The sequence below is a fragment of the Akebia trifoliata genome, chromosome 5, assembly GCF_017979445.1.
Source record: "Akebia trifoliata isolate Shusen 1 chromosome 5, ASM1797944v1, whole genome shotgun sequence".
NCBI lineage: Eukaryota > Viridiplantae > Streptophyta > Magnoliopsida > Ranunculales > Lardizabalaceae > Akebia > Akebia trifoliata.
Window position 1 is genome coordinate 12,436,768 of NC_141379.1, and position 72,089 is coordinate 12,508,856.

The 72,089-nt window shown below is 35.8% G+C and overlaps 1 protein-coding gene across 3 annotated transcripts; it reads right to left on the minus strand.

The window, feature by feature from the left end:
• Window positions 1-8,428: 8,428 nt before the first annotated feature.
• Window positions 8,429-39,345, minus strand: LOC147401496 (transcription factor HBP-1b(c38)-like). 3 transcript variants are annotated; one of them, XM_086442806.1, is made up of 11 exons: window positions 38,559-39,342; window positions 38,361-38,461; window positions 38,219-38,289; window positions 37,929-38,126; window positions 37,428-37,505; window positions 36,913-36,972; window positions 34,542-34,619; window positions 34,197-34,254; window positions 24,219-24,490; window positions 23,849-24,094; window positions 8,429-8,854 (listed from the first exon to the last, which is right to left on the minus strand). In XM_086442806.1, exons 1-11 carry the CDS (start codon window positions 38,570-38,572, stop codon window positions 8,708-8,710), a joined length of 1,323 nt encoding a protein of 440 aa, XP_086298932.1. In that variant the 5' UTR covers window positions 38,573-39,342; the 3' UTR covers window positions 8,429-8,707. The 3 variants fall into 3 exon arrangements, with proteins under 3 accessions (XP_086298932.1, XP_086298933.1, XP_086298934.1); XM_086442807.1 differs by having other exon boundaries at window positions 34,206-34,254; window positions 38,559-39,338; XM_086442808.1 differs by lacking the exons at window positions 36,913-36,972; window positions 37,428-37,505 and having other exon boundaries at window positions 38,559-39,345.
• Between the last annotated feature and the right edge of the window lie 32,744 nt (window positions 39,346-72,089).

Genomic DNA, 72,089 nt, shown 5'->3' on the forward strand with positions numbered 1-72,089 from the left:
ATCAGCGCTAGACTTGGAATTGGTGAAAGACTTTTTGAACTTGTTGTCCGAAGGATTGGAAAGGATTCCGGAAGCGAAAGCATCTTCCAATTGGCTACCAGCTTGCAATAGAGACTCGAATGTAGGAAGGTATTGGGAGACTAGATGTTGGGCATACCCTTGCGAGAGGCTTTTTAAGATAATAGCCACTTGTTCTTTCTCTGAAGGTCTATCCCACATTTGTGTAGCCTTGGCCCTCCAACAACCGATGAAGTCAGTAAATGTTTTCCCCATTCTTCTGTTTAGTTGACACCAAGTCCCTTCTTGAAGTTTCAATTTCAGTACTGTATTTGTACTGATGCCAGAAAGCCTTTGACATATTCTCCCATGTACCTACTGTAGCTGGATCTTGAGACATCAGTCATCGTAGAGCTGATCCTGTCAGAGTTCGTTGAAACAGTAATGTCATATGTTCGTCGCTAAGCCTCATAGTGCGCATGTTAGTAACATACACTTTAAGATGCATTTTTGCACAACCTACCCCACTAAACTTGTCCATTTCAGGCATCACAAACTTTTCTGGCAGATGAATTCTAGGGATACGGTTTAGGACTTCAATGCCCGCTGCAATTTCATCGATACCCTTTATACTCTTCATAGCTGACTCTATTTGAGACATTCTGTTGGCTAACACTGGATTCTCATCAACATACTCTTCGTCTCTATCGAGTTCGAAGACTTCATGGGCACGTCTCGCTGTATTTTCTTCTACCCTTTTTCCTTTAGGATCATCAATGGGATTGCCAGTTGATTCTGAAATCTGTTCTAAGACTTCCACTTTGCCCTTTATACTGTTGATATCATTGGCAAAGGCTGCCAAAATCTTACGAATTTCTATGAGCTCAGATTCTGAAGTCATTTCTTCCTGTTGACTTGGTACCAACGTTCGTTCTAACCGACTGGACTTACGACTCCAACTAGAAGGTGGACGCTTGAGTTTGGGTGCAATGATAACCCTGAAAATCCCATCAAAGGTAGATTATTAGTTATGGATCCTAGAGTAGACTTTTAATAAATAGAGGTTTTTCTTGATAGCATGGGTTAAGTTAACCCCTAGATTCAAAATCTCTAACCAATGAAATATTTCGATCAAGAAATATTACATGAAAATCATTTACTGATCTTGTTAAGTATGAAATATTCAGTCCATTGAATTAAACTAGCTGATGCAAGGTGATTGGGACCATGTTTCCATTTGAGTTTGGGTCGGTTCGACCCAATGGATCTGAATATTCTACTTGCATCACTTCATCCAATATTTTTAAGCCAATTATTCCCACCAATCTATATGTTGATCCATAAGATCCATTTGCCAATGGGGCTAATTGGTTTAACTTGATATTGACCAGTATGTCTCATCAATTAAATTTATTGGGTTAAACCGATATTGTGGGTTTGATTGGAGAGGTGTGGACCGGTCCACCCACTTACCTTTTGGTTGGATTAAATAGAGCAACCCGGGAACACCCACGATAAGTTTGAGTCGTGGCTTACAAAGGAGGTTTCTAGACTCTAAGCTTACTATATGCAATGCATTTTATCTGGCCACCCTTGCCCAAATACACCTATATACCTCTCGATACGTGGCGACTTGGTTTGATATACCATATAGGTGATAATCTAAAACCTCAATTCACTTCTCTGAAGCCAAAAACAGCCAATTTGATCTCCAGTTGAGAGGTAGCGCACGATGCTAAGTAAGGGCCCACTTAAATACCTATCGTCTGGAATAGACGTAGTCTATCCCCCTTGTACAGTAGGGTACAGCGGGGCAAGATCTCGCTTAGGCACCGGTTTTGATCAAAAAGTGCAATTGATATACTTAGATTATCTTTTACATGCCTATGGGTACGAGTCAAGAGTTGTAACTTTCATAAATGGTTTGGCATCCCACGAGGGGACCGACCACGTACTAGTACTACATTGGCAATCGGGACATGTGACTGTGTGGCTCACAATAGGTCAAAGGCTTAGGTCGCTCCAGCCTGGGTGCATCAATATACCTCTCAGAATAACCTGATCAGACAGTATTGACGCCCCAGTTTGATATACCCTAAGGTACGTGACTGGAGCTGTGGTTTTCATGAATGACGTCGCATCTCCAAAGAGACCGGGCCACGCACTAGTACCACGTTGGCTATATAGGACGTGTAAGTGTGCAGAACAATAAACGTGCATGTGGTGTGTGCAAAACAAGGTGGGGTGTGCCCGGGACCTTTTTCAAACAAATGAATTCATGGGTCCATACAAGCAAAAGTATTAAACCATCCAAATAAATGCATATAATGAATAAGAAAAACCATCCATATGGTTCAATTCGAGATCAAAGCGCACATCTCCTACATATATCAATTTAGAATTATGGCAAATCAATAATGAATATTGCATAGAATAGTTGATCAAATCCAATCATTGCTATATGCACAATTTTTATAATTTTATGGTCCGATCAAATGTTGTTTTGGGTGACCCAAAATGATCCGAAACTTCAAAGAATGTTGAATTGAGGATAGCCCAGTGATTGTTGGGATAAGGAGTGATGACTTTTTTTCTTTTTTAAAACAAATTGACTTTATTTTATTATATTTCTTTTTTTTTTTAGAAAGGGAATTTTAAAAAATAAAAAACCTAAGAATTTCATCCTTTACGAGCATGTGGCATTGACACGTGGTTTGGGGTGTCACATGGTGAGCCCAAAGACCCTTAGTAAGAATTAAATCTCACTAGGTTAGTGATGCTAGTAAGTTTCTCTTTTCTTTTTTTTTATAATAAAAGATTCAATTTTACCAACTCAGCAAAAGTTGATAGATTCATGTTTGTTCATTTCTATTTCTATTATAACATAAAAGCTGCAATTTATGAACCATTTTGACTTCATGTAAGCAGCAACTGATGCTGCACTTAAAATAAAATATTTTTATTCTATCATTTCAGAAAAATCTATCATATGGAAATTGGCAGAGTTTTTCAAAACAATGCACATGAATCAGATCCAGCTAGTCTGCAAGAAGATTGGTTATAAGCTTTGACAAGCATTTTAACTCAGATTTTTCGACCACTTGTGTGCACTTGGGGCATGAAGCTACAAAAGAACGCATTTAGTATGTGAGTGTTTAGGGCTACTCAATTGGTTCAGTTTCGGAGACCACAACCTCCAAAATAGTATAATAAACAGTCTTACGTATCCGAAATACCCCATTAGTTGTAGCTTTCTACTGAGACTTCGCTCTTACGTATCAGAGACTTGTTAGCTTCTGCACGAGTATCCTCACTGCATTTGACTCAAGAACAGGGTTGTTCTTTGGAATGTTGCAAGTGAGAATTATATTGAGACCAGTCTTAAGTACTAAGTGGCGAGCAATGCTTGATCCTGTGTTATCAGATGCACCACCCAGTATGGAAGAAACACTTACCATATTGTAAGGCCGTGTAGGGGCAGCCGCATATAAATGCCCAAATTGGCAGAGTTGCATCCGATCCATGTGTATATCTGTTTTTGAAGCCGTATGATCCAGCTGATCAGTATTAGTGGCATTCAATTCCTTTGCTTGGAGGATTTCGTCATCCATTACATGCCCATCTACCTTTCTCGACGTCATTGCTCGTTCAATTAACTGTTGTGACTCCAAATTCACTCCAATTTAAAGTTCATCGTAGAATACACAAATCGCAAGCCTCGTGTTGTTCGTTAATGGTGTTTGAAGACGAAGACAGAAGATTCGAAAGAGATCTGAAGATCTCTTCTTGGTTTATTGCTTCGTGCTGGTTCGTTGATGGTGGTGAAGACAAAGAGTGAGGGAGAAGAGTACTAGAGAGGGAGATGAAGATTCGAACGAGATCTGCTGTTTCATTAATGGTGGTGAAGAGAGACAGAGAGGTAGAGAAGGAAAGGGAGAGAGACGAAGTACGTCCTCTCTGCTTAATTTTTTTTATTTTATATATATATTTATTTTTGAGGAAGGAGATAGAAACATTAAAACGGTCCTTTTTCTCATCGCACACCAGCCATCAAATAATAATAATAAAAAAAAACGTTGCTATTTCATGACAGCAATTACTTTATGAATTTTTTTTTTTTTTTTAAGGAAAATTGTCAAATGCCGGATCAAGCACACACCTAAATTTTTAATCAAAATATACTTATATGTGTAAAAAAAATCATGGTCTAATAACCATTATCCCATCCTCAATAAGAGTATTACTTTGAAATCTCGCATTATTTAGGGTCATCCCGAATGACTTTCGATTGAACCATAAGAAAAATTGATAATATGCAAAAGCAGATATCCATAATCCAAACACACAATCAATAATTGAATGAAAAAAAGAAGGATAAAAATAAAACAAAATAAACGGGCGAACTAATAACTAGAAAATAAAAACAATCTAGGTCGTTTTAGCAATGCTCCCATACTTGGGGTTTTTCAAGTCTGATCCTCAATGTCCCCAACGGAGTCGCCACTGAAAGCGCTCTCGATCCGCGGGGTGTGCAGATCCGCTTTTGACCCTTAAGGTTTGGGAGTCGCCACCTAGTTATTACAGTTTAGGAACCGATCAATGACTCTAAATGGATAAAAAACTAATCTACAACAGAAAAAACTGAATTCGGAGATCACATTACGGGGTTGGAAGGTGTTAGGCACCAACCCCGCCCGGCCAAAGCCGGTCTCTACTAATTTCCCAAATAAATTACATTACTAAAAAACCTAAATAATAAAAAAATAAGAAATTATACCTTTCCGATGGCAAAGACCTTGTTCCCTCAGATCCGACAAAAACTGCTCCTTATACCGTACTCCTTGCTTCGTTCTGTCTTCGGATTTGATTTCTGATCTCCGAGGCAAGGTATCTCTTTTTTGATCTGGATTCTTAGAGTTTGTGATGGATTTTTGGGGTGTTTTTGAAGGACTTTTAGGAGTTTTTTAGGCTAAAATCGAATAAGGGATGTTAGGTAAGGAGTTGGGGCTCCAAAACTAGGGTTTATGGGAGGCTAGGGGGGCTTTTAGACCTACTTCTCTTAGGGTTATGATTTGATACGAAAATAGAGTGTGAGAACCTCTATTTATAGATTTTTTTAAGGGTTGATTTAGATAGAATTAGTGTTTGATTATAATTATTTTAGTTAGAGTTGCGTTTTAGTTAGAATTGTTTTCGATAGAGTTGTATTTTAATTAGAATTGTTTTAGGTAGAGTTATATTTTAGTTAGAACTCTATTAAATAGAGTTATTATTTAATTAGAACTCTATTAGGATTTTGACTTTTGGTCTTATTTGATTGACTTTACGATTTTGACTTTAGTCTCATTTGATTGAATTTAATATCTTGACTTTGGTCTTGCTTAATTGACTTTAATTTTGACTTTAGTCTTATTTGATTGACTTTTAATACATTGACTTTAGTCTTGCTTGATTGACTTTAATTTTTTGGAGAACCCCCCTCTATTATATCTTTAATTCTTTGGACCCCCAAATGGAGGGGTTCTTAAAGAAATATCTCACGAACCCTCAACAATTTTGCTTGAGAGCCCGATTGATCGATTTTTTTTGTTCAAATTTTTAAATTAATTTCATTAATGTTTCACTTTAATTATTTAATGTTTTATTTATTAATTTCAAAATTTTTAATTATGAAAATTGTGAAATTACCGTTTTACCCCCGGAGAGGACTTTTCGCGTTTTAAGTCGGTTTTTAATGTTCTAAGATATTTTAGAATCGATTTTTCGTAAGGAATTCAATGGAAATGAAGTTTTTTGTGTGAAATGATCATGAACTTTATGAGGGGTATTTTCGTAATTTTGTTAAATTATGTTAAAATTGACGAAATGATTTATTTGATTTCGATTTGTTGTTTTATGTGTTTGAATGAGTTTTCCTAACCGTAACGTAGGCTGTAGGATTGTTTTGATGTTAGGGGTATTTTGATAATTTGATCATTTTTAGTGATTTTTATCGTAAAGCTTCTTTTTTACTAAAAAATGATGATTTCTATGTTTCTGGAGTCGTATTTTCTTAGCATAGCGTGGTTTCTACAGTTTTATCAGTTCGAGATACCTCATCTGGATTTCTGAAACATTTATGATAACAAAATAAAGCAATGGAAATAACATCCATCATTAGGAATCACTGCGATGGGGTTGACGAGTTGATTAATCAGGTGAGTGCAAAAATGAGGTGTCTACAGATTGACTTATGAACTTTCTCGAGATACGAATAAAAATCTATGGCATTACATTCTCCCCCTGACCAAAAGAAATTTCCTCAAAATTTAAAGTTGTACCTTAATCCATGAATAGCTCAGGATATCGCACTCGCATGTCTAACTATTTTTCCCATGTCGCTTCCTCGATGTTGTGGTGTCTCCACAAAACCTTGACTAAGATAATGATGCGAGATCTCAACTTCTTCTCTCATCTATCCAAAATCTGAGCTAGTCTTTCCTCGTATGATATATCATCGTCAGCTTCTAATGATTGTAAGTCGACCATGTGTGAAGGATCCGGTTTGTAATTTCTCAACATGGATACATGAAAGACGTTATAAACCTACTCCAACTGTGGGGGTAGTATGAACATGTAAGCTACCAGTCCAATCCTCTAAAAAATCTCAAATGGTCCCACAAGGCTTTAGCTTCCCTTTCATGTTGAACCCAGATATCCCATTTCTGGGTAATATCTTCATAAATACCATGTCTCCTGCCTTGAATTACAAAGGTTTTTGCCTCTTGTTAATATAACTTTTTTGTCTGCTCTGAGCTATCTTCAGCCTTTTTTGTGATTATTCTGACATTTTCCGTTGTCACGTCAATCAATTCTAAACCCATCAAAACTACATATCCAATCTTTGTCCAACATATTGGTGATCTACATGGCCTGCCATACAATACCTCGAAAGGGGTTATGCCTGTGCTAGCTTGATAACTACTGTTGTAAGAATACTCAACTAAAGGTAAGTGAGTCTTCCAACTGCCTCCAAAGTCTAAAACACGTGCTCGAAGCATGTCCTCTAGTAACTGAATCACTCTTTCTAACTGAAGATGAAATGTTGCATTGAAGCTCAACTAAGTACCTTGGTAACTCGACAATGAAGTCCATGGTTACGTGTTCCCACTTCCATTCTGTTATCGACAATGACTGGAGAAGATTTGATGGTCATTGATGTTCCGCTTTGACTTATTGACAAGGCAAGCACCTGGTCACAAAATCTGCGATGTCTCTCTTCATCCCTGGCCATAGAAAATATCTCTAAAGATCCTTGTACATCTTTGACGTAGATCGAGAACCTCGATTGGTGTACCTCACTCAGTATGTCTTCCCTCAACTGATCATCTAAAAGTATCCACAATCTACCCTGAAATCTGAGGCTCCCATTGGTGTCTATTTGCCAAGTTACTAGCTCTAACTACAAATTTTACAAACCAAATCAATGTATACCAACAAAAAAATAAAACTTAGTCTTAGTGGGAGATGAAATGTCAAGCCTACATCTCTTTAATGCATGTTGGAACAATTTACTTCAACACAGCAATCTTTTTATTAATTACCGTAAGTAGAGCCTGCAAAATGCAGCGAAGCACTAGGAGGTTTACATCCTCAAAATAAAACATGGTCAAGTTGCAACAAATGCGTACATATTTATTTTTCGTTTGTATTATTTAATTAAACATTAGATAATTTCTTGATGTATATTTGAACATCTCTAGGTTTTCAAACTAATGGCACACCCCTTGATCATGGTCTTTTATGAGAGATAAAATGACCAAAATACCCTTAACCTCTTGCCAAAATCCCTCTTGAGTTTTATTTTGCGCCCTTAATCCTTTCCATCTTCAACCTTTAAGAAATTGAAATATTTTATAATCAAAATCAAGAATTTGAACAGAATTTTGAAGTGAATGACATGGTGAGATGAAGATCTCTTCTACTAGGGAAGAAACTGAATATTTGGCGACCATTCATTCCTACTCTTGCTCAAAATATCAATGCTGCATGGTTTTTTACAAGAGGCCTGTGCTGTTATTTTGATTATTTTCCATTAGTCTCTCAAATATGTCATCAGATTGGAAAACCCAAGAACATATACCCCAAAATCACAAGGACGTCAAGCAAAAACGAATACAACTTTGTTTACTTAATTTTTGGTTTTACCTTGTTAAGGATCCTTAAGACATGTGCAACATATATTTGGTTTATATTTGTGCTATTCTCTTACACTTCAACTGCAATAAACCAAGAGAATTCAAAAGATAGTCCAACAATTCAGGAACGGTATCTGTTGTACAGTGTACCCATACTGTCCCTCCTGTTTATTGTGCTGAAAGGCATGTTAAATCTACTTCAACCATCACCATTGCAATAAAAACTGCTTCATATTACACCCAAAGATTATGAATTTAAGCTATTGTAATGTGTAACTATCATTGCCAGGGATGTATGAACAAGAAAAATGTTTTCCACTGGTAACTAAATATAACTACTACTACATTTTGTAATAGAGGCTTCTCCAGATACACTATTCAATGAACATTTCCAAAGCCCAAGGCATAGAGCCTTCTCGAAGTATACAACAAGAGCTTACAATCCGTTGTAAGGAAGTGAACCCCAATGTTGTAGCCACAAAACTTTGAGGGGGCCATCTGATTTTAAAGATGGGTAAGCAAATGATTTCAGATCAGTCCCTAGGGCGTGCCAACCATAAAGAACTGAGTGCACGTAGACGTGAGAAGTAATCACTGATAACAAGCATGGCTCGTGCTGCTTGACGGGTTGTCAATATACGATGCATTTGTTGCAACGTCTGCTGCCGCAAAAGGTCAGCCTAATAACAAAAAAAATTACATCAATGAAATTTATCCATTATATTTAGGGGAAATTAAGAAAACCCCTTCCATGGTTGGTGTACTAAAACTGATGGCATACCCCACTACTCTGAGAAACTAATAGAAAATGACAGAAATATCATCTTTAATGACTCGAAAAATAATTGCATATCTCAGAGAATTTCAGTGAATGGTTAATGATTAAATATCCAAATTGTGATAGGAAGATTTTAAGGGCAAACAGACTTTGCCATTAAGATCGGACGAATCGAGAAACATAGTGTAGACCGTACGCACACTCAAATCCGAACTCGAACAGGAAACCTAGGAAAAACTCAGAAATATATATATAATTAGAAGTATGAAAAAATGAGTTTTTATAGAAAAAGTTTTGAAATAAACATAGTAAACCATTAGAATCATCTCAAAAAAATTAATAAAAATAGAATATTAGATCATCAAAATCAAAGACGGATTAAACTAGTTGGGACAGCCAAAAAATTTTACTTGACCAAGTCAAATTGAGTTGACTCAATTGACCGGGTCAATGACCAGCTTATGCTAAGTCAAGATAAGTTGTGACACTTAGCTTGAGAGGTGTCATTTAGTTAGAAGTGGTAAGCCTTTTTAAATTATTTTTGCTACACATACAACATCAAATTTTGTTCGTAAGCATTTAAACATAAATTCATGTTAGATAGCAAATTTTTCACCTTTCTCGGCCCAAATTAGAAACAAATCTATTATCATTCAATGACCTTAAACCTGCAACTCACCATTTCTTCAACATGACTAAGAATTGGAAGGAGAAACTAGAAAGAAAATTATTCCTTGAGACTGGAGCTTGAGGAGGGTGTTCTTTATCACCATTTTCAGCATACAAAGCTTCATCAGATTTAGAGGTAAAGAATCTAAGCTCACCAAGTGTTTTGGAGAAGAACTAGTAAGGACCATTAAGGGAAAAAAAATCATGTAGGAATTTATCCATTCTCATATATAGTTGTAGTAGTTTTGTTATAATATTATTCAATGTCACACATGTTTTATTTCACTTTATAATGTAAAATCCATGCATTTATTTTGCTGTTTTATAAAGCTTCTATGTTATATCTAAAGTATATAACAGTTAGATGAAAATAAGTTCAAGTTTTTAAAGCATCAAATACTAAAAACCAGAATTCTGAATTTTGGGGGTTAACAACAGAATTTGAAAGCTAAAACCAACCTTGTAACTTGTCAAATTTCAGGTTTTTGACCTTAGTTTTCTCCAAAACTACAAGAATTGGTTACAAACCTCTAAATTGATGTTTCAACTATGGATTGAACAATAAGTTTCGGAAAAATGTTACATTTAACATATATCTAGTAGTACTATTTGGGAAAGATAACAGTTGAAAATTACATTTAGAAGTTAAGTATTGATTTTTACTAGACCTGATGGACTAGTGAAGTTATGGACTTTCACACAATCCAAGATTTAGTGATGAGTTGAAACTTAAGATTTACATAATAATCTTTATTAATCTTTGGTTATTTGAACAACCCAAGTAAGTTGGGTTGACATGTTTGGGTATGTGTTGGGTGACTACATTAGGTGTTAATGTCATGTAAGTCATTGGTGAGGGAGTGATTGAATGGCATTGGGTCATGCCATGTGAGTCATGATATGAGTGAAAAAATGGAGGAATATCGCACATACTTGAGTGTATTGTCATAAAAATATCAAAATATGTTGTAAATACATACATAACTATTTATTTTTTTATTTTTACTAATCAATGATCTTTATTAAAATTGCACGGTCAAGGTGACCATGAAACAAGTACAAGGGAAAGAACGCTAAAAAAGAAGATAAAACAAAAACGACACAACAAAGCGAACCTAAACGACAATGTTACACACCCAATCCCACTTGGCTATAAAGTCTTCAAAGAAGACCCCTTAGACTCATCAAAAACTTTACTCCACAAGAAGATATATATAACCCAAGATAGCCAAAATGATGCCATGGACCAACGATTCCTTCCCCTCAAGTGTACTAAGATTCCTCTCCTTCTAGATTTCCCAACAAATAGCAAAAGGGGTAACGCTCCACAATCGCCTCTTAAAACGCCGAAAAACTCAATCCTATTGAGGGCCATTCCTCCAACAACTCCAAGAAGGATCTCGGAGCACACCAAACCACCTCTAAAAAGGCTTTGAAAATAATTCCAAAGTTTTGTTGCCACCTTACAATGTAAGGTACTGATCAATAGACTCTCCATTATCCTTGCACATCCCACAATAGTTCACTGAGATGACCCCTTTCTTCATAACACTATCCAGGATCAAGATCTTGCCTAAGGATGCAACCCAAATAAAGAAGGTTTGGAAGGAACTTTGGGGCCCCAAATTCTCACCACAGGGAAGGAATGGGCATGTCTCCCTCCCAACTCACAATAGAATGCCTTAACTAAAAACACCCCCCCTCTTACCCAGGTCCCGAATACATGAATCCACTTCCGCAAGGCTAAGGACCACCGCTTGAACATCCGCAATGAGCCTACCCACTAAATCCATTTCACAATCGTTGAAATCACACGTAAAACCAAACTCCCAAGTTAAACCCGAGTTCGAAGGAGTTATGGATGAAGTTTTATTTTTCAACTTTTTTCAATGACAAAGCACATAAGTCTTGGAATTGGTCCTTCAAGGGACTACCCTCACACCATCTATCATCCAAAAATCTCACCAAACTCCCATTCCCAATTTTAAAACTCTCCTTATCTTGGAACAAGGGAAGGATTTTCAAAATCCCTTTCCAAACACCACAACCAAATGACATCCGAGAAGCATCGCTAACCCAACCAAAGCTACCTTCGCCAAACTTTGATGCTATAAATGACGTCCAAAGACTATTCCACTTGAGGCCAAATCTCCAAAGCCAAGTACCAAGGAGCACTTGGTTCATCTTCTTAAGGTCACAGATCCCAATACCACCTATCTTCCTTGAAAGGCACACACATTTCCTGTAATGTCCAGAAAAATAATAATAATAATAATAATAATAATTAATTAATTAATAAAAATATATATTAACCGAGTCAACCATCTTTGACTCAAGTCAAGTTGACCTGGTTAAGCCTTGGTCAACTAGTTTTGACTAGGTCAAACTGACCAAAGTCCAAATTTTTTGAAAATTCTAAAAGAATTAGAATTTTTAGTAAATATCTAGATATTTTTGGTAATATCTTTAGTTGTATTTTAGCTGATTTTTTTGTTTCAACTTCACACATTGAAAGAAGGAAAGGGAAGAGAAAAGAAAGAAGGAGAGATAAAGAGAAGGAAGAAGTAGGTCTTTTCAATTCTTTATGATAGTCTTAAGAATATTTTAAGAAAAATATTTCTGATATTGTAGTTGTAAAATAGAATTTGCTTTGTAATTTTATAACATTTCTGATTTGGTAATTTTAAAACAAAATTATTTTGTAATTATTTTCAATAGCATACCTATGCTTTATATATACTTATACTGATGTTTTTATGAGTTTAATGCATATTCATAATTGTTTTGTTTAAAAAGAGTTTACTACATTCTTGTAGTTGTTATATACATATTTTATACGTATTTAATACATGTTAAAAATAAAATACAGCAATTATGAAAATTATTTTTGCATAATATTTACACAATATATATGCTAGATTGAATGATCAAAACGTTTGTTGATTTGTACGTATTTTATATATATTTTATATGTATATGATACATGCTAGAAATAAAATACAGCAACTATGAAAATTGTTTTTACATAATACTTACACAATATATATGTTAGATTGAATGATTAAAACGTTTGTTGCGGTATACGTACTTTATACATGTTTTAGACGTATTTTGTACATGTTATAAAAGGAAAATATAGCAATTATACAAGTTACTTTTACATACAATTTATACATTTTGCACTTATCAAAAATGAAAATACAGCAACTATATAAGTTGTTTTACAAACAATTCACATATTTTATTCATATATTATAGATATGAAAGATTTTGAATGAATTAAACTAGTGGATAAATCATTTTAATCTTTTTGGTTATACATTTTCAAGAAATGTTTCTAATTAAAAAGTTAGGTAAGAAAAGTATTTTATTTAAATAAAATATGAGAACGAGTTTTCAATCGATTGTCGTGCTTTTCAAATACTCAGTTGGTGAGATGTTTCGGTGTATGCCATATAAAACATAAAAAAGAGAGAAGAGGGGAGATGGTTCTAAGTCACGATGAGAGAGATGCTTCGACTTATGTCGAGTAAGGCACGAACGAAAAATGCTTTGACTAATTGTCGTGTAAGAACACGAAAGTAAGAAAAGGAAAAGAGAGGAGGTAGTACATTTAAGAGTGGACTGGGTATTTAAGACATATGTATGTTTTACTTTAAATACATTTTGGAAAAAAAAAAACAAATACCTATATGTAGTATTTTAGTAATTTATTAAAGAGCTTGTGAAAACCTATAAAGAATAACGTGTTATAACATTTCTGGAACGATGTGTTATTTTAGGATAACAGTTGCTTTGTTTGAGTTCTTATGTATTATGGGATGCATAAGAACACAACATCACAACAGGAATCCGGGAATTTCCTTTCTATCTTTAATATAGAATAAGATGTAGATAGTTGAATAATTGATAGAGATTATCAAGGATCACATGCACACCAGATTGGAATAGATGAAGATGGCTAGTTAATGATCATTAATAGTTTGGAGTAGTCAAGAAAGAATGACCTACTTGATTTGGCCCGTTTCCTAAGGCCTTCATCAACAACCAACTTGAGATAGAAAAACAATTACCCAAATTGTGGTAAAGGCTAGCTATAGAATCAGGAACTAACGGTGGGGTTCTATCCTGGTGAAATATTGGAATAATCATATCTTGACTGAGATGTTCACACCAGTCGTGAACCTCAGTTCTCTATTATAGTACTCTATTATTTGATGTTATATTATGAACAGTTGTTTTTCAGATTTTTAATTGTGTTTCAATTTCTTATTAAGATTTATGGTATTGGTGTTCAATTAATTTTAATTATGTGTTGAATATCAAATATGCATGATTTACGAATTCCTAAAATGTTTAAACTGCATGTAGAGTGTTATTATTTAGAATTGTAAGATTTCCCTACTGGGTAACTCTCATGTTACTTACCCCTATGACATCACAAATTTCAAGCACACCTGGTTTAAGTGATCCTTCTGAAGAGGCTTAGTACCATGACTTTATAGATGATCAGTCCAAGTTTCTAAGAAAGAAGCATGGGTACTATTGATGGGTCTTGAAACATAGTTAGGTTTAAGTCTTCCGCTGTAGTTTTCTTATGTAACTACAAACATACTATTATGTCGTTATTGTTTTATGTATATATCAACTGTGCCAATATTTGAGGATACATATCTGTTTTGTTGGGCAATGATCAGGTATGACATAGTTATTTATTTTTCGTTAACGTCTATATATTGATTATCATGATGAGTTATATATAATGCCTTGAGTTTTTAGGGCATGACATTTCCAGTTAATAAGATGGAATTTCTTACACTCATCTCTATCATGCCACAATCTCTAAACAGCTTGCTCAATTTCTTCTCCACAGAACAAGGCATAGTAAACAATAAAAGATAGTACACCCGCAAGCTAGACAAAGTACTTTTTAACAAGGTTAATTTCCCCCCTTTTGATAAATATCTTATTTTCCATGAGAATAATCTTATGCCAACTCTCTCCAAAATCGAATCCCAAATGGCTTTACTGGAATATACCGCTCCTAAACGTAGGCCTAGGTAAGTTGTGGGAAGGGATCCCATCAAAGCCCCGAGCACCTCAATGTTATTCACAGACTCGACCGGAAAAACCTTACTCTTACTCAAATTCAAAATGATCCCAAAGTAGGCATCAAGGCAAATAAGAACACCATTATAGAACCAGACTTGTTGTAAGGAGACCTCCAAAAAGATCAACGTGTCATCCACAAACTAGACGTGGAAAACAATGTAGGCCTTGGGAAACCACACCAAAACCTGATAAGTCCCTATTAACTACCGCCTTACCCACCATCCTACCAAGAGACTCCACCACAATTATAAAAAGAAATGAGGATAAGGGATCACCTTGTCTAAAGCCCTCAAGAACTTCTGAACCATCCGACTAGCTCCCCGTTAACTAGAATCTAAAAGGCGACCGTAGAAACAAACTTCATGACCCAATTCACCCTCGCTTCAAATGCATTCATTCGCTACTACCATCCAGGATTTGCCTAGCCTTGACAAAGGCACCTTGATGAGTCCCAATAATACCCTCAAAAACCACCTTCAACCTATTTGCAAACAACTTAGAAATAATCTTCCACAAGGTTAATCGGCCCCAAATCAATATCTTCCACTCTTTCCTTCTTTGGGAATAGGTTAATAAATGTCTCATTGGAACCATAATCTAAAAACCCTTCTCTAAAGAAATCCCCAATCACAGCCATAAGATCCTTTCTAATCACCTCCCAACATGCCTTGAAAAACCCCATAGAAAACCCATCAGGCCTCAGTGCCTTATCGGAACTGAAACCAGACACAAACCTCCAAACCTCCTCTTCCTCGAAAGGTCGTTCTAGCCAAGCCGCTTGATCTGAAGAGATAGTGTCAAAGTCCACCTGATCTAGAACCGAATGTGCTACATGGTCTTCCACATAGAGTTTAGCATAGAAATCAACAATCCCTTCTCTAACGCCATCTTCATTGCACTTCCAGACTCCATCAATCTTAAGTTTCGAAATGAAATTACTCCTACTATGAAAGTTGGCCATCTTATGAAAGAATTCGAGTTCCGATCCGCTTTTTTAAGCCACCTCACACAAGCTTTATGCTTCCAAAAAAATTCCTCCACTAAGCCCACCTTTTGATGTTCTACTCTGATGTTTAACCATGCCGTTCTTTCCTCATGAAGAATCTCAATTCCCATCTATCATGTCAAGATCTGCAATCTGAGCTGACAAATCCCTTTTCTTATCTTCCATGCGACCAAACTTCTCTTCATTCCAAAGCTTTAACTTCTTTTTAATGAACTTAAGCTTTGATCTAAAAATATAGCACGGTATCTCTACACAAACAAACTCACTCCACGAACTCTAAATCATCTCCACGAACCCATCTGGCAACAACCACATTCTCAAATCGGAACGAAGTACGTCTTCTTCAAGACTCTCCCGTTCCCAAGGAGATTGGGCAATGATCCGTCACCGAATTAGGAGTTGTTTCTTGCACAACACTTCCAATGTTTTCCCAATCCCACGAAATCAGAAATGCATCCAATCTCGAGAGCAAAGGATCCACTTGATTGTTCAACCATGTAAAAGCCTTCCCGCATAACAGGATATCCATCTACTCATTCCTCAGACAAAATCACCAAATTTCCTCATTTTCACTCCAACACACACCTCTAGATTTCTCAAAACAAAAGCAAATGACATTAAAGTCGTTACCTATGCACCATAGACGACTCCAACGACACCCCCACATTATCTAATTCCCTGAAAAGAGCCTTTTCTACGCTCTCTATTGGACTTTAGACATCAGTAAAACCTTCAAAAAATCCTCTCCCAAGCACTTGCATAACACAAACACAAAGAATGATCTAATCAAATTATTTCACACTAACACATTTGGTATCCCACATAACAATGATCCCACCTACTGTACCAATCATAGGAACAAAGCACCACTCTATAAACCTAACTCCCCACACTCAACTTAGATTCCTATTAGAGACGATGTGAGGCCTGTTGAGGCAAATCAGTGACTTCACAACAGCCCTCTTACTTTTCTAATTTAGACCTCTAACATTCCAAGACAAGATTTTACTGTCATTGAAAATTATTTTACAATGGACAGCCATCTTGACCGAAGCCGATATCAGAACAAGTTGATTGGCCTCTCTCCATAGTTCGTCAACCTCGAATTCTTCTTAAGAACTGGTTGATCCACACCAGCATCTACATTAGTTGAGGAGGGAAGTACAGTGTTGATCCGAAGAGCCTCAACCTCTTTCACCTCCACAAAACTAGAGGGATCACTCACAATCGACAATTGCTTACTTCTACCTCCAAAAGACAAACAAGTTGATCTCATGCTCCTCTCATCCAACTCTAAAAGAATTTGGCTATGATAACTTGTCTGCCCAAAGCCACCTCTTATAATACCTTAGCAACTTTACCCCTCCTCGCAAACGAGACACCAACCAAAAGAGCAACATCTAGAATATTGCCTAGCAGGCACTCCGCAACTGCACAAATCAATTCCTCCAAATTGTCTAAACTACACACCATAATTCCTTTATCTAGCTCAAAATCTGTTGCTACCAAACTAAAACACTATCGTGAGTACTTAAAATCAGGATACTCAGAAAATTGTACTCTAAAACCCGATGAACTCCCATTTGAACAAAAATGGCTAGAGAAGATGACCAAAGACCAAGATTAGATTGCAACAAACCAGAGATGGACGAAAACCAGGAGTACACTAGGTAAAACCCACCTAGCATACCAACCTCCAATCTCCTAAACCTTGCCCGAGAGCTTCTGTTTTCTTCCAAAAGGCAAAGAGAAAAACCAACTTCCTTACCTTTAAGAATAACAAAAGTTGTGGAAAGAGGACAATAACATTCCAGACCAAGAAAATGAGAGCTAAAACAATTCGATTTAGGCTGGCCCAAACCTCCCACGAACGGTTTTATGATCCCCAGCCCACCGACGCCAGATGGGCCCCACCTAATCCAACTTGCTTAAGAACATTAAACGAGTAAAGTAACGGGCACTCCACATCTAAAGGGTCCAAAATCAAACCATCGAGCTCAATCCCCACCACAAGAAGTCCAACTTGGTCCACAGAGACTACTTGATCCACTATTGAAGTCAACCAATCAGTAGGGCTCAAAATAAGGTCCATACACGATAAGGCCTTACCACACGAGCCTAAAGCCTCGAAATTAGCCAATGAACCCATTTTTACCCCCCCTCCGAGTTAGGCATACATGATTCTAGACAATCACTCGAGTCCAAGTTGCCTCGAAATTCACACCCATACTTGCCTTCGCAAACTAGGTATGCAAATTCGTAGGATCCTTCCTCATTTTGCTGGACCACCAACCTAGAACATTTGTTCCTCCATTCCTCACACGTGTTAGCCCCAGTCGTTAACTTCAACTTCAAGTTCAAATTTTGAACAGCGCCAATCTCGAGGCCAGGGATTGATACTACCTTGTCGATGCAAAAAGAACTAGCCAAGTTCTCCAGAGAAGAAAAACCAACACCGTCCACCTCCAGCATCGTTAGCTCGTGGGCAGGTTTTTTCCCTAGTCTTCGATGAAAAACACTTGCTTCTACTCCTAGCGATCTCAGCACAGAACCTGGAATCGATTGAGATTAGCAGCATCTAACCCCAAGACAATATCCAATCCTGCCGTTTCTAACCTGTGAAGATCTCAAATGCTTAGTGGGTGTTTGATTCTGCTTCAAAACGTGGATTTTACCGCGTTTGCGTTGAAAAGTGGAGTTTTCCGCCCTAATTACCGTTAGTTAACGAAGTACGTTAAGAATTTGCGTTACAAATTTGCATTTTTAAACGCAGATATGAAAAGTCGTATTTTCAAACTTCTATAAATTGTGTTTGCGGGAGACGCGAACTACCGAAAAACGACTCTTGTGAAAAGACTATTTTGCCCATCGTCTTTAACCTCATTTCTCATTTCTCTTCTCTCTTCTGTCGACAGAGAACCGCACACAGCAGCTCGTCGTTCTCTTCATCTCTTCTTCTCATAAAAGCCTCGCACAACTCTCTCTCGACAGCACGCAGTTGTTCTTGTAGATCTTCATCTGCAACCCTGTAGATCTTCATCTCGACTGAACCTCACACACCACAGCCCTCTAGATATTCTTCTCGACAGATCCTCACAAATCCCTAACCCTCGGCCATTATTTTGGTTGTGAAGTTAAGATTTTTATCCGGTTTTAGGTTTTATTTCTAAGATTCAAGCTAATATTGATGGTTCTGATTTGAGGTTTAAAGTATTTCTTCAATTCAAGTTTTGATTAGTAGAATTATGTATCAAATTTGTTATAATATCAGTAGTTTTTAGGGCAGTTTGATTTGTTGCAGAAGAAGAGAAATATGAGTGCTCAGAAAAAAGAGGAATTTTCAGATAGAGGAGTTTAAGCATCGCGTTGTTGTCGATCCGAAATATGCAGATAAGACACGGAAGATATTGGAGCACGCAATCCATGAGATTTACAATCATAATGCGAGCGGTCTTAGTTTCGAAGAACTTTATAGGTATATTTTCTTGTTTGTAGATTTATGTTGTTGTTCCTTATTATTGTTTGGGACAGAAATTACATAATTTGGTTAGATCTTCTTTTGCATGTTTTTGATATATGATTATTGTTTTTTTTTTTTTTTCTTTTTATAATGATAAGTGGATTGGGTTTTTATTGGATTGCTTGAATTCATTGATACAGGTTTAATCTGGTTAATTCGGATAAGTTCGTCAAAGTTTCATAAAAAATCCAGGGATTGTACAAGTGATGTTTTTGGGTTTCTTCCCAATACCCATTCTATTCAACCTCCCTTAAAGCCCTATCTTATCCTTAAGATTTGAATCTTGAAGAAAAAAAATTGTATATAAGGGTAAATTTTTTACTATATTCAGCGATTAGTTAATGAATTGCTGATCCACCGATTAACTGGCTATTTGAAGAATTTTATGAATTTTCGAAAAAAATTGGAGAATTTTGTGACTGCTTAGGAATCAATTTTCATGGTCATATTCATCCTTTGAGGTATTGCAACTGTTAGTCTTAACCTCTTGATTTTCAGTGGATCCATGCATGTTCATTTTCAATCGTATAAGTTGGTTTTGGGAGGAGTTTGAAACTATTTGGAAGTGCTTCTAAATTATAGATCATTTTGGGGGGATTTGTTTTTCCTCAATGTTTGGTTTTGCATATACTCGTAGTTTTTTTTTTTCCTCCTAATGCCTATATATCAAATGGCTTGATATGAATACTGAAGCTAAAGCTTGGTCATGTAATGGTTCTCTGGTTAGGCTTAGTGGGAATGAATTCTGTAAACCTTGCCCAATGATTTGATCTCCCATTTTTGGGCTGGGTAGGAAGACATATTTGTTGAATTTGTGGATGATAAGGGGAGCAATCCGTATCTCTCCCGACTATTTTTTATTCTGTTTGGCGTAGAAAGTAATAGGAGATAAAATTGTGAAATCTTTCAGATAACAATCACCCTTCTCCTAATAATTTACTCATGATCTTTTGCTCCTGTTTCAACTTTTTTGAATTATGAAATATCGATTGACGTTGTTACTTCCGTTAAGGAGGATGTTTGATTGTAGAGAGATGATTGCTTTTATAGAAAGAGTCATGAATCTCTATTCCATATGGGTATTTTGGATGGGCAACTGAATCTTCAATAATAAGGATATTGTACTGGAATCAATCATTATATATATTCCATAAAACCTTGCCTAATGATTTGAACTCCTGTTGTTTGGGTTGGATGAGGGGCAACTCTTTTGAACTTGTCGAAGATTCAATGAAAAAAAATCTATTTTCTCTCCTGACTGATTTGTATTCTATTATGTATATACGATGTAATATGGATGTGTTATGTATATATGATGTTGGATTGCGTACTATGCAAGTATTTTGTTTATTAGGAAAATTCCATATGTCCATTTTTAAGAGGAGATGTTGTCGAAATTTCTATAGAATTATAAATTTTTTATAGAATTATAAACTTTTTAAAATTAAAAAAATTATTTTTATAACTTTTTAATATAAAGTTATTATATTTATATATATTTAATGTAATTATATATTTATAAGGGTATTCTGGTAATTTTTTAGGTATTCTGGGTGTATTATATTGGATTGTGTATTTTGCAGGTATTTTGTTTATTAGGAAAATTTCAAATGTCTATTTTTAAGAGAAGATGCTACCGAAATTTCTATAGAATTACAAATTTTTCTATAATTTTTTTTAGAATTATAAACATTTTAAAATTAAAACATTTATTTTTTAATTTTTTATATAATTTTATTATATTTATATAATTATAGGGGTATTTTGGTAATTTTTTATGCATTTTTGGTGCACTATCAACCTTAAGGGTATTTTGGTCATTTTACCCTAATACAGCAGATTCTAGAAGCTGTATCAAACAATAATTACCAGATTCTGGTAAACAGCACAGCACTTTTACAAAGCTCTATCAAACAAGTTTTTCAGTGTTTCAGCTTCTGACAGCAGATTCTGACAACAGAAGCTGACACCAGATTCAAGCAGCTGAATCAAACGGGATCTTACTTCTTGGATTTCGAATTTTAATCTTGACTAAACGCAAATCCTCCAACGAGAAGGGTTGAGTAGGCAACTTTGAGCAAATCACCCAAAAAGTCACCAATCAAGAGAAAAAAATTATGTCCAGAGATCATAGAGTAGATCCAGAACCTCTACCCAAACAGCGTCCTCTTCCCAGAACTCAACCCTGGTTTATGAGAGTTAACCAAGGTCTAACTGAAACAATCACAACTTGAACCCGAAAGGACAACAACTCTTTAAAGAAATCAAACTAGATTTCATTTGCAACGAAGAAGAATTTGCTATGGTCATTAATGGAGATGAAGAAAAATTCAAAAAGATCACCTGCTAGGCCTCTCAAAGCTTCTTCCACATCCTCCCAAATCACGTCTACATCAGACACCTCACAATCTAAGGCTCTTTTCCAAACTCCAAATCTAACATCTCTAAAGGTAGGCTCTACCTCACCAACGTGGGGCCTAGGGTCGACAACAGTAGCCATCTGATGCTTAAGGTGGGGCCTAAGATCAACAATTGTAGCCATCTGATGCTTAAGATTTATAGTTGGAACTATAGGAGCTCTAGCTGTAAGAATCTCAATAGCAACTTCCTTATATCTGTAGCCATCAGGGCCTTTAAGGATCATAAACGGAGTGGCCCATCTTTTACCACAAAACTCTGGTACCCGAACAAAGTTTCCTTTAGCATTACTACCCAGTTCAACCAACAAAACTCTTCCATTCACCACAAACTTAGTTAGGAGCTTCTTACAACCATTACCACTAACTACTTGGATCAAATTATTCCCAAGCCACCCATCTTCTTTAAAGGACAGCCACAAATTAGTTGGGCTTCTCCTCTTTCAAAAATATTTAGCCCCTTTTGTTTCTATAGCCAATAAGATTTAATCTCAAACACCTTAAGCTTCACTTGAATTAACATTGATCCTCCATCGACATGGACGAGCTCTCTACCTAACTTCTTGGTTCTCTTGCAATTTCTAACCATTCTCTCCTCAAAATCTAACACGAAGTAATCAATAAAGTTAACATTCGTTGGAAAGCTTCATCCCGTGTTCATTTCACATGAACTTTTTCTCCCTTATCTTCATCCTAAAGATTCTTCCTCGACATAACTCTTGAAATTGTTTTGTGAATCAGTAAAAGTCATCAAACGAATGACCAACGTAATTGATCCTTGCATAAAGATCTTGGTCAATGATCAACCTAAATCAGATAAATAATCACCCAAGTGTGGTTTGATCGACTAGCCATAAAATCAAGAAAGAACGGTGGAGTTCCACATTGGTTAAGTACTGAGGTGTATATCAATCGTGTACCTTGATTCCCTTACCAACTACACTGCTATTTATATAATAGAATTGCATATTTTTTATTTAAATTGTTGATCAAAATGATTAATTGATGTCTTATCATGCTTAATAAGATTTTAATTACTCGATAATTGATATTGAAAAACTTGCATGTTTTAACGTTTAGAATAATTAATCGTGCATGTTATAGTTATAACATGTTGATCAAAATGATTAATTGATGTCTTATCATGCTTAATAAGATTTTAGTTACTCAATTATGATTGAAAAACTTGCATGGTTTAATGTTTAGAATAATTAATCGTGCATGTTATAACTATAAGTTTGAAAGATGAATTTATGGTAGGTAACTCCCAATTACTCATCCTATCACACAAAACACCTACAAGTGACAACAGAGTATGTTGAGGATAATGTAGAGGTCTCTGATGAGCATGAGGATATTGTGTATGATTATCCTCAAGGTAGAAAGTATGAGTCCAGAGTCCAGAGTCCATGTATATTTTGAGAGATAAGTTTATCTCAACTTGTATAGTTTTGTTCAATCAGCTTTGTATATTTTCTCACAATATATGACACTACTTTTTGATATATATATATATACATGCCTAGTTTCACTATCAATTTTTATATAGATTGTGGTCCTAGTTATGTGAGCTTTCGTTGTTGATTAGTTCTTTAGTTAAAATGTATATTTTGTAGCTTTGTATCATGTTACAATCAAATCCATCATTTGGTTATTTATATAATATCAGAATTTATATATGGGAATGTCTCACGTCTCAAAAACTAATACAAAATCATGGGGATTCGTGTTAGAAGTTTGGGGTGCAACAACATCAACTTCAATCTCCAGCCAAAACGCTTTTTCCACAAACAAATTTTGAATTAGAAATCAATGAGAAAAGAACAAATGAAGTGTTTACACAAATAACTGTAACATAAATGACAGTCTTTGCCATGTTCGATCTTTTGATTTTAATGGGTATCCTTGAATTATTCCTTTTGCTACTAATTAATAAACTTCATACCTATAAAAATACCAAGAGTTGAAAATGAAGGATTTATTTGGGGATGATGTAATCAAATGAGGTTTTGGCAAGAGGAAAGAGGCTGACATGTATTATTCCTTTTGTCTTCTATTGGTCTCTTATAGAAGACAATACAAAGTCAAAATTACCCTTACATTTGTATGCATAAATGAGTACACAGACCTAAAGGTGCAAGTACATTGTGGACACAAAGGATACATCCTTACCTGGTGAAGGAAGTTCTCCAGTGTTCCCAGCTTGCCCATTGCGAGTGCCATCTGACCCATGTAATCAGCAACATTTCCAGAACCAGAAGGACCAAGAGAGCCAGAAGAGAGGATCTCAGCAAGAGATTGTTGCAAAGCTTCCATCCCTTGAGACAAGGCGTCCTCAGCCTGTTGAGAGGACTGTTGCAGATTACAAATGCCAATCAACTGTGGATCTGTCAAGGGTTCAAGATGATTCCCAAGTATCTGAAAATTCAAGGATACAAAGATCTGAATCAATCAATCAATCAAAGAAGCAACAATTCCATTAGATAATGCAAGAGGAACAAAGATATGGCCCACCAATACATCAATCAATCAATCAAATCACCTTGAGGAGTTCAGATGAACGGAATCCCCCTAACCATATGAAACACCTCTCTGCAGGTGTCGTCCACGAGCCCGAAAGCATGTGGAATACATCAGACTTTGCACCAATGCTTTTTAGCCTAAATACTTCATTGTAATGTGTCATTACAGCATCAACAAGAAGGCGCAGCTCATTATCCCCCACATGAGAATTCACAGCTGACCTCAGATCACCGATATGACGTTGATGCTCATCAAGCCACCGTGCATATTCCATATCAAATGCTAAAGCCCCTGAAAGTTACAACAAACTTCTGTTGATGTTTCCAAGAAAAATATAAATATGCAGTGCAAAACGACAAAAACTTCTGTAACGAGCAAAATCTCATATATATATATATATAACCACAACAGTATGGAGGAAACAATTGTTTTCATGTAGCAAAACGTGCACAATAAATATTAAGGACAACCACCCATTCAAGGAAAATGATTCGTATGCCTACCCTGTAAATATTTTAAACTGAATCATTTTAGCAAGAAAAATGCTAGCTCTCATAAGGACTAGCCCAGGTACAGGGGCAGGTAGCAAATAGTGATAAAGATTAAGCTGAAATATCATAATGGCGTAAACGGTTCTGTTTCTGGTTCCTCAAGGAAGACGAACCGGAACTGAACCATTAAAAATCCCTCCAAGACACCCAATAACCATACATTACTGTTGAATGATACAATTTTGAACATTTTTTTAAGAAGCATACAGGCCCAATCATCAAAAGATCATGCATAAGCTTCACAAGACAAAGCATAGGCCACCACATTAAAAAGAATCCTTTCTGCAATAGGAAAAATTTTAGAAAAATTCTCAAAGGAAAAAAAAAACAGTGGATAATAATGACAATAAAAAGGGAAATTAAAGAAGATAAAAGAACATCCCGGTGCATGAAAAGCATGCATAACTCATCATTTGTTGCTACATTTGGCAAAATAACTATTAGTCTCCTGGTATTAGAATACAACACGCCTGCAAATCTCTTTTCATCAGCAACAAGGGGGAAAGCAACTTACCCAATAATGGAAAATCAGGGGCACTCCGAAAATAAAAACAGGGAAAAAAAGTGAAGAAATAAGAAAGACAGAAAAGATAGTAGGTGGGAGTGAATGAAAGTCCTGCACAACTCATTATTCGCTGCAACAGTTGGCACAATAACTTATAGCTTCCTGGTATAGAAACAGCATAACTTGAATCCTTTCTTTTTTGGAGCAATAAAAATGGGGAAAGCAACTTAAAATGGAAACAGGAAGTGAGAAAGGAGCTCCCCACACCTCAATGCTACAAATTTGCATTGCATTCAAAAAGGTCTTCATCTTGTTAAAGAAGTTGAAGCTCAGAAAGTCATTATCTCTGTGGACTCTAATAGCACGATTGGCTGTTTTTTTGGGCTCAATCAAAGTACCTTGGTGAATTCTCTGCAAAGTTTCATGCTATCCAAGATGCATGATCCTCCTTTTCTGAGCAATTGGCAGGAATCTCACCGTGAAGTAGATCAGTTGGTGAAAATGGCCATTTCTGGTCCATTTCCAACTCGATGGCATAATTTTTCTAACATTCAGTCCAAGCTTAAATGTATTCTTTCAACGATAAGCATTGTAAGTAGACGAGTGTGTAGTTTATCCATTTCAGATTAATAGAAGAGTGAGGTCCCAATAAACTTAAAGCTTACAGATCGAGAAAACAAAACAATCAAAATACTGAAAGTCAAAATGAAAGGTAATTCCTCCCACCCAAATATGATACTTAAACAAGCTTCATAGTCTAACATAGGTATGACCTCTCTGATATGGCATCCCCAAAATAATATTCAAGAACTGAGCATCATTTTGAAAATAGTTTAAATAATACATAAAAGAATCATAATAATAATGCATTATGTGATGGCATATAATCATTGTTAATATTTTGTGGTGAGGAAACTAAAAAATAAAAAATTGTTGCCACAAGAGTCCGTTTAGTGTAAAATTTGACATGTGCCTGATGTGGGTAATTCATCCTTTTAACAGAATCTAACCAATATTGCCATCCAAGCTGAAGAGGGGGCAAAGAACTAGATGCTTCAGTCTCCTCCAAACCTATACACAATTTGTAGATACTAGAAATTTGAAATTTTCCATTCATTAGATGGTCCACTATGAAACAAAATGTGAGAATCCCATAGGAGAGTATCCAAAAATGGATCATGGTTCATTCTTGCCAAGTGTTTATGTAATGACCTGAAAATCCTAAAATGTATCTAGAGGAAAGAATTTTAGATCCGTGCATTGATTTAAAAGTATGGATTCTTAAATTTTAATATTTGAGGAGAATTAACTTCACCAATAGATTTAGAAGGATCAAGAAACATACTTTAGCATGTAAGCACGCCTAAATCTAAAGTCGATTGAAAAAGTTATTAATCCTCGAGTTTCGCATTAGATATATTCCCAATAGGTAAACGACACTTTAGAGACGTAATTTGAGGAAAACGATCATGCCATTAGATTCTTATCGAAAAATCACCCGAAATAGAGTATAAGTTTGTCCAATTCAGCATTCGGGAAAAACAATTCCCAAAATGACAAGTATGTCCCAACTTAAGTTATTCTCCTCTCCAAACAAATCTCAATTATTTTTCCTCGATATTTGAAATTCAGATCTACGCCAAACGAAAACGATCCGAGCTTAGCCGCAAGAAGAAAAGTTGTTCCTCTCTCCGAAGGTTACGCATGGACACAAAGAAATCCGATTTTCGCTGGAAGAAAAATTTAGAGATTGGCCGGAGGCGATTTTATACTCCGTTCAACCATTGAATATAGCTTGAGGTAGGTTGCCTTCCCTTCTACCTTCTAGTTATGCTATAATTTCATAGAAAATCCATGCGATCGTCGATAAATCGATCGTTTTATTAAGTTTATACATATTTGAACGATTTGAATCATGTTTACATGCTTATTTATGATTGATTTTAGTTCATTTGATGTAATATAAGCATTTAATAGTTGGTATAATATTTGGATCGATTTTGGTTAAGTTTTGACGAAAAATCAACAATTCGGAAAGTACCCAAATGTTAAGTTTGGTTCTAATTTTTTTTGTATTGCTTCCATATAGTATGTATACCCATTTCCTACCTTTATTTCATTAAAAATAGTTAAGTATTACTTTAAGTTCTTTAATAAATAAATAAATAAATAACCCGTTTTAAATTTCAACTTTGAAAAATCATTTTTTCAACACTTGGCCAAATTTTCACAGATTTCCAGCTTTTACGTCTTATGGTTTTATCTTTGTTTCCGAGTCTTTCGACTCAACCAAAACCATCGAATGGAATTGGTTGATGCTCTATGAATTTCGAATTACTTTAAAGGTGAAATTATTTTGATAGATATGTAGGAAATTAGATGATAGATTGATCGATTTAATTGATGGATAGATAGAGAGAATATATGTTCTCGATTGATTGATGAGACAGTGCCTCCAATTCTACGTAGTGACCATGTCACGTAAAACGTGATAGATAGATAGAGGGATGAGATGGTTGATGGATGGAAATGACAGATAACTGTCACTGGAAGGCACTACCAGACTTTATTGTATTTTTGATTAAAAGAAATGATATATTATATACAAAATAAACTATTTTGTTTACCAGTAAAGGTTTGTAAAAAACCCATAAAGAGTTACGCGTTGTTGTGTATCCGGAAGCGGCGAGTCAATCTAGGATAGCGCTAGATGTCATATGCTCTTCGGTACTATGGGATACCTTAGAGCATATTACAGCTTATGAGATCCGAGAATTTCTCCTACTTATTTCGTGGGGAACGTTGTGTTTAAAGGCGATCTCTGTATAGTGTAGAGGTAGGCGGGGTTCACATGCATTGCTTCTTGATACGTTTCGACGCAGGGGTCTCCTGGGCTAGTTATTGATCACTTTTAGTTTGTAATCGTCAAACGGTCGACTTCACCGTTACTTAAACTCAGTATTGGGTTCTTGGTCAACGACCAGTTTGAGCCGGATAAATGATCATCCAACCGTGGTATGCTAGACCGGCCACAAAATCAAATTATAACGATGGGATTCCACATCGACGGTTAAGTTTGGAATATCGTATTGCCATAGCCGAGGCGGTTATATCGGCATGTTCCTCTGCTCTCTTATCGATTACACCATCGTGTTCTTATTATGTATATTTTCCTTATTTTGTAATGATTGATAGATGTTTTCATTTAAAATATGCATATGCTACTTTAAATGATTGAAAATGATAGATTAAAGTTATTATAACTGTTTACTAAGTATGTTTAGATATTTATTGTATGTTACATTATGAAAACTTGCATCATTTAATTGTTCTGATGATTACTCGTGCATGTATGACTCACTGTTAGAACGGCGTTAATCCTGCTAAATAACATTCCCTTGTTACTCACCCTATTCTTCACGTTTTAGATTATTCAGTTCTTGAGGAGCTGTTATTTGAGGAGTCTTTTGAGGAGGTCCCCGAGGAGGATCAGATTGATGTCTTGCCGCCGCCATGTCTTTGAGGACTAGTAGAAGATTCTAGCAGTTTTTGGTTGTAGATAAGAAACATGTTAGTCTTAGAAATTTTTATAATTACATATATTATGAGACTGAGGATTTGGATGATATCAGTATTTGATGATTGTTTCCGCTTACTCTAGATTCTCGTATAGATGTTAGTTAAATGTTTATTCCACTACGTATATTGTCTTTCCATAAGTATTAGTATTTGTGAATGTTCTATCAGGTTGTGTGATTGATTACCTTACACCTCGAGATTCTGATTGATGAATCATAGGGATTCGTGTTGAGATTTCGGGGCGTGACAGTTTATAAAGTGAACTAACAAAGAATTTACCAGTTTGAGTTCCAAGTCCTAACTTTCACACCAAGAAAAGAGGAATGAAGATCAACCATGATAATTCTATCAACAAGAATGGGTAGAACATCAAATGAATATATTGATTCACACGCTTCTGCTACGTCAAGTGGTATCAAAGATCTTCCTAAGATCCACAAAAGACAGCTAGTGAAGGTGATCCCATCATCCCTCCCTCAATTCCCTTTATAATTCAACCCCTGAAAACCCTTCTAGAGAGGTCGAATTTCCCCAAAATCAAAACTCTACCCACTATTTTAATCTTACTCAAATTGCATCACATGTTCCCCAAAACCCTAAAACCTATCCTCCACCACCATCCCATAAAAACCTTTCCAATAATCCACTTTCCCACCCCAAACACCTAGCCAAATCCACAATTAGGCCAATTCAACTATGTTGCAACCCTCACACAAGCCCCTACACCTCCACCTTGTGGCCCCACCACTACAACCCTCTTACACGCTTGTTCAACCCTCTCAAACCCTTCCCCGTCCTCCTACACCTTTCCATAAAAATTCCCAACACTCGATATCCTCCCAATATCAACATTCAACAATATATTTTGATTTTCTCGGTGAAAACAAACTCCATCCCACCTAAATCCATCAAGTCAAATATCGATTTAAGACGAACATCCACAATTCAATGACCTTCTCCACATCAAGGATTTCCTTGATTGGTTGTATAATGTGGAACATTTCTTAGAGTATAAGTACAAGTGCTTCAAATCTAATGAAGGAAATTTGGTGATGGTCTACATTAGCAAGGATCGTTTTCCAATGGGCACCTACAAGGCTACATCAAGACTAAGTTGAGAAAGATAGGTCTACTCCACATCCTCAAAAAAATCAGCGAGAATGCTTACACTACAGACTTACTAGAAGACATGCATATTTGTCCTTATTATCCTGATGATGGAGTTTTTTTATCAGCACTGAACTCAGGGATGTATTCATTTCAAGAACTGGGGCCTGATGTAGGAGATCTATAATTCTAGTTAGAGAGTTTAAGTAGTTTCCTAATTCTAATAGGATTTATGTCAAGTTTCTAGTTCTAGTAGGATTTATATTTTTTAGTTCTAACACGATTTATATTTCGTAGTTACTTCAAAAGTATTATGTGTTTAGGCTATAATTATAAGTAATTAGAAGTGTCCAAATTGAATAATAATAGGTTTAGAAAGTTGTTATTATGTTATAAATAAATTAGACAAGTCAATTTTAAATATTTTAGAAGATTTATAAGTTGTTATGATGAAATTACCTATATAAGGTGCTTCAAAAACGAATTTTAATATATATTGGGGCAAAATCAACAGACCACTATAACACCCAAGCTTTTTGTCCTATATGGGTTAGAAGTTTTAGAATGGGCTGATGTTTTGTGAGGATGATCTTTATGGTGAGGAGATCACCATTACAAAAAAATCAGCTCATTCTAAAACTTCTAACCCTAGTTTACAAGTTGAAGAATCGTGGACCATCAATTTCTAGTGTTAATTTGTAAACCACTTTTGATGGGGGCGGAAATTTTGGAATGAGCTGATTTTTTGTGAGGATGATCTCTATGGTGAGGAGATCACCATTACAAAAAAATCAGCTCATTCTAAAACTTCTAACCCTAGTTTACAAGTTGAAGAATCGTGGACCATCAATTTCTAGTGTTAATTTGTAAACCACTTTTGATGGGGGCGGAAATTTTGGAATGAGCTGATTTTTGGTAAGAAAGATCTCATTATAGAGATCATCTTCACCAAAAATCAGCCCATTCTGAAACTTCTAACCCTAGTTTACAAGTTGAAGAATCATAGATCGTCCATTTTTTGTGATGATGGTCTCTATTGTAAGATCATCCTCACCACAAATCAGCCAATTCCAAAACTTCTAATCCACATAGGACAAAAGGTGTGGGTTTTTTTGTCGGATGGTGATCATTTCCCAAATAGATATATACACGGGACGACAAGATAACCAACTTGTTTTGTCTTACGAGTGGGTTAGAAGTTTCGAAATGGGCTGATGTTTTGTGAGGATGATCTTTATGGTGAGGAGATCATCCTCACTAAAAATCAGTCCATTCTGAAACATCTAACCCCAATTCACAAGTTGAAGAATCATAGATCGTCCATTTTTTGTGATGATGGTCTCTATTGTAAGATCATCCTCACCACAAATCAGCCAATTCCAAAACTTCTAATCCACATAGGACAAAAGGTGTGGGTTTTTTTGTCGGATGGTGATCATTTCCCAAATAGATATATACACGGGACGACAAGATAACCAACTTGTTTTGTCTTACGAGTGGGTTAGAAGTTTCGAAATGAGCTGATTTTTTGTGAGGATGATCTCTATGGTGAGGAGATCACCATTACAAAAAAATCAGCTCATTCTAAAACTTCTAACCCTAGTTTACAAGTTGAAGAATCGTGGACCATCAATTTCTAGTGTTAATTTGTAAACCACTTTTGATGGGGGCGGAAATTTTGGAATGAGCTGATTTTTGGTAAGAAAGATCTCATTATAGAGATCATCTTCACCAAAAATCAGCCCATTCTGAAACTTCTAACCCTAGCTAAAGTGGTTTACAAAAAAGCTTTGGCTATCTTGTTGTCCCTGGAACCCGAACCTATATATCAATTCAATTCTCTTTTAGTTAATTTCTAGTTCTTTGCGTTATCTTCTTCAAGCTATTACCTACTTATCAAATTAATCTATTGATTCACATGTTTCTACTACATCACTTGATGTCTGTACATCCAACCATTTGCCAAAGTGGAGATGAGGAAAAGATGAGCAAGAATAATGGGAACATTGTCGCATGTCAAGTGATAGATATCTTTGAAATTTTAGGAAGCTGGATACTTGGGATTATTTGACCAACCCTATGGTTTAGATTGACTCTAGGGTGAAGGGTTTACCAAAAAAGATTTTTGTTTGAAGGAAAAAAATGTGAAGTTTGAGAAGGACCTTTAGTTGTCAATATTGAAAAAAGTAACGTCTTTAGAGATTTAAAGTTGAATATAGCTCATCCATTGAAGAGCATGAGTAGAGCTGAGTGAGCTTTTATCCCCCTCCCTATTCATTATTCGATCGATCGCACCTGGCTTGGAGGTCTTCAAGTTAGAAGTCATGTTTTGAGAAGTATTCATTGGCAGCTTTGTGTGGTTGAACAGCCATTTTTAGTAATTTCAAAGCAAGTTTATTTCCTCCATCTTATTTCCTATTTTCTCCATTTAAGATTGATTTTTTTGGTTTAATTTTGAGCGAATTTTCCTAATACAAAAAACAGAGCTAATTGACTAACCGCAACTGCAAATTAAGTACAACAATTAATTGAACCAGTATTAAGCACATGTACACCAATAACAAAATCCACATGGGCAGTTGACACATAGGTATAAAAAATTAATCGTGAACAGGGGTGGATCCAGGATTTTCTTGTAGTGGGGGCAAACTATAGTTCATGAAACAGTTGAGAAGAGCTTGAAGATGAATGGTTTTAAGGAGAAATTTAGAGGTTTTTGATTGGAAGTTTCTGAAAATGATATTTAGGATATTTCCAATTAGTCTATGAGAGAAGGCCCAGTCAAGAGGAAATGTCATCTTCAAAAAGTTGAAGGTGTGCGGTGGGAGAATGGGAGGGAGGTGGGGGAGTGGGGGCAAATGGGGCAAGGAATTAGTAGAATACACAATGGTATTTCAAAGTTCTATGGGGCAATTGCCCCCACTGTCTCCTTACTAGCTCCACCACTGATCATGAATATGCAACCCATGAACACTTGCAGATCAACGTAAACACTTGCAAATCAATCTCAAAGGAGTACAAATTTCCATTGTGCCAATCTGAGATAACTATATAAGAAGAATTCCAGTTAATTCTTTTGCACAAAAATATCACTTTTCCAGTTAATTCAATATAGGCAACACCAAATCACAAAAACATGGGTTAAGTTTTCCCAACAAAGCAAAGATGAGATTTAGATAAGTGAAATACCCACTAACCTAGCATGACTTGCTGGGGTTGAGAAACAAAAAAAGAAGGAATGACTGAAACTAGCTGACCAATGGGTCATATAAACACCACAGGACAGTTACCTCTAAATTCAGAATTAGTTCCAAGAAGTTGACAGATGGCCAGAAATACCAAAGCCAGTTCCAAGAAGTTGACAGATGGCCAGAAATACCAAAGCCATTATGTCAAATTTAACAAAATATCCATAAAACATTCTAAACTGAGAGTTTACACATGTTTCAGTCCGTTATCTACACTGATTAACTGATGTAAAGCCAAAGAAACAACTAGTTGTTTCACCCTGTGGTTTGCACAGAACACAATTTTTAAAAGGTCCTACACCAACCTAACTGGGGGGCTAGTCCTTTCTGACTCTTAACTTCTATGTTTTTCTTTAGGAGTGTTTATTGGGCTCCAAGAAATATGCATTGTACTGGACAAATCATTATAAACAAAGGCATTATACCCTCCCAACATCATATCCAGCAAAGATTCTGTGCATCTTCACATCTGTGTGAATGCAATCAAGGAAATGAAAAGCATTTAGAGACATCTTATCATGCCTGCCAGCATATCTAACATCATTTCAACACACTTCACCTCATAAATGAATATCTTGAGTGGAACCAACTTCCACCGAAGAGAATGACATAATTTCTTGATATCAAGGTTAAAACAGCTCCATCACTAAATGCATGATGCCAAGAAAAGTCCATTGAGTAATTAACCACCTAAGTTGGTAGTGTTCTCACTGTCACTAGTTTCCTTAAATTAAAACCATCATCTCGAGTGGATGTCCATAGAGACCTTATGAACTATTCCAGCGGAAAAGGAAGTTGTTTTTCACCAACCCTTCCTTCTCTATGTCTCCACCGAAGAATATTTAATATAAGGTTATTCATATAAAGGTAAAGAAATTCTTTAACCATATACAGTCAAAGGCAGTCAATAAGATGATGTCAGACAGTCAAAATGTGCAACCATAAATCTCCTAAGCACTAGGTTAGTAGGGTGAGGCTAAAAATGAAACTTTTGAATAACTGTATACCATTTCTACCTGTTGAATGACTTTGATCTCCTAAGCATCCACTTGCAATAAATATGCCCTGCCACAAAAGATTAACATATTGATTGAATATATAAAAAAGAGGAAATGTGCCTTCCAAACTTAACATTGAATATATGATTGGGACCTTTGAGAGTCATGATTGGATATATAAAGAAGAGGAAATGTGCCTTCTTTTTTACTTAAAATTGAATATATGATTGCAACCTTCGGGATTCATATTTTGGCCAAATTAGCCATGCCGTAAGTTAATAATAATATTTTAATTATGTGCCCATGATGTTAAGCAGAATAAAATACTCTAAAAAGGATACCGTATTATAGTACCTGCTGGCGTGCCCGTTGAAGCTCTTGCTCTAGTTGGTTAAGCTTTAGGCGGCTATTTTCCAGCTGCTGAACATAAGCCTACCCAAAACCAAAGCATATAAATGGTCCAATGCATCTCATTCACTGAACTAAATATATAAATCATGAAGGAAAAAAGTGGCAGCAAATTCTTAATATACAAACTAATATTCAAAGATCTCTTTCAAATTTCAGCTCCAGACCATTAGACGTAGTATTGTGTGTGGCTTTGATTTGGCAACCAAGTCGTAGAAGGAATTGTGGGAAAAAAAAAAAGGAGAGCACATTTGGTAGGTGGAAGGTGGGATTGCAATTCAAGACGACACCATGGATTAGTTGTTCAATAATCAATCCACATTAAGATCACCCCAAATGATTAGAACTCCCTATCCTTGTATGACTAGGGAGCTTGGTCAGGAGTTCCTTTATAAATAAGAGGTGATGGAAAAGTTATGTAGTATAAGACAAGAGCTGAAAAAAAAGGGTTTTGAGAGCCAAGAAAAGGTGTTATCTTGTAATGCTCTAGAAGGAAAATGCTGAACCGAATTCATTTGACACTGTGCTGATGTGGCAGAGTACAGAGAACCATAGATTTTCTTTTTCTTGTATCTGGAGGAAAAAATCTATGGTTTTCTGTACACTGCCACATCAGCGCAGTGTTGAAGGAAGTCAGTTTAGAACGATACTTTCTTGAAGTTCTCAATTCATGCCCATGGATGTAACCTTAGCAGCGGACCACTTATGTTTGATGCTTCTTTGTGTGGTTGCTTCTGTTACCACAACTTCTCTGTATTGGTTGCTAATGTTCTTTCTTGTGACTCTTTGGGATTATTTCATTATGTTGGGACCATGGTACAAAATACCATTTTATTTAGCTACGTTTTGGCTAGCATCTCAGTATTTCAAATTACCGGAACAAAGCAATGCAAATTGATCCAATTTGCATGTTTGTTTTCAATAAGTACAGTTTTTTATTATCAGTGCAATAAGAATGTATTTCATCACTATTGGTTTCATGGAAAATTTCAACCAGGCCATGCAAAGAATTGTGTTTGGGCCACATGTCATGTTGAGATAGTGCGAAGGCCATGCCCATCATATGATGAGGGCAATCTATACCATGTCGACTAATACTCATTGCACTACAATTTTATGACTCCCCCAACTTCACCAAAACACACTTGGCTCCCACTATCATTAAAGTCCTTGGCACCTCTTGAATGACACACTGATGACACCACACAACAAAGGTGGTTCTAACTAGACTAAGGTTGGAAGGCCACAAGGAAAAACCACATTAAGCATCCACGACATAGACGTGCATAGCACACATCGCCATATAGATGCCTAAGAGACAAAAGGAGACATAACCACTAAATACGAGCTACCTACCAAGAGATGGCAGCTATCATCCTTAGTTGAACACTCGAACATGGTTATGGACCCAGTCCAATAGCATGTTTCTGGCAGGACTATGGCACTGAAATTACTCTATCCAAGGGGACGGTCATGAATGGGCAACCCAGCCTCACCACTCTCCCAGGTACATAGAGGGCCCATCTCCAAAGAAGGGGAGTTCAACTTCTCTCCCACCATTATGACCACTACTTCGGCCTTGCAACTTCGGCCACCATGGCTAACTCCACAAGGACCCTTCAATACAGAAACCCTCTATGTGGAATGAGACCTTAGTACATGCTAACACCATTGTATTGTGTTCGCATTCTCCTCACCTTCTCGCCAAACCTTATACTCCCTCCTTTACAAACAGAATCGTACAACCATGGACTTGGTTTAGGTATTCCACCGGGGCCACCTCTCTTACTTAGCAACTCTCACATTCCACTTGGTGTCTCATGCTAGCAAAACACCAACAACTCTTCCACTCACTTGTCTTAATTCTTGGTCTGCTTCATGTTTAATCTAATCTGTTTGCATTCACCCAATCATGGCCTTAGATCATTCCTGACTTTCACCCCTCACCCAATAACATTGATTTAGACTCCTTTTCACCATGCACCCAACATTAAAAGAAATTTGCGGCACCCCACACAACTATCATGTAGGTTTTATATATGAGCCGAGAACTTCTAAACCAATCATTATAAAAGAGGAGATGCACATTAATAAGCCAGATAAATAGGAGCACTGCTTACACATGTGGAACTAACAGAGATATCATTGGATCAAAAGCAATAAAAAGAGTGTAAGATTTAAAAGTGCAGGCAATGGCCATACAAACATGACATGTATGTCAAAATAAACAATAAAAATCTTGATGTAAGAGGAAGAATCAAATTATCTTGCAAATTGTACTAAGACGAAGAGAGGTCAGTGAAAAAAAAAATCTCACTTTCTTCCTTAGTCTACTCTTCCGTGCAGCTTCACGATTTTGAGCAAGCCTACGAAGTGACTGCAAAGAAGTAAAAAAAACACATACACACACACACACAACAGTTCAATCTCTACCATCAGATCAAGGGTGGATCCGGGGGGGGGTCAAGAATGTAGTGCTGGATTGTTGATGTGGTAATCCATTTGAGCAAAACCACCACCCTTAGTAAGACTTAAAATCTTACCATGTTAGTAAGGGAAGTTTTTCCCTTAAAGATAAGGTTAAATGTATTAGAAATAATTTACCATATAAATTAAATATCTTGTAGACAGATTTGGGAGGAAAAATTAAGGGTTTTTAAGTTAAAGATTAAAGATTAGGGTATATAGGTCATTTAGAATTAATCTGTAAGAGAAGACCAATGGGGGCATCTCATCAATTTGAAAATATAGTGATAAATCTGTAAGTAAATCCTGGATCCGCCCCTGCCTCAGATTGAATCAAATGTATGACGTTAAAGGCAAGAATAGAACCTTATTGTCTCCTTTCTTGCCATTTGACCTGTCCATGGAATCCACAGACACAAGTGCTCCATGATGAACACCTTGAAACTAAAACAGGTTAAAACTAATATCAAGATTTCCAACTTTGAAAGCATTTTCATAAATATGATAACCTACACATATCAATCGAAGCGCATACCAATTGAAATCTAAGTCCACTGTTAAAAATCACAAGATAATAATGAGATATACAACTAGAATGTCTGAATCACAAACACTATGCTCAAAACATAATCGTATTTCATCTGGATTTTATCCTCAAGGAGATTAAAATTAAAATCAAGACATAAAGCATTTTCATAAATATAAAAAGAACCAACAAATGCATACATGAATGTAGCAAGCTACACTACACGGATTAATCGAATCACATATAAGTCCTAATTATTTTAAAAAAAAAAAAAAATCACAATATAATGATTCTATTAAAAACTAAGCTCAAAACATCAACAACGGTGTGATAAGATTCACCTGGATTTTATCCTCCATGTCGATATCGGTAGAAGTATCAGTCTGTTGACTGGTGTCCGCCATGCCGGATTCCCCCCAATTCTCGAAATGTCCGTTCCCCACTGAAGTAGGGAGGGGCATTATCATCCCCTTTTGAAAAGAAAAGAACCCTGAATCCACTCCAGTAACTGGAGAAGTTATTTCCGAATTGTTTATATTCTGTTTTAAAAATAAATGAAGGATCAAAATAACAGCCAAATGCCCTATCAAACTTTGAATCACAGAAAGATAAAACAATGAGAGGTTTTTACCGTATTTAAGCCCCCAAATTGTGATGGAGAATCAATGGCAACGCTACTCGACTTCAAACTGAAAATCTGACCTGCAAAAGAAATGATAAATAATCAAATCCAAGAAATCAAACTCATTGAGAAGATAAATAAAAAGTCATACTTGGACTCAAATTAACGTCCTCTTCGTGATGATAACCAGTAGATTGTTCGAGCTCTCCAAGATCATAAAACTTAAATTGGTTGCGACTGCTTGAATCTCCACTGAATCATTTTAAAACACAATATACATAAACAGAAAGAACAAAATGAGAGCAGACCACTAAATCACAAAGAATTTGAGTAAGAGAGAGAAAAGTACATGAAGCTCTGCATTTCTACTCTCTCTCTCTCTCTTTCTCTCTGTGTGGTAAAAAAAGAACTAACGGCAGGAGAACTCTCAATCCTTCTTCTTCGTCATTGTTTTTGACTGTTGTGGTTGTTGTTGTTGGAGTTTGTTGAATAATTAATCGATTATTATTATTATTATGATGATGATGTATAGGTAAAGCAGGAAGACGACGAAATCTGAAATCTGGTTCGACAGGATAGCGTATCAGTACGGCTTCTCTCTTATTTAAGACAAGTTTTATTGTTATCTGACTTCGGATTTTAGTTTCCCAAGACGAGACGAGACAGTCTCTCTATTAACTCTTTCTCTCACACGCAACGCAACGCAACTCTCTCTCTCTCTCTCTCTCTCTCTGAAAAAGGCAGATGGGATGGTGATGATATGATGGAAAAGGTTGATGCAGTCTCTGCTTCTCCAATCCTCAGGCTTTACCGGCCAAATCGCGGAGCTTATACGACAGAACTTGACGTACGCTTTGTATTTTCTTTGCTTATCAATTCAACCTTCTCTTCCCTCTCTCTTACTTTTAATATACTGTAGCTTAAATAGGCAATGTTGGAGAAGGAAAAAAAAGTCTTGTGATTACTCTGGCTGAGTTGGACTCAATGATAACTTCGAATCCCATAAACTGTAACGGTCCGTCGGTTGTTTGTGTTCGATATCCACTATGAGGAACGGCTCCTCGAGACCACCCAATGAGGGCTTACTTACTATGTGTGATGTATGGGCGTTGCAAGTGCTTGGGAGGGACACAAATACCTTGGTCCAAATCTTGGCTGAGTCGATCCCATTGGTAGAACGTAAGTTTGGATATCGACATTAAAAAAAGATAAATTTATCAAAACTTGCACGAAATATGGATTATTTATCAAATCGATAAACTATAGCAATTATTTTCTAAAATAGTAATTTACTGTTTTCGAAAATATTTGTTTATCTAATGATAAGAACAATAAAATCATCTGTTTTATCGAAAATACCCTTTTTAATTTTCATTGAAATTATCAAGAAATCATTTTCTCCTCTTTCACATTTCTATCTTTTTCTCATTTCTATTTGGATTTTCCATCGAATAAATTACAGAGCTCGAAGGAGTTGAAGTTGAGGTATACAACTCTCTCTCTCTCTTTCTCTCTCTCTCTCTCTCTCTCTTTCTTTCCGTTGTGAAAAATCGTGAAAAACTTGCATCGAAACTGTTTGTGTCTGTGTTTTGGGGTATTCAAACCCTAAATTATAAATTGAATTAGGTACAATTAAGATTTTAATTTTTAGAAGGTTTAGGATCGATGAAAATTTCATCATTATAAGATTTAATAACTAATTTTCTAGATTGATTTAGATTTGTTTGGATTTTATGTTTGGATAATGTCAACCATAGAAGGACTTCTTGGTTCTCTAGAGTTGCATTAGATTTTTTTCAATGTTTAAAGAAATACAATGATATTTTTTCATTATTTAGTTTTATTGAAATTAAATTGTTGAAATTTAGTAGAATTTTAGAAGATATATTTTTCTCATGAGTTAGAATTGCAATTTTTAATGTCTTAGAGCTTGATTATCGTGTTGCATTTAATGTATTCAATGTATTGCATCTTAAAGGTTCAATAGAATATGTACCATTTTATCCATGTATTTTTATAGATTTCCCATTTGATCACAAATAATCTCATTCTTAATATGAAAATATCATACGCAAGAATAATTTAATAAATAGATAAAAAAAGATTTCGTTGATATGTTTTCACGATGAAGAGATTGTAGACCCATTTGACAGATTTAAATACAATGGTAAATGCAAGAATAAGTATGTTGGACGTGATATTTTATTTAAAATATTAATTGACATGATGTATGAAGTCATCACATGTAGTCAAGATGAGATTGTTTTGAAGTTAAAATACTTATATACCCCTCCATTCGATGAGATAGATATAGAAAACGATGTAGACGTTAAAAAGATATTATTTGGAGTACTGAAAGATTCCCAAACCATATACATTTTTATTACGAAATCTTGACTTCTTGTTGAAATGGAAAATGATATCAACAGTATGCATGCACAAAATATGTTTGAAAATACGTATGAGACATCATGAACTCATATCTATCATAATAAAAAATTTATTTGTTGTGTTTTATTTGTCATTTATACAAATGATTTAGAGTTTTACACATACAGAAAGGGAAAAAGTATTAGAATCGAATGTGGCCCCTTTGAAGTTGTTGAGAATAGAAAGATGTTCAACTAGGTTTGTTCTTTCTTTAATTTTATTTTAAGTTAAGAACTAGTTATAGTCTAAGTTATATTGATGTGATTCATCTCTAATTATTCTTTCAATCACATTTATAAAGAAATTGTCAAAATGATCATATTTCAACAAATCTGATCAAAAAATGTGGTGATATTGACGAGTTCCAAATTCATCACTTATTAGGTTTGTATATGAAGCTAGGCATACGCTAAGGTTATTCAAACTTTAAAAATTCATATATATTTTTCCCTTGGTGTTCTAATTCACGCTGTCATGTCTACAGTAAAGTTGGGAGTTCAATTTATCTACCTACACATCGAAATATTCTATATTCAAATCCCTTCAATTCATACCTACACATCGATATTTCAGGATGATCAACCCCTATGTATGTATACTCATGTTGTTTTCTTTAATTAATCCTCTTAGAAAAGTTTATAAATTTGGCACGTCTACGTCTACGTACAATTTTCATTCTACAATAAATTGTCTATTTGATGGCGAGGATGTTGATATGGATGAGGGTGTTTGTTCTCGAAGAAAAAAATTATTTGAATAATGTATTTCATTTGTAGGGAAAATCTCGAAAAATAGTTCATGCAGTAGTTCTGACCCAAGAGAGGAGTTTAGTTGCAGAGTAGACATGGGATTGGATTCTGACAAAAGATCGAATGATGTTAAATTTGACAATATGTAAGGAAAAATTATGATAAAGGATACGATAACCCATATTTTGAGTGTTGCGCCCCGCCAAACGGTAACACAATTCTCATGGTCAAATCTCAAGGTACTAGGTGACACATCGAAATTTAGACATGGTTATCTTTGATTATGTTAGCATTCCATAGAACTCAGAAATCGAAATATCTAATATACAACAAATCTTATATACACAATGCAACCATGGAACATAACAACGGAAGGCTAAATACATCGAACATGTAAGTAAATCAAAGTGATGAAGTTTAACAATATACAGGATTACAAAAATATTCTCACTCTAACATGAACCTAACACTCAATCCCAAAATCTATGTACATCCTGGACGAAATTGATAATACTAAAGGGTGTAGCCCTAATGCTCACCCTGCAACAATCTTCAATCGTCAATCTGACCAACTAGATACTCTTCATTTACCGATTCTACGCCTATCTCAATAACCGTAAGTTCTAAAACTAACAAAAATAAGAATGAAAGGGTGAGTAACAATGGTTATCCAGTAAGTCCACAACCAATTCCTACTAATAATCTCTCTTAAACATGATCGAGTAAGCATACCAAACATTTTAATACATGCAAAGCTTTACAAAATAAAATATGATCAACTGGTATATATAGCTAGGAATGAGCAACTAAATAGTTTAAAAGTTCACATAACATCAATCATCAATACTCACTATACATTTTAGCTTTTATAAAAATATAATTGACAACATGGAAATGACAAACATACTTTTTAATTTATATTTCAAGATAAAACAGCAGTTACATATTACACAATGGTGGAGCAGTAGAATTAAAGAATTGGGATTCACGATTGGATTGCTTTCGATCGAGACATGATATTTCAAAATACAATATTAGGTCTTGATTTTGTGGTTGGTCGCTGGTTACCACACTTGTTGGATCATTTATCCGGCTCAGGATGGTCGTTTGATGTGACCATAAGCAATGGGTCTCTTTTTTATGTGTCAGAATATTTGACTATTACTAGATTTTTAATTATCACTAACTAAGCATCTTCGTTTATGTCTATCAGGCATACGTGTAATTCCAAAAATAAACTCCATTCATAAACGACCACCTTTACAATACAAATTCACTGGTAAAGATAAAAAGAAATGATCCTAGATTCCAATTATGACTCCACTTTCATACGTGTCTCATACTACGTATGAGCTTGGTGGTCCCTACCGTACATCCTAGGATAGTACGTCATTCCGAATGATATAATGCACTATCTCTTCAAGCATTCACAGACTCTTTAATAGTTCACAAAATAGTTACATATATATATATATATGTAACTATTCTTTGAAAACAAAAGAGAAATTAATAATACAAAGTTGAGAATGGATATCTAGTTTCCTACCATGCAACTGTGGCCACCCAGCCTAAAATTAATAACCCATCGCCTCACTTTAATAGAGTTTAAATAAACATACAACCAATCATTATCTTTGGATATCCATTTACCAACCTACACACAACATATAATGTAAAATACAGATATCACCCTTCGAGTGTGATTTTGACACTTTACCATTTCATCCATTTTTCTCATTTTTCGACATTATTACTTTTCATCTTTTCAAGCACACCATCATTTTCTCAAATTTTCAAAATCATTTGGATTATTCAATCGAAAACTACCAAAGTTTGTTCAAAACTGGGTCCTAACGATGCACGGAACCAAAGCTAACAAAACAGTGAAAATTTGGCTAAGTGTTGAAAACTCAAAATTTCAAAGTTCTTGAAATTGAAAACGATTTTTTGAAAAAAAAACCTTGAACATGAAATTCGACATCATGTAATTTTTATTACCTAATTCAAAGTAATGTAAAAGATATTCATTTTTGAAATCGATCGAAAATGTCAAAATTTACATTTTGTTCTTAAAATTAAAATTCGGATTTTGATCATTTGAGATTTAAATTTTGAAACCATTCTCATTATTCCGAAATGAGGGGTAAAACCTTAATTTCATTAAAAAACTTAAAGTAAATCGATATTTACTTAAATATTTTTAATGAAATAAAGGGTTGAAATGCATATACAAGTAAAGAGGAGTTTAAGGTAAAAATAAGGGCCAGTTTCTGGAAAAAAATGTCAAGCACGATAAGACCGTGGCCAATTACGGTGAAACTGTCAAAAACCTAAAACTCGTGAATTTTTCAATTTTTCATCGTTTCTTTTGGATTTTTCACTTGTTCTTCAATTCTATTAATCCACCCACGAATTAATATTAAAATAATATGAAAATATATCAAAACATGAGGATCTCGACGTGATTTTAGAAATGAACGAAGCAACATTCTACGATTTAAAAATAAATAATAAGTTTTGTTAAAAACTTAAATGCACATCATCGAAATCTACGGCTACTAATAAGAATTGAGAGTCCCTTACTAGTTGTGGTTGTTGAAAACGACGGGCTAGCTTGAAAATCAAGGATCGAAGGTGTGGAACTTCGAAATTGGGTGCCAACAATCAGGTTGGTCGTAAAACCTTCGATGAAAGTTTTCTCCCTCCTTCAAAGACAATGGACAACTCTTCTTCAAATTGGATGAGACTCAAAGTCGGTAGAATTGAACCCACTCGCTGGTTTTAGTGATAGGCTAAGAGAAAACAAAGAAAATGAAGGTTGAAAGGGGTGAGAACGTGGAACTTGTAATGCAAACGACTTTTCCTTCTTTGTCGACAATCAACACGGACTTGATTGCGAAAGATCTCGCCGAGAATGGGTCGAAACCTTTAAGTTGAAAAATGTGCTAGTTCTTTGTGAGTTGGAGAGGAGAAAATGAAATAAAGGGTATTTTGATATTATCCAATTATTTCCATTTTTTACGGTAAATTTACCATTCGGACTCGAAAAATAACAAATGAGTATTCCATTTCGAATAATTTTTCGTTACGGACCTAATGGTGTGGTCAAATTTTTTATGATTCTTGTTCTAACAAAATTTCATAATTTTTAGTCCCTTTTAACACGAAATTCGAGGATTTTATAATTTTTTCATCCGAACTCGGATTTGAGCTTGCTTACAAGTTAACGTTATATTTCGACCTTTTTGAATCTAGTGACAAAGTCGATTTTCCTTGAAGGTGAATATAACAATATCCGAGTATATTAATCTAAGTCCTTATTTTAAAAAATTTCTCAAAATTTCACAATTTGATTTTATCAAGATACGAGTTAAAAACTCAAGGTATTACATCGATGATGAAGTTATTGAATTTTCTCTTGAAAATCATTATAGAGGATGGATAAAATTGAAAGTTGAAAATATTTATGGGTTTTAAAATTTTTTTCAAGTAGAATTGAAGGAATGTGCAATGTTGTCAAACTTCCAGATTAAACCTATAAGGACTTGTCACACATCGATCTCAATTAAGTGTATTATCAAAAGTTGTCATTGGCATATTCATGCTACTTAACTTTGTAGGATTCCAACTTTTAAAAGAAATAAGTTAATCTCCAATCATAAGTGTGCATTACCAACACGTAGTCGTGACCATAAGCAGGTTAGTAGTCGTTGGATTGCAATTCGAGCGAAAGCGACTTTGAAAGAACACCCCAATATGACATCTGCTCAAATTATCACGTATATTCAAAAAATACTTTGGTGCTACAATTTCATATCGTAAGACATGGAGGATGAAAGAGTTTGTTATATCGAAGTTAGTTGGTTCATGAAACAAGTCATATCGTATATTACTATCATATTATGCATAGTTAATACGTATTGATCCTGATGCCGTCAATGTACTTATATGTAGAGAGGAAAATAGGTTTGCGAGATTTTTTTCAACTTTTGATCATTGTATTAAGAGTTACAGAAATAACACAAGAGACATTATATCAGTTGATGCAGCTTACTTAAAAGGTAAATCTTGTAACCAACTCTTAATTGCAACTGACTTAGATAGTAATAACAAAGTCTTCCCAATAGCCTTTGCAGTCATTGAGAGTAAAATATCAATTCATGGGCATGATTCTTTAAAATCCTCAGAGATAGAATTATTAGAATTGAAAGTCAATTCGTATTGATATCTGATCATCAGCCAGGCATTCTAAACAGTGTCCCTCTTATATTTTTGAACTTCATTTATAGGTTTTGTTTAAGACACATATGTGATAACTTCCTACGTAAATTCAAGGACAATGTTGCCAAACAGAAAACCTAGATGATGGAAAAGATATATAGCATTCTAGCATTTAAACACGAGATGTTTGGGTTACACGATACTCAACTCGAATATTACAAATGGTTAAGTGTCATCAATCAAAAAATTAGACTAGAACTTACTTTCTTGCCAAACGATATCGCATGATGACCATAAATATATTTGAATGTATGAACAAAGATCTAAAGTTAGAAAGGGAACTTTCGATTATACACTATGTGAAAATCGTAAAAATTCACAAACTTTTTTGTTAAGCAAGGGCTGATGAATTGTAGAAGCCAAAATTTCGCGACCATCGGCCCACAAATTTCAAGTTTTTAACTAGTTAATGCGAATTTTTCCCCTCTTTCTCTTTTTCTTTCTCTCGATTGTAAGAAGCTCTCCCTTTATATCAATTTCTCTCTATCTTTATCCTTTTCGATATCTGTCTCTATCTCCCTCGATCTCATCTCTTGCTCTCTATCAGATCGCTTGATATCTCTCTCCGTCTCGAAGTTATCACGATCTCTCAACATTGAAGATGATGAAGTGAAATAGAAGCCATTAACTTAAGCATCGAATTCACTATCGAAATTTCTCAAGTTGGTGGATCCATAATGTTGTTCACGTTGTTGAAGATGGGATCTAGGGTTTCTGATTCCACAAGCTCTTCGATCTCAGAGCTAAGTTGAAGCTAGATCTGTTGAACCAATTGAAGGATCTGAAAGCCCCAACAAGCTTTGCTTCGTGCCGCGAAGATCATTGGTGGAGCCCCCAACAAGCTTTCCAAGATGTATAAATCTATTTCTCTCTCTCACATACACACATTTTCACTTTAGATCTGTAGACACCCCATTTTTGCACTCACCTGATTAATCAACTCGTCAACCCGATCACAACGGTTCTCAATGATGGATGTTTATTCCAATGCTTTATTTTGTTACCAGATATGTTTCAGAAATTCGGATGAGGTATCTCGAACTGACAAAACTTAGAAACCATGCTACGCTAGGAAAATACGACCCCAGAAACATAAAAATCATCATCTTGCAAACAAAAAGAAGCTTCACGATAAAAACACTAAAAATGACCAAATTATCAAAATACCCCTAACATCAAAACAACCCTAGAGCCTACGTTATAATTAGGAAAACTCATTCAAACACATAAAACAACAAATCGAAATCAAATAAACTACTTCGTCAATTTTCACAAAATTTGACAAAATTACGAAAATACCCCTCATAAAATTCACGACCATTTTACATAAAAAATTTCATAAATGACAAAAACCAACATTCACATTGAAGTCTTTATGAAAAACTGATTTCAAAACATCTTGAAACATTGAAAATCAACTTAAAACGTAAAAAATCCTCTCCGAGGGTAAAACGATAATTTTACACCTTTAATAATTAAAATTTTCAAAATTAATAAACAAATCATTAAATAATGTAAAGTGAAACATTAAAGGCAATCAAGTAAGACTAAAGTCAATCAAGTAAGGTTAAAGTTAAGATATTAAAAGCCAATCAAGAAAGACTAAAGTCAAAGTTTTAAAGTCAATCTCATAAGACTAACGTCAAAACCCTAAATCAAAACCCTAATCTAAACTAATCAAGTCAATCTCATAAGACTAAGGTCAAAACCCTAAATCAAAACCCTAATCTAAACTAATCAAGTCAATCTCATAAGACTAAAGTCAAAACCCTAAATTAAAACCCTAAAGACTAAATCAATCTCATAAGACTAAAGTCAAAACCCTAATTGAAACCCAAAAAGAAATCCTAATCAAATCCTAATTCTTCTAAAAAACTTTATAAATAGGAGCCTCCACACCCTATTTTCGTATCAAAGAAAAAATCCTAGGAAAAGTAGGTGAAGAAGCCTCCACAATCTCTCCAAAACCCTAATTTTGGAGCCCCAACTCCTTACCTAACACCCCTGCTTCGATTTTAGCCTAAAAACACTCAAATACCTTTCAAAAACACTCCAAAATCCACAACAAATTCAAAGCACTCAGATTCAAGAAGGAGATACCTTGCCTCGGAGATCAGAAATTAGATCCGGAGATAGAATGAAGTAATGAGTACGGTACAATGAGCATTTTCACCAGATCTGAGGGAATAAAATCTTTGCAGATCGAAGGTAAGATTTTTAGTATTATTTTTATCTAAGTTTTGTCATTAGCGATGTAGTTATATTTGGGATAAGTAGAGACCGACATTGGCCGGGCGGGATTGGTGCCTAACACCTTCCAACCCCATAATATGATCCTCGGATTTAGTTTTTCTATAATAGATTAGTTTTTTTATCCGTTTTAGAGTCAGTGACGACTCCACTGGGGACATTGAGGATCAGACTTGAAAAGTCCCAAGTATGGGAGCATTGCTAAAGCGATCTAGTTTTTTTTTTAGTTGATTAGCTTATCTGTTTATTTATTTATTCTCGTTTCTTTAGTTTTTTTTATTATCATTCTATTGTTCAACGTTTGATCATGTGTTTGGATCCTGAATATTCTGCCCTTGTATGTTCGTTTTATTTTATTATTGTGGCTCAATCGAGAGGTATTTAGAATGATCCTAAATAACTAACAAAATCAAGAAGTTTAATTGAAGATGGAATGATGATTAGTGAATCACATAGGTTTGTTTTTTTTTTTTTTGATTTTTTTTTAAATAAAGTTTTTGGTAGATGATGTATCCTTCGATAATTTCTTCTTTTATTTTTAGTTTGTTTTATTTTTATTGTTAATTTTTTTTTTTAATTTTTTTTAGGTTCCATTAACAATGATAATGGGCTAAGGGTGTTGGTGTGAAAAAAAAAAACTAATCCTTTTAATACCCCCCATTTTTTATTTTTTTTTGTAAAAAAAAAACAAATTGTTTTTGAGGTTCTGTCAACAAAAACAACATGCTGTTTGTGTAGGGTGCCGCGAGCAATTATGATCTTTTTCTTGTCTCACACCACTTGGACAACAACAACATTGATTATTGAGAGCTGTGTCATACATAAAATCAATGTGTTGCTTTTCGCACACCATCTTCATTAAAAGGTCGACCTGGTTTAGCGTTATTTAATAAAAAATCTGAACACATCTCTCTGTTCGATCGGCTGAAATCTCAGCCTGATCGTTTTAAGTTTTGCTCGAAATCGCTAATTCCTTTTGATTCAAAGTAGTTTTTCTTAAAATCGACTCGAATTAAAGGAGTTCATCGTGAATAAATCGTTTTTTTTTCTTTTTTTGTCGAAGAAAACTTCCATGATCACTGGTTCAAGCCGTGGTAAATTCAAATTTCGAATGAGATCGAGACATGAACCATTCTGATCGAATCAAACCCGATATGGATCGGTTCTAAAAAGGATTTCATGGGAGAAATTTCCTTTTTTTTTGTTTTTCTTTTCTTCTTCGATCTAATGTTCCAATTTTTCTTAAGAACCTTGATTTATTTCGATTTGGAAATGGGCAGATTAGCTTAAAACGAAAAACCAGAATTATAAAGTTCGTAGATTTGTTCTTTATTCTTTCGGTTTTTCTGGATTAGCTTTATCGATATTGTTGGTTCTAGTTCTTGTTGCTGCTCTCGATTTTTTGATAGTTAAGAATGTTGATCAGACAGAGGTTGATAATCGGGATGAACATGAAGTGTGGCTGTTCCATTATGATTGCTTTACAGCAACAACTATTGTAACACATGACCACGAGGATGGCTGCTAAGCACCCATTGATTCCCAAAAACCAATCCTATGACGTTGATGGATCAAGCCGTTCCGATCTGTTCTTCTATTTTTGCAGGTTTTTTATCAGTCGAAAAATATCGATTTAACAATTTTGATTTAAAATCAGATTCCGCAAAAATATTACAATTCTAGGACAATTTTCTATCAATCGAGGGATTAACTTACATTGAATTATATCTCCATCAAGTCCCTAAATCGATAAGAAAGTTTTTTTAAAAGAAAAAATACATTTTCAAAAGAAAAATAAAAAAATCAAGTCTTGAATGTCGCCAACAGCAACATAGGGGTGTATATCTTTTTGTTTTGTTTGATTTCATAAAATACTTTTGATTGAGATCAACTTGTTTTTTGAAAAATAAAAAAAAATAATAAAAACATCCTCTTTATTTCATCTATCATTATTATGCCCTCAATTCAATATCCTTGGAAACTTTGAATTATTTTGGGTCGCCTCAAAATAATCTTGATTGGGCCATATAAAATTTTTGAGACTTGAAACTTTGGGCTTATTTCAGTGATTCGGATCATATCATTAGTTTATTGCCTATCTAACATGCCATAATCTTGTTTAAGATACATGTTTGATGTTGATCATAATGTTGATGTGATGGAATGTGATCGGATTGGTATTTAATGTTCATGTGATATCAATGTTGTAGTGATATGATCAAGCCCATGGGCCCATATGTTTGGAAAAGGCCCCGGGCACACCCCACCATGTTCTGCACACACCACATGCACGTTTACTGTTTTGCACATTTACACGTCCTATATAGCCAACGTGGCACTAGTGCGTAGTCCCGGTCTCTTCGGAGATGCGACGTCATTTATGAAAATCACAATTCTAGTCATGTACCTTAGGGTATATCAAACTGGGGCATCAATACTGTCTGATCAGGTGATTCTGATAAGTATATTGATGCACCCAGGCTAGAGCGACCTGAGCCTTTGACCTATTGTGAGCAACACAATCACATGTCCTGATTGCCAACGTAGTACTAGTACGTGGTCGGTCCCCTCGTGCGATGCTAAACCATTTATGAAAGCTACAACTCTTGACTCGTACCCGTAGGTATAAAAGATAATCTAAGTATATCAATTGCACTTCTTGGTCAAAACCGATGCCTAAGCAAGATCTTGCCCCGATGTACCCTACTGTACGAAGGGGATAGACTACGTCTATTCTAGACGAGAGGTATTTAAGTGGGCCCTTGCTCAGCATTGTGCACCACCTCTCAACTAGAGATCAAACTGGCTGTTTTTGACTTCAGAGAAGTGAATTGAGGTTCTAGATTATTACCTATATGGTATATCAAACCAAGTCACCACGTATCAAAAGGTATATAGGTGTGCTTGGGCAAGGGTGGTCAGATAAAAATGCATTGCACGTAGTAAGCTTAGAGTCTAGAAACCTTCTCTGTAGGTCACGACTTAAACTTATCGTGGGTGTTCCCGAGTTGTTTATTGAATGGAACCTTTTGATTGTTGAATGTATGTGAATGATGTGGATGATGAGATCAAAATGTATGATGGTCCTCAAGGATTAAAGTTTTTCTTTTAACTGATTAAAATGGGTACACCAACTCAGTAAAGAATCCACTCTTTTATAATAATGACCCAGTCCATCTCGATCCAACAATCATGATGGACAAGGCCATTTAAATTCAAATGGAAATCAAATTTTCAAAGAAATAATAGTTTATAGAAAGAAAATATTCTCCAAAAAAGAATGTTTTCTAAAAGAAGTGTGCTTTGGAAAAAAATGTTTTCTAAGAAAAAATATTTTCCAAAAATGTTTTCCATAAGAATAAGATTTTCTGAAAGGAAAATGTTTTCTAAAAGAAAATAAGGAAAAAATTGATATTTCACATGAACCTTGGAAGAGTACTAAAATACCCTTTTGTGTCAAACCAGGATGCTAGTCGCAGGCGATAACTCAATCGATCAGTTAGTCAAAACAACCGTCATAGGAATGCAACCTGTAGAGAAGATCAATTTTGGGAGATTTATGTTGAGGAGTGCTCTCTACTTCCACGAGTTTGAGATAGACTGGAACCTCTTACGTGCTATGGCTAAGCGATGGAACTCCCATCTTCATATATTCCATATGGGGTATATGCATTTGTGCCCCACTCACGAGGATTTTTGTGGCATTATGGGGATATCCACTTCAGGACCTCTAGTCAGGCCCTCATTGAAAACCAGATATTCTGGTGACCTCGTCACAAGACTGAATATTTCCAAGGAAGAAGCCAAGGTCTTAGTTCATAACGGAAGATTAGACTTATTACCTTTATTGGGCCCGTATCACTTCCGCAGTCACCCTATCAATGTAAAACCCGAAGCCTGGCGAGCCACTAGAGATTATCGATTGTGCCTAGGAATCCTAGCCCAATACATACTGACCTCTAATAGTGATGGCCAAACTATCCCTGAGTCCTTCATAGATATAACCTCTCAACTCTTAAGGAAAGCCAACCCGGTACCTCTCATCCTAGTTGAAATTTTCTCAGGTTTAGATGCCATAAAAAATGGTGAGCGGGAAAGCTTCAAAGAAAGCCCCTACTTACTCTATATGTGATTTTGTGATCGTCTCAAAATTGTAGATGTTCCCTCAAACCTTGAATATGGGCCAGACCACTTTTCCAAGAGAAACTTGTTAGTGCGCCACAACTCGATCAAAACTTAGAGCAAATGGTTAGACTCTCGCCTTGCTTGTCATATCGATTTTAGGTGCTGTAAACACCCCATTTTTACACTCGCCTGATTAATCAACTTGTCAATCCGATTGCAACGGTTCCCAATGATGGATGTTTATTCCAATGTTTTATTTTGTTACCAGATATGTTTCAAAAATCCGGATGAGGTATCTCGAACTGAAAAAACTATAGAAACCACGCTACGCTAGGAAAATATGACCCTTGAAACTAGAAATCATCATTTTTCAGACAAAAAGAAGCTTCACGATAAAAATCACTAAGAAATGATCAAATTACCCAAATACCCCTAACATCAAAATATCCCTAGAGCCTATATTATGCTTAGAAAAACCCATTCAAACACATAAAATAACAAATCGAAATTAAATAAATCATTTCGCCAATTTTCACAAAATTTGACAAAATTACGAAAATGTCCCTCATAAAGTTCACGATCATTTCACACAAAAAACTTCATAAATGATACAAACCAATATTTCCATTGAATTCCTTACGAAAAATCAATTCTAAAACATCTTATAACATCAAAAACCGACTTAAAACGCGAAAAGTCCTCTCTGGGAGTAAAACGGTAATTTCACAATTTTTATAATTAAAATTTTGAAATTAATAAATAAAATATAAAATAATTAAAGTTAAATATTAATAAAATTAATTTAAAAATTAAAACTAAAAAAATCGATCAATCAGGCTCTCAGGCAAAATTGTTGAGGGTTCGCAAGATATTTCTTTAAGGACCCTTCCATTTTAGGGTCCAAAGAAATAAAGATATAATAGAGGGGGGTTCTCCAAAAAATTAAAGTCAATCAAGCAAGACTAAAGTCAAGGTATTAAATTCAATCAAGTAAGACTAAAGTCAAAATTAAAGTCAATTAATTAAGACTAAAGTCAAAATCTTAAAGTCAATCAATTAAGACTAAAAGTCAAAATCTTAAAGTTAATAATATAAGACCAAAAGTCAAAATCCTAATAGAGTTTTAATTAAATAATAATTTTATTTAATAGAGTTTTAACTAAAATATAACTCTACTTAAAATAATTCTAATTAAAATACAACTCTACCTAAAATAATTTTAACTAAAATACAACTCTAACTAAAAGAATTCTAATTAAACACTAATTCTATCTAAATCAATCCTTAAAAAAATCTATAAATAGGGGTCCTCACACCTTATTTTCGTATGAAATCATAAACCCTAAGAGAAGTAGGTCAAAAAGTCTCTCAAACCTCCCATAAAACCTAGTTTTGGAGCCCCAACTCCTTACCTAACACACATACCTCAATTTTAGCTTAAAAAACACCTAGAAGCCCTTCAAAAACACCCCCAAAATCTATAAACAAATCCGAAGAATCCAGATCTAAGGAAGGGATACCTCGCCTCGGAGATCAAAAATCAGATCCAGAAATAGACTGAAGCAAGAAATACTGAACAAGGAGTTACTCTGTCAGATCTGATAGAATAATAAAGTTGTCTTCGGAAAGGTATAATTTCTTAATGTTTTTATCTAGGTTTTTTTTAGCAATGTAATTTATTTAGGAAATTAGTAGAGACCGGCTTTGGTCGGGCGGGGTTGGTGCCTAACACCTTCCAACCCCTAACGTGATCCCCGGACCCTTTTGTTTTTTTCGTAGATTAGTAACATTTGCCTTTCTTAGAGTGAGTTTGGTTCCTTGACCTTAATAACTAGGTGGCGACTCCCAAACCGCAAGGGTCAAAAGGGAATCCGCGCACCCCGCGGATTAAGGGCGCTTTCAGTGGCGACTCCACTGGGCATCATTGAGGATCAAACTTGAAAGGCCCCAAGTATGGAAACATTGCCAAATAGACCATTTTTTGTTTTGTTTATTTCTTGCCTAGTTTATTTTATTCATTATTTTTGGGTGTGTATTGTCTTCTACTAACATCATTTGATTCAATTTTTGAGTATCTTAATTTGGCAAAAATTTTTCTATGGCTCAATTGAGAGTCACTCAGGCTGACTCCGAATATACGAGATTTCGAGGGATGGCTTTAATAAGGATGGAATAATGACTATTGGGTTGTGGATTTTTTATTTTTATTTTCGTGTGTCAATCTGTCCCTTAACGGTATTTTTAAATTGGTTAGGTGTTAATTTGGCTATAGACGGTATTTCTGTTTATTTAAAAAAAAAATTGCTTTGATGTGCCTAACAACAGCAAGCAAATAGAATTAAAAGCGAACATCTTCAATGTCCTTTTAGCAAATAGCATTTACCCGCTGTTTTACAATTGATTTTAAGAGTGGTGTGCCCCTAGCAAAAATCATTTTTCATTGCTGAACCCTTAGTGGTGTGTTATTAGCATTTTTAGGATCTTCCTATTTTTATCTTCTTCTCCATATATGAGAAGGAAGAGACGGTAAAGAAGTGAAAAAAAAAATCGAGTGAATCGTTATCTTCAATCTTAGTATGACCAGGATTGTAAAAAGAAAATCAGCTCATTTTCTTGATCATATTTTCCTCGATCTGATCTCGAATTAAAACGTTGCAATGGCAGCGTAGGTGGGACGCCTATTAACAATGTAAACTAGTGCTTGTTGGTCGGTCCAATCTCAAATTAAGAGCTGTAATGACATCATGGGCTGGGCATCAATTGACGTTATGAATCAAAGTTTTTTCGATCTGATTTCAAGTTGACCCTGAGAGGAGATGATATGGACGAAAAGATGTCTAAAAAAATTGTTGGGATAGAAGATGTAAGTGGTGTAAAGTGAGGAGAGATTGCTGTTCTGTCCGGATCTGGTTCGTATTCAGCCTTAGATGTCCATGATTTTTCAAGTTTGAATTTGGAGTCTATGTTTGTTAGTTTACTGAATGATAGATTTGAAGGAGAGATCCATTTGTAGACGAAGAAGTTGTCAAAGATTAATCAGTCGATCGATCGAGTTTTAAGGAGAAATATTAAGCAAAATCTGAAGATTTTGGTTGATTAAAGTCCAAGATCTCAATCTTTAATAGTTTACCGTGTCTCTCCAACATGATCAATCTAAACCTAGCTTCTAGGTTAGCTGTAATGGAGGAGGTTTCTCGAAAGATCTAACGAGGTTTCTCTGTTCGAAGTTCTTAAGTTTTCTTCATGAATCAAACTAGTTCTTTCAATCTCTCTCTCTTAAATTTACAAGATTCGAAAGGATTTCTCATGATTCTCTGAAAATTTTGAGATCTTTCAAGGAGATTTGAATATTCTTCGATAATCTTGTAGTAATTTTATAAGGACATTTGCGAAGGTTTTATTTTCGAATTGTTCTTGATCTTACACGATTCATTTTTCTTCGTGAATCGAAGTGTTCGTCTGAGTTTCAAATAATTCCTTCAATCTCTCTGTGAAATTTATAAGAATTGAGGGATTTTTCATGATTCGTTGGAAAATTTTGAAATCTTTCAAGGAGATTTGAACATTTGATGATCGAAAATAATTCTTTTATTTTTCGTTAATTAAAATCTCTATTTCTTGCTTAAAATTTCTCTTTCGATGTACAATCTCCTGAAATCGTCAATTTGATTATTTTCCCCAAATTTAAACTAAATTGACTCTTAGATCAATTTTACGTTCTCCTTCGTTCAATTTCTGTTTGTTTTCCCTCTTTCACTATCTCAATCCCATTACCGAGCCAACAATGAATCAGCAATCTACCCTTCCCCCATCTCCTCTAGTTTCCCACTTAATCAAATTTTGAGACGCTAAAACAACTTACCAAAAAAAGATAATTCTGATTTTAGCCTACTGTTTGCTTTGTTTACTATTTTAAAGTTCTTCAAATAAATAAAAAATCTCAATTTTAGAGAATTTCTTGATGAGAGTTTTAGAGGATTGTTATTAACACACCATTGTTTATTTATAATTCACCTATCTCTATGTAACGATTACTCATTTTTCAAGATGATTGGTGGGTTCTAAGTAAATAATAGGTGTGCTAATAATGTCTCAAAATTTTATCCCAATTGTTGTAAAATACTATTGGCAATCCTCTATGTGACCAAAGAGTTGTTTTTGACGCACCAATTTTTTTTAATGCTACCTCAACGATAGTAATTACTTCGTGATTTACATAAAAATTGGGGTGACATTAGTAAAAGATGGTATGGTCATAACGACTCACTGGTGGTTTTTTTTTTAGTTTTTTAGTTAGTTTTTTTTTTAAATAATAAAAAAAATAAATCTTCATTTCTACAAACATCATTAATTCAATGTTCTATCCTTAATTTAATATTTGCTGAAATCCCGGTTTGTTTGGGGTCACCCCAAAATGACCTTGATTGGACCATATAAAAAGATATATTTTTGTTTGGACTAAAAATTAGTTGTTTGTTCCAATGATTGGGTCTAGTTATGAGTCCTTGTGCTAACGTGCCATAATATTGATTGATGTATATATGACTATTTTAATCTTAATTGCGATATAATGTGTTTTGTATACCTTGATTAATATTCACATGGTAGTAATGTTATGATGGTTTAATTTGACCCACGTGCCCATTTTTTGGGAAAAGGCCCCGGGCACACCCCACCCCGTTTTCCACACACCACTAGCACGTTTACTATTTTGCACGCTTGGACGTCACTTATAGCCAACGTGGCACTAGTGCGTGGTCCGGTCTCTTCGGAGATGCGACGTCATTCATGAAAACCACAACTCCAGTCATGTACCTTAGGGTATATCAAACTGGGGCATCAATACCGTCTGATCAGGTGATTCTGAGAGGTATATTGATGCACCCATGCTGGAGCGACCTGAGCCTATGACCTATTGTGAGCCACACAGTCACATATCCCGATTGCCAATGTGGTACTAGTACGTGGTCGGTCCCTTCGTGGGATGCCAAACCATTTATGAAAGCTACAACTCTTGACTCGTACCCGTAGGTATATAAAAGATAATCCAAGTACATCAATTGCACTTCTTGGTCAAAACCAGTATTTAAACGAGATCCTGTCCCGCTGTACCGTACTGTACAAGGGGGATAGACTACTTTTATTCTAGACGAGAGGTATTTAAGTGGGCCCTTGCTTAGCATCGTGCGCTACCTCTCAACTGGGGATTAATCTGGCTATTTTTGACTTCAGAGAAGTGAGTTGAAGTTTTAGATTATCACCTATACGGTATATCAAACCAAGTCACCACGTACCGTCTGATCGAGTATACTTGAGAGGTATATAGGTACACTTGGGCAAGGGTGGCCAGATAAAATTGCATTGCACGTAGTAAACCTAGAGTCTAGAAGCCTTCCTATAGGTCACGACCCGAATTGACTATGGGTATTCCCGGGTTGCTTTATTCAATCCAACCAACAGGTAAGTGGGCAGAGCGATTCAGAATAATCAAACAAAATCTGCAATATCAGTCCGACCCAATCGGTGAAATGTACTGATTAATTTGAATCACTTAAACTAGTTAGCCCAATTGAAAAATGGATCAAATTGATCAATACCAAATCAGTTGGACTAATTGGTTTCACTTTTAAAGATCCAGACTACTTTATATAGAAAGATTCAATCTTAGGATCAAATTAATTTGTCTGATCAAAAGTTCAATCCCAATCAGGGGTAGACCCGCGTCTAACCTTTCTCACTTTCTTGGTTACTATAGACTTATAGTGCATTTGGATTTGATATTTTCCACTGGACTTGGGCTATTCTATATCGAAACTTTAATCATGTGATTAAGAGTCAAACCTTTAAAGTCAATGGTTAACCTTGGTTTACTTCTAATCAGGTGATAATTGGTCCTAAATGTTCTAAACCTCTATCTGTATCACTTTGGGTTCGTGAAAATAGTCGTCTTTCCAGAGTACCATTGTTAAGTAGTCAGTCTTTACCACGAGAAGAAACGAGTACCATGGATGAAGCTGCACTCCGTCAGATTTTAGAATCTTTTCAAGCACAGATTATTACTTCTGTCCAAACACAAATTGAATCCCTGAAAATTGAAAATAAAAAAGATAAAGCTATAGAACCTCATGATGTGTTTGACCTTGTTGAAAATCAAGAGGATGATCAGTTACACGTCGACCCTGTCCTAGCTCATCGAATAACTCAGGTTGAAACTGCTTTGAAGAATATTAAAGACCCTGACGATCTTACTTTTGGATTAGGGGCAATGTCCTTGTTTCCCACGGTCTGTCTATCAGAAAAGTTTACATTGCTAGATATGAAGAAGTTTGACGGTATTGGATGTCCTAGGACTCACTTAAAAGTATATGTCGGCATAATGCAATCTCAGGGTCTAAGTGAAGAACAGATGGTTCAACCTTTTCAAAGAATCCTGACAGGTCCTGCACTACGCTGGTTAATGTCGTTGGACTCATCTCGGGTAAGAACATGGCATGAATTGATGAAAGAGTTTATTGGTCGATATTCATTCAACACGGATATTGAACTCACAAGAAGAGATCTAGAAACTACTAAACAGAAATCCGGGGAAACTTTCACTGAGTTCATTGCTCGATGGAGAACTAAAGCTGCTCAATTGTGGGACCGACCTCAACAGAAGGAACAAGTCAAGATAATCCTTAGGAATCTCACTCCAAATTATGCCAAGTACTTGATGCCTCAGTACCTTCCCACTTTTCAATCCCTCCTTGAGGCTGGAAATCAAGTTGAAGATGCCTACTCTTCGGGACTTTTTGGTAACTCGTCTAAGTCAAAACTCAAACATTTCAAAACTAATGTCAATTCCTTACAAGTGGCCAACACCTCCTTCGCACTATCTCCTCAAGCTACTCAGCCTTCACAAGCTAAGCCTATGAGACAGTTTGCCATTCTTGGAATGTCCCTTAGTGTTGTTTATTAAAAATTGATGAAAAGGGGATTACTGACGCCTTTACAACCTAAACCTTTGCCTAATCCTCTTCCTCCAAACATGGATAATGGGCAATTCTGTGAATTTCATTAGATGCCTGGTCATGTTCTTAACAGGTGTATTACTCTCCGTCATGCTATCATAGACTTGATAGAACAAGGAAAGGTTACCATACCCACTCCTACCGTACCCAATGTGAAGACTAACCCTTTGCCTACCTTTCAAAATCAACCCCCTCCTACTTTGAACCTAATATCCATATCCAAACCCGAATCAATTGACCTAGTTTCCTTCATTTACCCAATTAGTCTTAACAGTGCATTCACTCAATGCCAGTATGAGCTCAACTACCCTAAGACAATGACAGAACTGAAGAACAGAGAAATCATTGAAGCAATGGGTTGTCCCGCATATAACAGGCTTGAATCAGAATATGAAGAGATAGTAAAAGCAGGCAAGTTCAAGTCATCCATCGAAGATAACTGAAATGGCATAGACTCTAGAATTGTGTCCCTCCATTCAGAATGATGTCGTCTTTTAAGTTTTCTTAGTTTTTTTTTTAGCTTCAGTTGCGTCAGTCTTTGAATTCAGTTAGTTATCTTTATTTTCAAGTTTTAGTTGAGTTTGTCAGTCTATGTTTTTCAATTCTAATAAAATATAGAAGCTTTTGATTATCATGCGTGTAATAATGATTTGAGCATAATATCTAACATGGGGATTGACTTAAAGCTCACTAACTGAACTTAATAAATATTGGAATTAAAGAGTACACTCAAGAAGTGCAAATTGGTGATACATTATCCTCAAGAGAATATGAGAGAATGATAAACTTACTTGAGAAATTCAACAATGTTTCTTGCATGATCTCATAAGGATATATGGATGGATTACATAAAAACATAGATTAAGACATAAAGTCAAGAGTGATTTCAAAGTCAAAGATTATTGGTAAAAAATGATATAGCTGAAAGCATCGACAAAGACGCTAAGACCTATAGTGGATTTACCATGTTTTTCACTCAAAAGAGGAGAGTTTTCATTCATAAGAGAATAAAAGATTTTCTCTAAGTTTTAGAAGAGTTGAATAGTCAGAAAACTCGATCATACTCGATTTCACAAAAGAAAACTGAAGAATATTTATTCTCAAAAGAAGACCTTACTCGACAGAGCAATCCAGATATCGAATTCCTAAACCTTGACCAAATTAATTAGTATTTCACCAAAGGAAGCCTTCTTTGGCTGAACTATTTTCCTGTTTTACCAAGAAAAAGATAACATTTCTAACCCTTTGCAGCCTTTAAAAAATCAATAGCCTCTTTTTTTCTAAACCACACCAACCAACCTTGGGAGGTAAATCTGTATGAATTACGTTTTTACCTGATCCCAAAAGAAAAAATAAATATATTTGGGGTACGTAGGCAATCTAAGAAGTTACTTCAGGCCCGGTCATGAAAAAAAAATGTATTCTCTTAAGGAAAGTGTCATCCAAAAGGAAAATCCCCTATTAAGAGATTCAAAAGAAGAGAATGCCAAACTAGGGGCATTTAAAAAAAAAAGAAAAGAATGCCAAACTAGGGGCATTAGAAAAAAGAATCAAAAAAATTTACAGAAAATAATATTAGACTAGGGGCATTTTGGAAAGTCGAGCCTTTTACCCTTTATTTCTAAATCATGACCTAAGCCCACCTATTAAGTCCTCCTGGATACTAATTGACGTGGTTAAGGTGCAGGGAACTGAGAAGTTGTTGAGTTGGTTATACAAGATCATCAAGAAAAAAAAGAGAAGTCCGCTAAGTCGAAAACCCGAAAAGGTGATTTAGGCAAAATTTAAGGCATAACCATAAAAAAGAAAGCTTGCTAGGTTGAAAACCTGAAAAGACGACCTAGGCAAAAATCAAGGCATCATCAGAAAAAGAAAAACAAGGCCCGCTAGATTGAAAACCTGAAAAGATGATCTAGGCAAAAATTAGGACTTCATCAAACGGGAGGAAATGTCCCATCAAAAAGAAATATTCAGAAGGAAGCTTGTGCAGAAACTAGAAAATGCAGAACCATTCAAGCCACAATATTCATTTTTCAGTCAAGAGCTCACATCCAACGAAGACAATGTTGAAGTCAAAAAAACCAGAAATCCTCTTGAATATTGTAAGATCTTCAAAAGTATGTTTGCTTGTTCAAGTGTTCGCTAATGAAAGATGTAGAATCATCAACCACTTTGAAGGGAAAGATCTTCTATTCTAATATTTATCAAGATTTTTTAAGTCCAGCTCAAACATTTCTCAAAAATAATGATCAATTCTTTATTGCACATATGATAATCTTAAGAGTCTTAAATTTAAGAGAATGTTAGTTTTTCTATCTGTCATACATCAGAGTCCATATTTTTTAAGCGTAATCTATTCCATCAGTCTTGTAGTCAAGTCCTAGTTAAAGCTAACCTTGAAACTATGGGCATTTTTGAAGGTCATTTAATTCCAAAATTTTTGTTCTTAATCACATGATAAAAAGAAAATCATACAAAAGCTTAAAAGTCTGGTGAAGCCCAATGATAATTACGAATCCAGATGCATGATAAGCTAATAAAAGCCTGATCTTTCAAACTTTGAGCTCGATTTTGAATCATAGAATGAATTAATAGGATTGTTTAAGTTCCTATAAATCTAAGCCCGAGAAACTTGGCTTAGTAAGTTTGAGTCTGAGAAACGAGACTCCAAATTTTTGAATCATAGAATGAATAGGCTTTTTGAAGTGCCTACAAACCTAAGTTCGAGTCCGAGAAATGAAACTCCAACTTCTTGAATCATAGAATAAATAGGCTTTTTAAAGTGCCTACAAACCTAAGTTCGAGTCCGAGAAACCTAAGTTCGAGTCCGAGAAACGAGACTCCAACTTCTTGAATCATAAAATGAATAGGCTTTTTGAAGTGCCTACAAACCAAAGTTCGAGTCCGAGAAACGAGACTCCAACTTTTTGAATCATAGAATAAATGGGCTTTTTGAAGTGCTTACAAACTTAAGTGCGAGTTCGAGAAACAAGACTCAAACTTTTTGAATCATAGAATGAATAGGTTTTTTTTTGAAGTACTTATAAGCCTTAGTTTGAGTCTGAGAAACGAGACTCCAATTTTAATAGGATTGTTTAAGTTCCTATAAACCTTAGTGAGAGTCCGAGAAACGAGGCTCTAGCTTTGTTTGAATCATATCGAATTAACAGAATTGTTTAAGTTCTTTAGCCCGAGAAGCATGGCTACATTAGGTTCGAGTCCGATAAACGATACTCAAATTTTTTCGAACTCTAAAAAAGAATTTCAAATAGGATTTATTAAAGTTCCTACATTGTTATGACTCCAATTACCTCATTGTTCAACCTTGCCATGATTGCTTTTGTTGCATAAGCACATTTCAATTTTGAATCATTATTGTCAGTGAAAGAAGATCTCTAGGACCTGACAAGTTTTTACTGAGTTTCACACATACACATACTCACACTTGCACTTTTTAGTCAAGGATAATTCTTTAAAATTCAAGGATCTGACACTGTCAGTGAGAGCTCACGCTCGAGGACCTACAACCTTTTAGTTCGGGGAGAATTTTACGCTCAAGGATCCGAACACCCTGACGAATTGCTAAATCAGGCTGCAAAATGAACTGTCACTAGCTTTGGCATTCGGATATCGCACTATCCGCCGAAATAGATTTGCTATCTAGTTTGTTTCAACCCTCTGCCAAAGAAGGGTATCTGTAGACACCCCATTTTTGTACTCGCCTGATTAATCAATTTGTCAATCCGATTGCAACAGTTCCCAATGATGGATGCTTATTCCAATGTTTTATTTTGTTACTAGATATGTTTCAGAAATCCGGATTGAAAGCGCCCTCGATCCGTCAGATGCGCGGATTCTCTTTTGACCCTTGAGGTTTGGGAGTCGCCACCTAGTTATTACGGTTTAGGAACCGATCAATGACTCTAAACGGATAAAAAACTAATTTAGAATCGAAAAAAGCTGAATTCGGGGATCATGTTACGGGGTTAGAAGGTGTTAGGCACCAACCCCGCCCGGCCAAAGCCGGTCTCTACTAACTTCCCAAATAAATTACATTGCTAACAACCTAGATAATAATAAATAAACAAAAAAAAAGTTATACCTTTCCGATAGCAAATACTTTGTTCCCTCAGATCCAACAAAAATTACTCCTTGTACCGTACTCCTTGCTTCGTTCTGTCTCCAGATTTGATTCTGATCTCCGAGGCAAGGTATCTCTACTTTCTTGGATCTGAATTCTTCAAGTTTGTTGTGGATTTTGGGATATTTTTGGAAGGCTTTTAGGTGTTTCTTAGGCTAAAATCGAAGGAGGGATGTTAGGTAAGGAGTTGGGACTCCAAAACTAGGGTTTATGGGAGGCTAAGGGGGCTTTTAGACCTACTTCTCTTAGGGTTTATGACTTGATACCAAAATAGGGTGTGAGCAACTCTATTTATAAATTTTTTTAGGGGTTGATTTTGATAGAGTTAGTGTTTAATTAGAGTTCTTTTAGTTAGAGTTGTGTTTCAGTTAGAATTGTTTTAGGTAGAATTATGTTAGGTAGAATTGTGTTTTAATTAGAATTGTTTTAAGTGGAGTTGTGTTTTAAGTTAGAACTCTATTAGATAGAGTTATTATTTAATTACAACTCTATTATGATTTTGACTTTTGGTCTTATTTGATTGACTTTTAATATTTTGACTTTAGTCTTAATTGATTGACTTTAGTCTTGCTTAATTGACTTTAATTTTGACTTTAGTCTCACTTGTTTGACTTTAATAGCTTGACCTTAGTCTTGCTTGATTGACTTTAAATTTTTGGAGAACCCCCCTCTATAAAATATCTTTAATTCTTTAGACCCCCAAATGGAGGGGTCCTTAAAGAAATATCTCACGAACCCTCAACAATTTTACTTAAAAGTCTGATTGATCGATTTTTTTAATTTAAAATTTTAAATTAATTTCATCAATGTTTCACTTTAATTATTTAATATTTTATTTATTAATTTCAAAATTTTTAATTATGAAAATTGTGAAATTACCGTTTTACCACCGGAGAGGATTTTTCAAGTTTTAAGTCGGTTTTTTATGTTCTAGGATATTTTAGAATCGATTTTTTGTCAGAACTTCAATGAAAATTTTAGTTTGTGTCATTTATGAAAATTTTCGTGTGAAATGGTCATGAACTTTATGAGGGGCATTTTCGTAATTTTGTCGAATTCTGTTAAAATTGGTGAAATAATTTATTTGATTTCGATTTGTTATTTTATGTGTTTGAGAGAGTTTTCCTAAGCATAACGTAGGCTCTAGGGATATTTTGATGTTAGGGGTATTTTGATAATTTGATAATTTTTTAGTGATTTTTATCGTGAAGCTTCTTTTTGGTTTGCAAGATGATGATTTCTATGTTTCTGGGGTCGTATTTTCCTAGCGTAGCGTGATTTCTAAGGTTTTGTCAATTTGAGATACCTTATCCGGATTTCTGAAACGTTTCTAGTAACAAAATAAAGTAATGGAATACACATCCATCATTGGGAATCATTGCGATCGGGTTGACGAGTTGATTAATCAGGCGAGTGCAAAAATGGGGTGTCTATAGATGCCCCTCTTTGGCAGAGGGTTGAAGCAAACTAGATAGCAAATCTATTTTCGTAGATAGTGCGATATATGAATGGTTCATTTTGCAGCCTGATTCAGCAATTCGTCGAGGTGTTTGGATCCTTGAGGGTAAAGCTCTCCTCAAACTAAAAGAAAATGTCAGGTCCTTGAGTGCGAGCTCTCACTAAGAGTATCAGATCCTTGAATTTTAGAGAATTCTTCCTGACTAAAAAGTGCAAATGTGAAAGTGTGTGTATTGTGAAATTTGAGCATAACCTGAGCATAAACTGAGCATAGACTGAGCATAAACTGGACATAACTGAGCATAATTCTGAGAAAAACCTCGATGATAACTGAGCAAAATCCAAGATAACCCTTGGCGAAAACTGAGCAAAATCCAAGATAACCCTTGGCGGCAACTGAGCAAAATCCAAGATAACCTTTGGCGGAAACTGAGCAAAATCCAAGATAACCCTTGGCTGCAACTGAGCAAAATCCAAGATAATCCTTGACAGAAACTGAGCAAAATCCAAGATAACTCTTGGCGGAAACTGAGCAAAATCTAAGATAACCCTTGGCGGCAATTGAGCAAAATCCAATATAACCCTTGGCGGTAACTGAGCAAAATCCAAGATAACCCTTGGCGGAAACTGAGCAAAATCCAAGATAACTCTTGGCAGAAATTGAGTAAAATCCAAGATAACCCTTGGCGGCAACTGAGCAAAATCCAAGATAACCCTTGGCGAAAACTGAGCAAAATCCAAGATAACCCCTGGCGGCAATTGAGCAAAATCCAAGATAACCCTTGGCGGAAACTGAGCAAAATCCAAGATAACCCCTGGCGGCAACTAAGCAAAACTGGCAGAGGAATGAAGGAATTTTGGAAAAGAATGAATGAATTTGGAGAAGACTGATTGGAATGAATCAGTGAATGAATAAATCCGAAAGAATCTGGAAGAGAAATGATCGAATCTAAGAATGATTGGATCTAGAAAGGAATCTGGAAACGAAAGAATGCCATATCACCTACTCTAGGTAAGCGAATTATTAGTTAATCTCTGGGCGTAGTCAAATGTGAGATCCAAAGTGGTTTTGTTTGAACCTCAAGGTTTTATCCAAAAAGTTTTATGAATTTAAAACCTGAGTTTTTTATTTCTTTCGAACCTCAAAAGTTTTTCAAAAAACTGTTATCAAGAGGGTAACCTTAAGTTTAGGGTTCCTATTATTTTTTAGGATTAACATTGCTCAAAGACAAAATGCCCCTAGTTTGACAATGTACGTGACATTGATGATAATTGAACACATCATGCAGAAAAAAATGCCCCTAGTATAAGGGGGAAAAGTTACATTAAAGAAGAAATAAAATGCCCCTCGTATGAAGGTTTGAAATATTTGATTACCATAAGCGCAATCAAACTTTTAATTTTGATTAATTTTATTGAAGATTTTGAGTCAGGCTCAAGAGAACAAAATATTTCCTTTTGGGACTCATTATAGAATTCATCCTTTTCTCCATTGGTTCACTCGGGGAAGTAAACATTTTCAGATCGATCGTAGACAAGATACTTGTGGCTTCTGAGTCTATGCCTAGTTTAAACTAAGTATTGAACTTGATTATTCGGACTTCTGATGTTTCAGCTCGGACTACTCTCAACTTGGGATCTTCTTCTATTTTTTCTTTGTTGCTCCAACTTTTGCCTAGATCGCCTTTTCAGATTTTCAATCTATCGAGCTTGCTCTAACTTTTGCCTAGATCGCATTTTCAGGTTTTCAATCTAGCGAGCTTTTCTTTTTTTCTTGGCTCTGATTGTTGTCAAAGTTGTCCTTTCAGATTTTCAACCTTGCGAGCTTGCCTTAATTTTTGCCTAAGTCACCCTTTTCGGGTTTTCAACTTAGCAGGCCTTTTCATTTTTTATCTTTTTCTTTTTTTCTAAACTTCTGGAGTTGCTGTCTGATCATGCTTTGCTATCTTCCTTGACTTTTCGCTCAGTACTTAGGAGGACTTTCATGGGTAGGCTTAGGACTGGGTATAAAAAGAAAGGAATTTTGAGGCTCAAAAACCCAAATGCCCATTGTGTGGCATTTTCTTTTAAATTATTTCTTTTTCTTTAAATTTTCTTCCCTATTTTGGATGATATTTCTTTTCTTTTGAATTTTTTCTTGATTTTTTTTTGTGTGTGGGAAATATATATTTTTTATTTTGATGTGGTCGGTCTTGAAGTAACTTCTCAGGTTGCCTACGTACCCTAGAATTTTGGGATCAGACCAAAACGTAGTTCGAAGCTTCCCTTCCCTAGGTTAGGTAATCGGGCTGGGAAAGAAAAAGGCATAATTTTTCTTTTTGAAAAGGCTGCAAAGGGGTTGAGAAAGGATATGTTGAACTGGGTAATATGAGGATTGATTCGGCCAAAGATGGCCTCCTTAAATGTAGTACCATTTGATTTGGTCAAGGTTGGTTGGTTCTGATAATTCGATTCCATCATGATCTTGAAGTCTGACAGCTTTTCCTGGTAATATTTCCTTGACGATGAACGGACCTCCCCAATTTGGTTTGAACTTCCCTATAGGGTCAAAAATAGGTGCCCGATTCTCTTTGAGTACTAAGTCCCCGACTTGTAAGTGACAGGCCTTGATCTTTTTGTCAAATGCGCGGGCGACTCTCTTTGATAAGCTTGCACGTGGTACAACGCTCTTAGTCATTTTTCTTCGATCAAATTCAATTCTTCATACCGTTGGCGAATCCAATCTGCTTCTGACAACTGACTTTCTAACAAAACCCTGAGAGACGGAATCTCCATTTCAACTGGCAAGACTGCTTCCATGCCATACACTAAGGAGTAGGGAGTAACTCCAGTGGAGGATCGAATTGAGGTTCGATATGCCCATAATGCAAATGATAGTTTTTCTGACCAATCTCGATGTGATTGACACATTTTCCTGAGGATGGTCTTAATATTCTTATTAGCTGCTTCGACTGCTCCATTAGTCTGAGGGCAGTAAGGAGATGATTTATGGTGTGAGATTTTGAACTTTGAACACAATTTGATAACCTCAGCTTTGAATTGCGACCCGTTATCAGAGATCAACTCCGAGGGTACCCCGTATTGACTGATGATGTTTGTTTGAATGAACTTTGCAACTCGAGACGCAGTGAGGACAGCATAAGAGGCAACTTCGACCCCTTTGGTAAAATAATCGATGGCAACTAGAATGTATTCATGCCCGTTTGATGCCTTAGGCGATATTTTACCAATAATGTCAATTCCCCAGACTGAGAATGGCCATGGTGAAGTCAGACCCACTAATTGAGATGGCGGCACATGTATAAGGTTCGCATGTATTTGGCACTTATGACAGGTTTTGACCATGTGATGACAATCTGTTTCCATTGTGGGCGAGTAGTATCCTTGTCTCATAATCTTCTTAGCTAACATTTTCTCGCTCATGTGAGGGCCACATTCTCCTGAATGTAGTTCAATCATTATCTGTTCAGCTTGATCTTCATCAACACACGACAAGTGAATCCCATCATAAGACCTTTTGTATAAACTTCCTGCGCACAGGATAAATTGAGATGCTAATCTTAGTAGGGTCTATCGTTCCTTCATCGATGCTTCTTCCGGGAATTCTTGTTTTTCCAACACTCTCTTTATATCTGTGTACCACGACTTTCCATCGGGTAGTCGAGTAGCAATGTTGATCTGATGGCAGTATGCGGGTTTGTCTTTGACTTCAACAGTGATCGGCCTCAATTCCATGCCAGGGGGTAAATGGATCATTGAAGATAAAGTTGCTAAGGAGTCAGCAAATCTATTATCCTCCCTTGACAAGTGCTGGAACAGGATAGATTTAAACTTACTGACTAAGTTTAACAAATACTCATGATAAGGTTTCAATTTTTCATCCCTAGTCTTCCATTCTTCTAATGATTGATGTATGACTAAGGCTGAATCCCCAAAAACTTCAATTTCTGTAATACCCAGGTTCAAAGCAGCTTCGAGTCTCGCGATGCATGCCTCGTATTCAGCTGTGTTATTAGTGTTCGAAAAGGTTAATTTAATAGCAATAGGAATGTGGCATCCTTTCGGAGAAAACAGGACTGCCCTTATTGCATACCCATTTTGATTGGTGGCTCCATCAAAGTACAACTGCCATGTTTGGTTCTACGGCTCTTCTTTAACGTGCAAGATGTTCTCATCTGGGAATTGATCGACAAGCCTTATTCCTTCTACTACAGGGTGATCTGCCAAGTATTCTGCTACAGCTCTCCCCTTGATGGATTTCTGTGTAACATGCGTGATGTCAAACTCTGATAGCAACAATAACCATTGCGCGATTCTCCCTGTCAATGCCGGCTTCTCGAAAAGATACTTGAGAGGATCCATCCGATATAATAGGATAATTGAATGAGACAGCATATAGTGCCGGAGTCTCTGAGTAGCCCATACCATGTTAAGCAAGTTTTTTCGAGAGTCGAATATTTTCGTTCATACTCTAACATCTTCTTGCTGATATAGTAGATGGCCCTTTCTTTGTGAGTATCTTTGTCATACTGTGCAAGCATGCATCCCATAGCTTCTTCTGTGACTGACAGATAAAGAAGAAGTGGTTCGCCCAGTGTGGGTGGAACCAAAATAAGTGGGTTTAAGAGATACTCCTTGACTTGGTCGAAAGCATTTTGATATTGCTCATTCCAAACTGTTGGTTCATTCTTCTTGAGAAGTTTGAAAATAGGTTCACAGACGTTGGTGAGTTGAGCGATGAATCTGCTAACATACTGGATTCTGCCCAGAAAATCTCGAATCTGCTTTTCAGTCTCGAGCGGCGGCATCTCTTGGATAGCTTTAATCTTCACAGGGTCTACTTCGATCCCTCTTTGACTGACTACAAATCCAACAATTTTCCAGAAGTTACTCCAAATACACATTTCTGTGGGTTGAGGCGGAGTTGGTACTTTTGAATCCTTGTGAGAAATTTTTCTAACGCTATAATATGCCTTAGTCGTTCCTTAGATTTGACTATCATATCATCTACATAGACTTCGACTTCCTTGTGTATCATATCATGTAGAAAGTCGTAGCTGCTCTTTGATAGGTGGCTCCAGCGTTCTTCAAACCAAAAGGCATGACCTTATAACAGATGGTCCCCCACTGTGTGATAAACGACGTTTTTTGCATATCTCGAGGATCCATCTTTATTTGATTGTACCCTGAAAATCCATCCATGAAGAACAACAAAGCGTGCCCTGCTGTACTATCTACTAGGACATCTATGTGTGGTAAAGGAAAACTATCTTTTGGGCTTTCTTTGTTTAGGTCTCTAAAATCCACACACATTCTAACTTTTCCATCATTTTTCGGTATTGGGACAACATTAGCAATCCACTCAGGGTATTCTACTACTTCCAAAAACCCAACGTTAATCTGCTTCGTAACTTCTTCTTTAATTTTCAAAGTCCATTCCGGTTTCATACGTCAAAGTTTCTGTTTGATTGGTCGGGCATCAGGATATAACGGAATCCGATGTTGAACAATATTTGTGGTTACCCCCGGCATATCCTCGTAAGACCACACGAACACGTCTTTGAACTTTCTGAGCAAGTCTACTATCCCTTTGCGTTCATCAGGAGATAAAGTGACCCCTATACGAATTTCTTGAGGACTTTCTTTTGTTCCGAGGTTGATAACCTCTACTTCCTCTATTAGAGGTTTAGCCCGACGTTCCTCTTCTTGTTCAAGTAATTTGATTATTTCAGGGGGAGGTTCCTCGTCAGAAGATTCTCCCTCCGAAGCCAGATTATTAATTAAATTATTATTGTGCTTGGGGTAATCAAAAATTTCTTTCATTTCATTAAAAAGAGATGGGGTAACAGGACTCATTGCAGACTTGACAGACTAACTTGACTCAGCAGGAAAAACAGACTTAGCAGAAACAACTAACTTATTTGACTCAACAGAAATAAAGGACTCAACTGGCATGTCAAACTGAACAGGACTAATAGGACCGACAGACCCAGCCTTGACATGCAACACAAGACTGATTACATGATAATTTGATAGAGACCCAACAACGGGTTTGATTACAGACTGAGGATTTGGGATCCCTTTCTCAACTGACAATATTAAGATACTATGATCTTCAATGAATAGCTGATCGATGTTGAGGGAGTACAGATCGAGCTGCCAGTCTTCAACTTTCTTCTCTTTAATTTCTGTGTTTGCTTCCTTTTCGGGCCATTCCATGCCAAAGAAGATTTCAAATCCCGGCAGACGAGTACCTGTGATGTGATCAATGAAAGGCTCTAGGAACCCACAGTAACGGAAGTTTTCTCCTTCTTTCACAAAATAACTATTGAGGGTCTTTCGATAGGATTTCATTTTAATGAGATCTGTGGTACGCCTTTGCCTTTTAGCAATGGCCTTATCCCATTTTGTCTTCCAGTATTGGGCCCAATCTTCCTTAGTAGGCTTATATCTTAGTCCGAATGTGCCGATGGCCTCTTTAATTACTGGTGCCTCTTTAACACCTTGCTGCTTGCGACCCAAGCACATACCAGGGAAAAATCTCATTTTCTTGAATATATTGGCCATGTAGCAATTAGAGGTATTTTCCATTGGAAAAAATTCTTCCATGGCTTGATCCCATTGGACTGAGCATATCTTTTCAAACTCGAACCCACTGAGCTCTACTCCTTATTGTTCTGGTTCAATTTCAAGCAACGGTTCATTCTTGGCCTCAGTACTGTTTACGATCCCTACAATTTCAGCGTCTCCACAAAGAGTAATTACTAGCCCATCCTTAATAAACTTGACCTTCTGGTGTAGCGTAGAAAGGATGGCTTTGATTTGGTGTAACCATGGTTTTCCTAACAGTAAATTGAAAGAAGACTGGATGTCAATAACCTGAAATTCCACAGGAAATTCAGCTATGCTTGTGAACAATCGAAGGTGTAAAATTCCCAGTACATCTCTCTTGGTGTTATCATAGGCCCTAACGCCTTGATTAATGGGCTTGAGATCTTCAACCTTAAACTCGAGACAAGTAGCCATTTTCAGCGGGCAGATGTTCAGTGCACTCCCGTTATCAATCAAAATCAGAGGTACCCTCATCCCGTTACAGTCAACTGTAATGTGCAATGGCTTAGTGTGACTTGCCCCTTCTTTTGGGAGATCTGAGTCTGAGAAGGATAAGATATTCTTCACGTAAGTTACCCCTACTATACTGGCCAGCTGATCTGGAGAAGTATTAAGGGAGACTTGGGCTGTGTTTAGTGCTTTGAGAACAGCCTCCCTATGAGCAGTGGAAGCCATGAGTAAACCCCATACTAAGATATTGGCCCCTGATTTTTTCAACTGCTTGATCACGGTTCGATGCTTTCCTTAGTGGGATCTTCTCCTTCTTTTCTTGTCAGGGCTGCAGGATTATCAACACAGAGTTCTTGTGACTTTAAAACTCTTCC

Excerpts from the sequence above, each read along its gene's own strand:
- LOC147401496 (XM_086442806.1), bottom strand. Across the intron at positions 36,973-37,427 it reads GCAAGAAAGGAGACAATAAG|TCACTTCGTAGGCTTGCTCA; the intron begins GTTCTATTCTTG and ends ACTTCTTTGCAG. Across the intron at positions 8,855-23,848 it reads TGGAGAACTTCCTTCACCAG|GCTGACCTTTTGCGGCAGCA; the intron begins GTAAGGATGTAT and ends TTTTGTTATTAG.